Raw genomic sequence first — 72089 nt, 5'->3', positions numbered from 1 at the left:
TCTCCAAGTGGCTCGAACCCATGTTCTGCAAGCAACTGACGCATGAACTGCCTTCAGAGCATATCTGTACTCTAGTCCTCGTTGATGTAGCGCAGTGGCACCAAGCCACAAGCGCACACGTCAACCGTAGAAGTGTCACGACATTTAGGGTATCACACCCCGCACCAAATTACCCTCCTAACCTGGACAGAATAGTTACTGCAACAGTTACCAACCCTTTTGCTGGCACTTACTGCCTATTTTACTTGTTAACTAATACTCAAACCCTGAATACATACATATTAACTCAAAACTTAATGCATTTACATTACAGGGTTCCGCAGCATTGTTTATACATGGATATTACAAGTTAGTGAGCCCCATCAAGAATACTAGTCACTAGACAGACACATGTGTACTAACTAATACAGGTCTTCAATTACGCTTCCTTCAACCTGTTTCTTTGAGTGGTAGAGCAGCAGCAGAAAAGTCTTCTGGGAACTGACCACTACCTGAAAGTAAAACATTTGAAAACGTGAGCTAGAAGCCCAATGAGTGACTTAATAAAACGTAAATCTCATGCTTAAACTGAAAGCTTGAAAACATAATGCTGGAACTTAAAGTATACCAAGCAAACGTGTACTTAAAACCTTTAGTAAACATACATTAGTAAACATCAAGCGTTGATAAACATTCACAAGCATTAGAAATTTCAAACTATCCTTCTAGCCTAGAAGAATATATGACTGCCTTTATCCTTAGTTGAGAGTGAACTAATAGTTCTAACCCTCAACAACAACTTTAGTCGAGGAAAACTCTTTTGCTCAATCCCTCGACGTCGTATTTCCTACGTGCACGTGGTTATAATTGAGTACTGTCGTACCTTATGTACCTGACTAGGATACTTTCTCATTGTCCTTCAGTATCCTCAGATACTTCTGCTCAGATACCTTTTCAAACGTCCTTCAGTATCGAGCTGCTAAGATACCTTTTCATATGTCCTTCGATATCAATTTGGCTGGATACCTTCTCAAAAGTCCTTCGGTATCAAATTGGCCACGTACCTTCTCAAGTATCCTTCGGTACCAAATTGGTTAGATACCTTCTCAACGTCCTTCGGTATCAAATTGGCCGGATACCTTCTCAAAAGTCCTTCGGTATCAAATTGGCCAAGTACCTTCTCAAGTGTCCTTCGGTACCTTGTTTTAAGTAAAACTAGTCATAAACATTTAGTTGAAAGGATACCTTCTCATTGTCCTTCAATATCCGTCATGTAACTAGTTAGTACATTCAATTGAACACTAAATATTAGTGCTCAAATCATCATACTAGTTAATCCACCATACTGATTCATCATAAAAATGGAGTTACTTAAACATACTGGAAGTATTTGGATAAGATAACATATCTACATCAATCCCACAGAAAACATGCTCTACTTAGCCTGAGAAACAGTTTCATAAATATGTTGCTTGGCAATTCATTAAAACACTTAGCATGAGAATTGTTTTCAAAGAAACCATAATTTCTAAATCAATAAAGCAGTAAGCCATCGTGTAGTCACTCACAACTTGTTGGCCTCTTAACGCGTTACATGCTTCTTCTAGCTCTTCTTGGCCTGAAAGGACATATTTCCCGGTTAAACCACTGAGAATTCTTAGTAAAATATCTCAGTTAATTCATTTATTAAAGGAATTTTACACAGACGGCTCTATTGGTGAGATCCTTATGAACCACACCAGCAAGATCCCCTAGAGCCACACTAGTGAGATCACCACGAGCGAGACCAGCGAGATCACCACGATCGACACCAGCGAGATCACCACGAGCGACACCAGTGAGATCACGTTGAGCGATACCAGCGAGATCTCATTACCAACGACACTAGTGATACTCAGCCACCAACGACACTAGCGATACCTGCCCAATTTCTAGCGAGATTTTTCTCTAGAGCGAGATCTTTTTTACAAATTAGCGAGATCTCCTTCATTTGCGAGATCCTCTTCACAAAATCTCACTATAATCTCCACTGTGAGCTGTTTGCTTATTCTTCCTAAGCAGCTATTTGCTTATGCACAAGTTCTCTATTACAAATTTAAAAATCCATAACGCAAAATCCAGACCTCTTTTGAAGAAACTTCCTTCTACAAATATGTTTAGAATTGAGTTAAATTTCTTACCTTAAAATTCCAGCCACAAATTCCTTATAGTTTGGCTTTGAGATCCCAATCTTCACCTTGGGTCCTCATTAATCCAAGATTCTGTCTCTCCTATAATTTCATCACTTTCCATTCTTCTTCTCCTGCCATCTTTCTCCAACAAAATAACTTTGAAAGTTAGATTCTCTCAGCTTTCAAATGGTACTGATTTCACTAAATTTTCTCATGTAGATTGCCAAAACCAAAGTTTGGAAGTTCCTTTTTCCTTTTAATCTTCCTGCTGCCTCCCAAATTCAAGGATAATTCGCCACGTCAACTCATATCTAATGACTCAGCCCAAGCCAATAAGTGAGTTTCTTTATTTACTACATTTTTCTTTTCCTTTCTCCTCAACCTCTATAATTTGCATGGATTTTCACTTATATGATATTTATTATATCATTCCTTTGGCAAAACATACTTGTTTAGGAACTTAGATTTCGGGGTTTACTCTTAGCTTACACGAGTTTATTTCTTCATACTTCCACCCTCTATCCTTCCTAAGTCATGGCTTCATTCAACTCATTAAAAGACATCTCATTACTTACTCTTAGTTAAAATAATTAGGGTTCGAGCTTTACATAGGGAGAGCACGACAGCGTTCTGGTCTTTCCATCCAAAGCACAGTAGCACTATGGTAAGAGCGTAGCTGCACTGGGCGGAAAAATGTGCAGCATTGCTGCATGTAGTAATGAGCTCCACGACACTATACGTATTTTTCGTTGAGGACCGTGGCACTGTACAAGACCACTTCTACACTCTGATATCAGTAAAATGCTACTTCCATCTTCGTTTTTCATCCATTTTCCTTTGAACTTGCTCCAAATTAAACTTAGAACATAGCACAATCAACATGAAGTTGAATACAGACTTGATTGCAAGAATTAAACACCCAAAAAACAATGGACCCTTACAAATCGACTAAATATTCAGGTAATTCTATGCTAATTTCAAAACATCCAAGTGCAATCCATCGAAACTTATAATGAAGATAAAAAAATCACAAGAAAACTCTAAATTGATGTTAAAAAAGTAAAATTAGAGACATGGAACATTGCTGTGATACCAATAAAAGGTTTCTAAATACCCGAAGTGGAAGCAATAATTGCAATCGTATCTCTAATTTAGTTTTATAGATCAATAACATATTAGCTTTTCTTGATCTCACAAATTCTGGACCCACAAACTCAACGTACAGGAGAGACACCACCACGAAGTCTTCCTCGTTATTCTCAAAGAAGATAATCATGTAGAGTTATGGGTTTGCCTTCAATCTTGGTAAGGGAGGAGTGTGAGATAGATTGATAGATTTTTCATGGAGCCATGAAGTTGAGAGAACCCAATTTCTCTCTTTTCTATTTTCATGTGAGATGAGAGATTGAATGGCTTGAGGGAGTTACAACTCCCTCCCCATATTTTTAATTTCACAATTCAAATTCAAAATTTGAATTTTGATAAAAATAAAAATAAAAAAATATATATAAATATTAAACTATATGTTATATCACATATAACCACTACAAGAAAATTGACCTAATGTGACCATCTTTTATTGGAGGTTATAATAAACCTTCGAAAAAGATGTACATATCACGAAGATCCTTAAAACATCTTCGAGAAATATGTATTTTCATTGAAGGTTAATACAAATTGAAAAAATATATATTTATCGAAGGTGTTAGGAAAACCTTTGAAAAAGATATATATTTATCAAAGGATATCAAAATCCTTTGAAAAATATATTACCCTTTATCAAAGGTCTATAAAAAAACCTTCAAAAAATATGTATTTTTATCGAAGGTTAATAGAAACATTTGAAAAAAAAAATATATTTATTGAAGGTGTTAGGAAAACCTTTGAAAAAGATGTAAGGAAAACCTTTGAAAAAGATGTACATTTATCAAAGGTTATCAAAATCCTTTGAATAGTGTATTATCCTTTATTGAAGGTCTTTAAAAAAACCTTCAAAAAATATGTACTTTTATCGAAGGTTAATAGAAATTTTTGGAAAAAATATATATTTATCAAAGTGTTAAGAAAACCTTTGAAAAAGATATACATTTATCAAAGTATATCAAAATTCTTTGAAAATTACCATTTATCAAAGGTCTTTAAAAAACCTTTGAAAAATATATACATCTATCAAAGGTTATATTAGATACCTTTGAAAGAGATATATATTTATCAAAGGATATTAAAATCCTTTGCAAATGTATTATCCTTTATCGAATGTCTTTAAAAAAATCTTTAAAAAATATATATACTTTTATCGATGGTTATAGACACCTCTGAAAGAGATATACATTTATTAAAGGATTTTGAAAACCTTTTAAATATATATTATTCTTAATCGAAGGTTTTAAGAAAACCTTGGAAGAAATATCTATTTATTTTTAAAGAAAAATGTGCATATGTAATAATTTAGAAAAGAAAAAAAAAACATGTAGGGTTAATTTCTGTGGGTTCGCGAATACATTTCTTCTCTTCAATTTTCCGTCTCCTCCATCATCTCCTCCATCGTCTCCTCCGCTCTATTCATTTTGCCTTTTCCTTGAATCTCTGTGTTGTTCGTTCCGCTGCTAAGCTTCATTTCATTCGCTCTGTTCCAACTCCGCCGAGCTGTTCCATCACTTTCAAGCTCAAGCTCTGATCTCCGCTTTTAGGTTCGCAAGCAGCTCCGTCTACTCAGACTTTTGAAATGAAGTAGAAAACTTAACATATCTGTCTTCATCCTTTTCTATGAAATTTCAAATTTCTACAATTTTAGAATATATGTAAAATTTTGTGGTTTTATTAGATAAAGGATTTCCTGTGATGATGTTCTGGTTTTATTGATGATGTTTTGTTTTGTTTTTTTTTATTAGATAAAGGATTTACATAGTGGAAGAAGGAATGGTTGGAATTTCGATTTCAATTAAGGCTAGGGATTTCATATTATGCTATGTCTGGGCCTATGTTAGGCCTGGCTATCTCCATGCTTTTGGAGCCATTTCCCATAGACCTCCAGCTTACATGTTTCCTAGAGATAGTAACTTGTTTTACACATTGAGATTTTTTAATGTTAGGACTTATTTGGTACAAAAAACTAGGAGTTGGCTTGAAACTTATATATTTATCAATCTGAAGGTTGTATGGGATATGATTCTTGAGCTAGAAGATAATGGTGGACACTCTCATTTAATATCAACAATGTCAGCCCAATCAACCATCCTTAATTTTATTCATGTCACATAAAATTTGTCTAAATCGCATCTAGTTTATGAAAGGTTTATATTCTCAAATACAAATGCTTATCAGAATGTTCTTTTGTGATATTTTCTCTATGAACTGTAATGGAGATTTTTATTTCAGTAGACATATGCTTTTATGATTGTATGGATCATAATGTTGAATAAAGTAATAGGAAACTTATTAATATTTTTGTTTACAAGTATCAATCATACAAGCTCGATTTGCTTCATTTATCATCCATGTCCAAGTAATCCATAGTTTGTTTACATTTTAATAGTTTCTTATAGTAATTGTGTTAATTTTAGAATATATGTGAATCTAAATTATCTATCAATATCTAAATTTTCTATAAAGGTCTTGATTTATTTTTCTTTTATAGGGAGTTGGTAAATCTGCAGTTTTTAAGTAGCTTGATTGGACATTCTGTTTTGGTAAGTTGGATTTCACATGTTCTTGTTTACAAATATAGTTTTGGTTTGAAGAAAACATAAGCTATATTACCTCCAGTTGGGATTAATATATGGGGAGGAACAACTAATCGAGGTTGACTGAAATTAAAAGTTGGCTAGCCACCAAAGAATTGGACCAACGAATTGATCTTAGGCGACTTCTTGATCTCCTTGCGCTTGATCTTATTACTCAACTGATGGTTTTCAAGGTTTGATTGTCTTAACCAATCAGTAGAGCCATTTTAGATTTGTGATTGTTTTTTAAATTTTACCGTGGTTTTTAATAAACTATCAAGTTGCACGTGTTGATATTTTAGCGTGGTGATGCTGATGAAGTTTTGGTGTTTTTACATCTCTTACATTATCAAATATGTTTTTAATAAGCTCGTTGGGTGTATTAAATATACATGTGTGCATCTTCAAATTGTTCATTTTTTTACTCTGCTGCGACTAAATATGTAGGGAATTTTACAAAAAACAACATCCATAGGACTATTCTAGATGAGTTTGGAAACTTGAAGAGCCTTATCAATTTGAACCTGTATAATGACAACATCACTGTAAGAATTCCACTTTCTTTGGGGAAATTGAAATCTCATGTATTCTTGTGAGTTTCATTTACGTTATTCATCTTTGTTTAGTTTAGTTATGTTTGTTTAGAAGTTTTATTTTTTTGTAGCTTCAATTTATATTGAATAACATTTTTTATATAATAATGGTATGATCATCATCTTACAACAAATCATCGGTCCATGTTTTAAAGAATAATCTCTTTCCACTTCTGCTTGGTAGTTGATGTTAGGATTGTGAAATCAATGGCCATCATCTTTTTGTTTCTGGATGTAAGTAAAATCTGAATGAATGCTTTATCCTATGATCCTTTCTTTTCACAATCTTTTGTCTGAACTTTTATTCTGTTTTGCAGACGACTTAATGATAACCGTTAAATGGACCAATCTCGAGAGAACTTACTGGAATTACAAGTCTTAAACTTGTGTAAGTCTTTGTATAATTTCACCGTTGTGTATTAGTTCATTTAGGTGATATACATCCTTGGTTGAAGTTTTGTGCCATGTCATGTGATTTGTTTATGATGGATTGTGTCTCCTTTGTTTCAAGGATGTCTCAAACAATGACTTGTGTAGAACAATACCAATTAGAGGACCATTGAGCACATACCTTTAAACAAGTAGGTTTCTGAATTTTTTAAACTAAAAACACAATGAACAATCATGATGAGTACTTATATTATTTAAATTACTTTTAAATACAGTATTTACTTTTCTTTTATTGTCATTCTCTCCCTTTATTCTTTGAATTGTAAATTAGTTTAAAGTAATAATTGATGTTGTTAGATGTAATCATTAGTTTAAAGTAATATCTAGTCAAATGTGGATGCTTTTTTGAGGTAAAAATACTTCTTGAATCTCCATCTTCCCCATTTTTATTCTCTTACTATTTCATATTTTGAAGTGCATAAAAGTGTACAATGCAGAGTAACACTCTTTTGCCAACATCAACCCAAAGTGTAAAAAAAAGAGAATAGAATGAATGATTCTTTATTTGTATTATGATGATATTTAAACTACTTTTAAATACATTATTTACTTTTCTTTTATTGTCATTCTCTCGCTTTTATTCTTTGAATTGTAAATTAGCTTAAAGTACTAATTTGGTTTAAGTAATCTCACACTTTTTAGAAAGAAGTGTATAAAATGGATAGAAGTTGGATGCAATTAGAAATCGAGTATTGCAAGAATATAGAAACGGAGTTAGAAGTTTTTGGATTTTGCAATTATGCATGCAACGGCTAGTCAAATATCTTGTCCATGTAAAAGATGCAATAATGTAGTACTTAAGATTTGAAACGATGTTCAAGCAAATTTGTTAATGTTTGGAATAGTTCCAAGTTACACTAGATGCACAATCCATGGTGAAGAAAGTTTTACTTATGAAGTAGGAGAAAATGATAATGACACTGGTGATGAAGATATTTTTGAAATACTAGAGGATAATTTTGGTGTTTTTAACACAGATAACTGGATTAGTAAAGGAGAATCAAATAAGCATGGTTATGATGAAGAACCTAATGAGAATGCTTCTCAGTTTTATAGATTGTTGAATGATGCAAAAAAAGAGCTTTATCAAAATATTCCAAGTTGTCGTTCATTATGAAGTTGTTTCATCTAAAGTCTTTTGGAAGTTAGAGTAATAAATCATTTACTTTACTACTTGAGTTATTAAAAGATGTATTTCCAAAAGGTACTGATCTACCTAATAATTACTATGAGACAAGGAAAATCCTTCAAGCTTTGGGGCTTCATTACTCGAAGATACATGCATGCTCTAATAATTGCCAACTATATTGGAAGGAAAATGCAAAAGCTGATGAATGTTTAGTTTGTGGAGAATCTAGGTGGAAGCCAAATGAAATAAATAAAAAGAAGAAGATTCCACAAAAAGTTTTGCGATATTTTCCTCTAACTCCAAGATTAAAAAGATTATACATGTTAAGAAAGACTGCATCAAGTATGACTTGGCATTTGAATGGACGAGTAGATGATGAAGTTCTTACGCATCCTGTTGGCACTATTGCTTGGAAAACACTTGATGAATCATATAGTTTATTTGCTTCAGAGCCTTGAAAAGTTTGACTTGGATTGGCTAGTGATGGATTTAATCCATTTGGAAATATAAGTCTATCTTATAGTGTCTGGCCTGTCATTCTTATCCCATATAATTTGCCACAATAAATGTGTATGAAAGAGCCTTATTCCATGTTATCATTACTCATTCCTGGACCTAAAGGCCTTGGTAATGATACTGACATCTTTTTACAACTGTTAATTGATGAACTGAAGTTCTTATGGGATGTAGGGTGAAACTTATGATGCTTCACTAAAACAAAATTTTAACATGTGTGTTGCATTATTATGGACAGTTAATGATTTTCCAGCATATGAAAACTTATCTAGTTGGAATACAAAAGGTACTTTAGCTGTTCTTCATGTAATTTTGATACTCGATCACTTTATTTAAAAAATAGTGGAAAAATGTGCTACATGGGTCATCGTCATTTCTTACCCATAGAGCATGAATGGAGACTGCAACGAGAGTTGTTTGATGGGTTTATTGAAGAAAACGTACCTTCTAAGAATTTGTTTGTAAGTGATATACTTGAACAAGTGAACAAATTTGAAGAACATGTATTTGGCAATAGTGTGAAAAAGAGAAAACGTTCTAATGATTGGCTAAAGAAAAACATATTCTTTGAGCTACCTTATTGGAGCAATTTATTACTGCGATACAATTTAGATGTCATGCATATTGAAAAAAATGTTTGTGAAAATGTAATCAGTACATTGTTGAATATTAAAGGGAGGACTAAATATAATTTGAAGTCTCGTCTTGATCTTAAAGAAATGGATATAAGAAAGGAATTGCATCCAATACAAGAGAAAACAAATTATACTTACCAGCTTCATGTTGTACATTGTCATTAGATCAAAGAAATGCATTTGTGAGTATTTGAAGAAATTAAAAGTTTCAGATGAATTCTCTTCTACTGTTGGAAGTGTTGGGGTTGATGTCCTAAAGTCTCGTGTCCTGTAGTTTGTAAACAGTTTGTACGGACGCTTGTGTTGTTAATATATGATATTTACTTCATATCTTGAATTTTTGCTCATTTACTTGTTTTATTTGCTTTACCACAAACCAATAAACATAAAATCTCTGGTTACCTGTATGTGACTCAAGCATGTATATAGTGACATACAAGTGGATCAGGTCGTGAGTTATAACCATAGTATATGGATATAGGAGGGAAACCTTATTCTGGTAACGCTACGGATGCGGCCCGCTTTGTGGAATGGTCACAAGTGTTGTGACTTGTCACAGATGGTCTGATCCTGATCATTCGTGTTGGGGACATACGAGCGGAGGCGTCGTATACAAAGAGTTTGTATAAGACCTAACCACGAAGTGTTAACGTCTCGTTATATAACACCATTCATGACAGAGACTTCACTTCACTAGGATGACCATAGGTAACATGACCTCAATCCTGAGTGAGTTGGGAACTCCTGCCATTGAGCGCAGTCCTTTGATTTGTATGGGTACTAGTGGCCAGTTCGCCGATTCAAACCTACCATTTTGGGGATTCGTCTGGTTTAGGAGCTGGGAACTCAGCTAAAAAGATGGAATTCACTCATTTCTTGAGGCAGGGGTAAGTAAATAGATAGCTCCCTTAAGGGCTGATTCCAGGGCTTGAACGATGTGGCGCCACACACCTTCTCTTGGCCCGAGAGGTGCTCACACATAATAGGACTATGTTGTATAGTTCATTAGAGGAATCAATAGTACTTAAGGTGTGAGATGTAACTACAGGGGCATAATGCTAATTTGACCCAGTTGTACTTACGAGCATCTGTGAAGGGTCATCGTACTCATGATTGGTTATATTCGATGGACACAAAAATATATCTGTGGTAAGAAGAGTTCAACTGTTGGTCTTTAGTGGAATGCCTGACAGTTAATGGATGGTGAATCTCGTGGCTAAAGAGTTTAGTCAACTATTCACGTACCATTGGAGCTTCGAGCCACAGGTCCATTAGGTCCCCTAGGTAGCTTGGATAAAGTTGAGAACCAGTATTTGAGTTAATTTGAAATGTTCAAATTGACAAGAGAAAGTTCGATTATATATGATATAATTGGACTGGTTAATTATATATGATATAATTGGCTAAATGTATGAGATACATTATTTTGGAGGAAATAAGATATAAATATGATTTATATCAAGTAGAGGAGAAAATGCTATAGTAGATATGTGATATCAAACTATAGGATAAAAATATGATATGATTATATTTATTAATTAATTAGTTGGTTAATTATAAGATAATTATGCCAAGTTTCACATTCGGACGTGGTTTAGTGGGCACCGTTGATTATTGTAACCAATGAGTTAAAATGAAATTAGTTTTCATTTTTGCGTCATCCGTCATTCGCCCAAAAAGTTTTCGGAAGCACGCGTTGGTGAAAGAAAACGATCGCTCGAGAGACTATACGATAGCTCTTCTCCGCCTAAACGATTGTCCTTCGCGCACCTAAACGATTGCACACTCTCGCCTACACGATCAGATAGCTTCTCTAAACGATCGTATAGTGTGCTGATTTAACTAAACTATCATACACCTTTTCCTAAACGATCGTTCAGTAAATCCTACACGATTGTGTAGCTCCTCCTAAATGATAAGCACTTTTGCTATGCGATAGCATTGTTTTCCCTCCCACTTTCTTATCGCCTACACGATCCGTGTTTCCTCTGTCCTCTACCAAATTCATCAAAACCCACCCTTTGGGTTTTCACTCCGAGAATACCTGGGGCTCTTTAGTGGTGGTGCCGTCCCCGTTGCGGCATTCGTGTTCGTTAATTGTTCATGCTGCTATTATTGACGCTGCTGCTGGGCACTGTAGATCGCGTGGAGGGTTTCCGTTGCGTTGGGATTCCGAAGTGTGAAGAACATCTTCATCTAGTATGGAACTCTCTCCCTTGTTGTTTATCTTGTTCATAGCATGCCCTTCATTAAGATTTGTTTGCATAACTGTATGTGTTGAATGTATATATTTGTATTTCGGTCACTATGAGATCAGGGCGATCCGAACACGCTCATGGAACTCTTAGATATGAGATCCTTCAACTGGTATCAGAGCCAGGTTCTGATACTCCGATTTCATCCGTTGCAACGAAATGACATTTACATTCATGGTGGGTGCATTTCTACGCTGTTTAATTGTTAAATCTGCTATAGATGTGCGAGATTAATGGATGTTTTCGGGATGATTAGCCTCGGTTTGATTTAGATCCTTTTACATTTGCGATTGTTTGTAAAAGGCCCCTGCGTTTTTGGGCATTAATAATCATTATTTAGTCTGTATTCAAAGTTTGTTTGAAGTTTTGAGTCGTTTGTCGAAGTTCTGGGCAAGTGTTGCGGCGATTCGACGATCTAGGGTTGATCACATTGTGCAGAAGATGTTCTACTTGATCGCTGTTGATCGTATCGTAAAGATGAAGGAGTACGCGATCGCTGATGAACGCATCGGTTAAACAATAGGGAATGCGATCAAGAGTTGGTCGCATCGGGTTGACGATCGGGTACATGATTGCTGAGTATCGTTTAATACGCACGCGTCTAGATGATTGTTTAGGTCAGCAAGCTTCATCGCTTAGTAACTGACTAAACGATCGATTAGTATTGCAAGGTAAATCGTTTACTTGGATGCACACATCGTGTAGACGATGAGATACTTGCATATCGTTTAAAGCCCGTGCTCTAAACGATCATTTAGGTCAGCAAGCTTCATCGCTTAGTAACTAAATAAACGATAACTTAGCATAGCAAGGTAAATCGTTTACCTGTCGTCGCGCTACACGATCGCATGGACGGTTAGGCTTCACAGCCTCGTTGTCGTCTACGCGATCATTTACTTATTCTTCTATTGTCTAGTGCACGCTGAACGATCGTCTACCTGCAGAGTTTGCTACATGATAAGGACCTCCTGGCGGTTCAAGACCTAGTTTGCCTGTGAACCGGTTTGCTCGATGAAAAATGTAATAGATAGGATCTTTTCATTTCGGTTTTTGTAAAGGCTCACCCCGGTCCATTAATCCTTTGTTTATTACATGCGATGTATGTTTTTTATATGTCATATGGTATACACATATAGTAAATCCCACCTTAGGTTATGCAATGGTCATGCATCATCTCTTTATTGTAATTGTTATAATTTAGAGAAGCATGATTTAATTATGTAAGAGCATGCTCATGCATCATAATATAAGAGTTATATTTATGCATGCATAAAAAGTATAGACATGCATCATCTTTATATTATAATTGTTATAGTATAAGGGTGAATGATAGCATATTTGCTAGCTTGTTACCCGTTATATAAAAGTTATATATAGTAATGACCGGACATTGCATGAAGCATGACACATAGGTTAATTTATAAATGTTATAAATGCCTCGTTGTGCGCAATGGTTTTAGTTGTTTCTTTTTAAAAGTTAAAGAGAAATTAGAACTAAAAAAAATAAGAAAGACATGCATGCTCACTTAGCTTTCATTCATGATTTTAAAGTGTTTAAAACTTGGATCACATAGACCTAAGATCACGATTCTAATACAATTAGCAACCCAAAGACTTTAATCTTTTAATCAGCTTAATAGGATTAAATTGACTAATAAAAGGTTAAAGTGTAGCAAATCTATCTATAAGGGATCTTTTGTCTAAGGCGGGTTCGTCTAGGCTGGGGTATTTAAGTTGACGGAAACGTAACACCCCTATCTGGAAACTTACCTGGAAAGGTGAATTAGATAGATTTGATGCATGCATGCAAGTTAAGGACAATCCATTAAAGTGTTTAAATGTGACTATTTGAACTTGTTCATATTTCATAGAAAAACGTTGTTTATAAGCAGAGTTTGAAAAGATGACTTAGGCTAAAATCAGTAGCCAGATTGTCTAGGTTAATGAATCCCTAGTTAAAACATTCAGTGGGAGGTACTTGGGGCATAAGATGCTTCACTTAAACCTTTCACGTTTCTCTTAAATAGTCCACACCGTGAGATCTACCCTCGGCCTCACGGCACCTTTGGCGTGTCCCCCCAACGGATGATGTTTGGGTAGGTCAATATCAAGGTGGATGGAAAGAGTGCTCATAGTAAGTGGGAGTGAGAAATGCGACAACATATCCCTCGGTCTCCCTCATTAGGTTGAATAAAGTTACTGCGCATCGCCTCGAGGTACCCTGGGAGTGTCCCCCTATAGGATGACAGTTTTGCACGTTTCTTTATTTGATCTCCTGTAAGAGGATAAGGTAACTTAGTCTCTTGCCCTAATCTACTTCTTCCCTATGGTGGGCTCATTAGGGTGGGACTCTGGCACCGAAAGCGAGGGGTTACACTTACGCGAAATAGTTAAAGGTTAATGATTCTGGACCGAAAAATGGTGGTTATTAGGTTTAGTTCCAAGAGTTGGTTTTGCCTAATGGTTGAGAATGTCTCATCCCAGCGAAGGGGCAACTGATCACCCCACTAATGGCATTTGTCCTGCCTCACTGGGGCATCATTGCAAAATAGAAGTCTATAACTTAGGGTACTTGAAACTATTTTGTAAAATTGATTGGTTTCAAAGTGGTTTAGCAAATTCTTATAAAGTTTTATTCGTGTTTTCAACAACATTTTCAAATGACAATAGCCACATTATCTTTGTTAAATGCCGAAAAACTTACTGGCGATAATTTCATAACATGGAAACACATGATCACGACGATCCTAATCATCGAGGATCTCATGTTTGCTCTCATAGAGGCTTGCCCTCCTATTCCAACTCCGAATGCTGCTTGAAATGTTCGGGAGGTATACGAGCGATGGACAAGGGCGAATGAGAAGGCTCGAGCCTACATCTTGGCAAGTCTTTCTGACGTCTTGGCCAAGAAACATGAGCCTATGGTCTCAGCACATGAGATCATGGAGTCCCATTGGGGGATGTTTAGACAACTTTATGAACAACTTATGCATGAGGCTCTTAAATGCATATTCAACTCCAAAATGCAAGAAGGCACCTTTGTTCGTGAACATGTGCTAAACATGATGGTCTACTTTAATGTGGCGGAGTTGAATGGGTCTACCATCGATGAGGGCAACCAGGTTAGCATAATCCTACATTCTTTGTTGGAGAGCTTCCTGCACTTTTTTAGTAATGTGATTCTTAACAAAGTGAAGTATAACCTTACAACTTTCCTTAACGAGTTGCAGACATACCAATCTTTACTGAAAAGTAAGGAGAGGCAGAAGGGTGAGGCAAATGTTGCTTCATCTTCTAGGACGTTTCATAGAGGTTCGACCTCAGGAACGAAGTCTGCACCTTCTGCTTTCTTCTACTTCTAACTCTGCAAAGGGGAAGAAGAAGAAGGGTGGTAAGGGAAAAGGGAAGGCACCTGCTAACCTACCACCTATCGTCCCAAGGAGGCGTCCATGGGTTGCTAAGGGAAAGTGTTTCCATTGCAACCAAGATGGACACTGGAAGAGGAACTATCCTCGGTATCTGAAAGAGAAGAAAGCAGCCAAGGCTAAGGCCAAGGCGGATAAAGGTAAATGAGATTTACTTATGCTTGAAACTTGTTTAGTGGAGAATGATGATTCTACCTGGATAATTCATTCAAGCACCACTAACCATGTTTGTTCTTCTTTTCAGAGAATTAGATCTTGGCGACAGCTTGATGTTGGTGAGATGACGATGCGAGTAGGCACTGAGAACGTCATCTCAGCTATGGTAGTGGGAGGACTCCAGTTAGCTTTACAGAATAGGTTTCTTGTTTTAAATGATGTATATATTGTTCTTGAACTAAAGAGGAACCTCATTTCTGTAAAGTGTTTATTGCAATGCAAATATATTGTTACTTATGGTACCATACCTTTATTGTGAATGGTAAAGTAACTTTAGGTACCAGTATATTCATGAACTAATTGCTTATGGTATCATACCTTTATTGTTACTTAGCATGTCGCACTGCTTGTAAGAAGTATTGTGGAGAGCATGACCCTAAATGGTTGTTGTTATGGTGTTGAAGGGTTGTAACAGTATAAGAGTTTTATAGGCTCTAGGGTAGTGGTTGATAAGTATGGTTATGAAGTGATTCCATTAGATTTCCTGGAATTGATGTCACTCTAGAGCATGGATTCTTCGAATAAATGTTACAACCATATGAATTGATTGAAGGATGGATCATGTTCGAGAAATTTGGTAAGCAAGAAACAGTATTTATGAGAAGCAAAGGAATACTTCAAGAAGCTTAATAATAGCAGTGAAGGCTAGGAAGCTACTAAGTAAAAGGTGTGAAGCCTATTTGGCCATATGATAGTTTCATAGGATGAGAAGATTAAACCTAAGGATGTATCAATTATACAAGAGTTCCTGAATGTGTTCCCTGAAAAGTTTTCAGATTTACAATCTGACCAAGAAGTTGAGTTTACTATCAATTTAATTCCAGATACAACACCTACTTATCAGGTACTATTAAACGTGGTGCTAGAAGAACTTAGGGAGTTGAAAGTTCAGTTACAGGAATTAATAAATAAGAGTTACAACAGATCCAGTGTGTCACCTTGATGACATATTGGTGTATTCAAGCAATGGGAAAGATCACGGGAACCATTTGAGGATAGTTTGCAGACGCTGCGAGAAAAGCAGCTGTATGCCACTTTCAGCAAATGTGATTTCAGGTTAGACCAGATTGTATTTCTTGGTTATATGGTCTCAGCAGCGGGAGTGAGTGACTCTAAATACTTTAAATGTTTTAAGTAAATTGCTAAAGCTTATGAATGTTTAGTATTGTATGTCTATTGAAAGTTATTTATGACAACTATTCTCAATAGTCAGCAGACAATGTACCTCACATTAACATTGTATTTATACTATATTTTTACAGACCATGAGGATGCGTTGGTAAGGAATGTGTTTGGGCAATTAAGTTGTTAAGAGATAAGAATATGTAAACAAGTAAGTATAAATAGCTCAGTACGGAGATACACGAAGAAGGTACTGGAGCTTAAACTAGAATGTGAATAACTCAGTACTGAAGTACATGGAGAAGGTACTAAGGCTTTGCCTTAGAATTTGAATAGCTCGATACCGAAGGACATGAAGAAGGTATCTGAGCAATGGTATCTAAGGTATGATGGTATTTGAACTAGAACGATATAAATAAGGGAAAAGTTATGATTGATAGTGTCGAGAACTCACCATTCTAGTCATAAATTGATATTGAGGGTTTGAGTAAAGATTTTCTCTCGAATAAGAATGCAAGTTATGATTCTAAGAACAAAACCAAAAGAGTTCTTTCCTAGTTAAGTAGTAATGCAGCAAAGAATGTTAAGGAGTAAGTTGAACGACCACTCTAGATTAATAGACTAAGGCATAGTTTAGCAAAATAAGAAAAGTACTATGTGATGTTTGATTTGTCAACAAGTAAAACCTGAAGGGAAAAGGCCGACAGGGTACTCAATCCACTACTAGTACCTGAGTAGAAGTCGGTAGATAGGTAAACATAGAATTTTCACTGGAAATAGAATGTATAGCACGTTTGTTCAGAGATTGATGGCAAACGTGAAGTCTATCCGAGTGAATTCAGAGGAAGGGGTGTAATCTAGAGGAAGTCCTAGTCAGATTACTCCTAAGAGGGGGAAAAAATGAGCAACAGTGAGCTCAAAGTATACCAGGGGTACATTGAGTATAAAGGTAAGGAATAAAAGGGTCACCAGAAGACAAAAAGAAAAAGGTCCAAATTTACTGATGTTCCAGGTAATAGTTGGAAGTTTGAATTGTAACTGAGCTAGGGACTGGTACAGTTAAGGAAACCTTATGTATACGGTATGCTAAGCCATAGATTGGGAAATGTTATAGTACAAAGAATTTCTTTCCTCAAGTGTGGATAGAAAGGACATCTTAAAAAGAGTGCCCTCGGTTAGGTCGAGAAGTCTAGTTGACACAATATGATGTCACAACTAGCAAGTAATTCAAAGGTATAACAATTGGAAAAGAGTGTTCCACAGTATTATTTAATATGAACAAAGTTATTATCAGAGTAGCATAGCGAAAGCGTAGTAAAAAGGAAAAGAAGAAGGTTGTAAAGTTTACAACCAAAGGATGTTGTCAAAGCCTAAGTTATAAGTATATTCGAGCAAATTTTGAGGACGAAATTTCTTTTAAGGGGGAAGAATTTGTAAAGCTCGAACCCTAATTATTTTAAGTAAGAGAAAATAATGAGACGTCTCTTAATGAGTTGAATGAAGCCATGACTTAGGAAGTATAGAGGGTGGAAGCATGAAGAAATAAGCTCGTGTAAGCTAAGTGTAAACCCCGAAATCTAAGTTCTTAAACAAGTATGTTTCGCCAAAGGAATGATATATTAAATATCATATAAGTGAAAATCCATGCAAATTATAGAGGTTGAGGAGAAAGGAAAAGAAAAACATATTAAATAAAGAAACTCACTTATTGGCTTGGGCCGAGTCATTAGATATGAGTTGACGTGGTGAATTATCCTTGAATTTGGGAGGCGGTAGGAAGATTAAAAGGGAAAAGGAACTTCGAAAGTTTGGTTTTGGCAATCTACATGACCAAACTTAAAGAAATCGTAGCCATTTGGAAAGCTGAGAGAATCTAATTTTCAAACTTGTCATGCCGGAGAAAGATGGCAGGAGAAAAAGAATGGAAAGTGATGAAATTACAAGAGAGACAGAATCTTGGGTTAATCAAGGTTCGAGGAGAAGATTGGGAGCTTTAGGCCAAACTATAAGAAATTTGTGGCTGAAATTTTAAGATAAGAAAGAAAAACGCAATTCTAAACGTGTTTGTAGAAGGAAGTTTCTTCAAAAGAGGTCTGGATTTTGAGTTATGAATTTTTAAATTTGTAATAGAGAACCTGTGCATAAGCAGACAGCTGCTTGGGAAGAACAAGCAAACAGCTCACAGTGGAGATTATAGTGAGAATTTGTGAAGAGGATCTCGCTAATGAAGAAGATCTCGCTAATTTTATGAAGAGGATCTCACTAATGAAGGAGACCTCACTAAAAATTGTGAAGAAGATCTCGCTCTAGAGGGGAATTTCTCTAGCAATTGGGTAGGTATGCTGGTGTTGCTGGTGAGTGGGTATCGCTGGTGTCGCTGGTGGCTGAGTATCGCTAGTATCACTGGGGGGCTGTGTATCACTGGTGTCACTAGTAATGAGATGTCGCTCAAGGTGATCTCACTTGTGGTGATCTCACTGGTGTTGCTCTAGGGGATCTCGCTGGTGTGGCTCATGGGGATCTCACCAGTAGAGCCGTCTGTGTAAAATTCCTTTAATAAATGAATTAACTGAGGTATTTTACTAAGAATTCTCAGTGGTTTAACTGGGAAATATGTCTTTTCAGGCCAAGAAGAGCTAGAAGAAGCATGTAACGCGTTAAGAGGCCAACAAGTTGTGAGTGACTACACGATGGCTTACTGCTTTATTGATTTAGAAATTATGGTTTCTTTGAAAACAGTTCTCATGCTAAGTGTTTTAATGAATTGCCAAGCAACATATTTATGAAACTGTTTCTCAGGCTAAGTAGAGCATGTTTTCCGTGGGATTGATATAGATATGTTATCTTTTCTAAGTGCTTTTAGCATGTTTAAGTGACTTTATTTTTATGATAAACTAGTATGATGGATGAATTAGAATGATGATTTGAGCACTAATCTTTAGTGTTCAACTGAGTGTTGTGACTAGTTATGTGACGGATACTGAAGGACAATGGGAAGGTATCCTTTCAACTAAATGTTTATGACTAGTTTTACTTAAAACAAGGAACCAAAGGACACTTGAGAAGGTACATGGCCAATTTGATACCAAAGAACTTTTGAGAAGGTATCCGGCCAAATTGATACCGAAGGACATATGAGAATGTATCTAACCAATTTGGTACCGAAGGATACTTGAGAAGGTACCTGGCCAATTTGATACCGAAGGGCTTTTGAGAAGGTATCTAGCCAAATTGATTCCGAAGGACATATGAGTAGGTATCTTAGCAGCTCGTACTGAAGGACGTTTGAGAAGGTATCTGAGCAGAAGTATCTGAGGATACTGAAGGACAATGAGAAGGTATCCTAGTCAGGTACATAAGGTACGACGGTACTCAGTTATAACCACGTGCACGTAGGTAATACAACGTCGAGGGATTGAACAAAAGAGTTCTCCCCGATTAAGGTTGACGTTGAGGGTTAGAACTATTAGTTCACTCTCAACTAAGGATAAAGGCAGTCATATATTCTTCTAGGCTAGAAGGATAGTTTGAAATTTCTAATGCTTGTAAATGTTTATCAACGCTTGATGTTTACTAATGTATGAGTTTTCCAAGTATGTTTTTCATGTCTAATGCATGCTAATGATTTTACAAGCTAGTTTAATATATTTTAATCCAACTTATTTCACAAAATACGAAGCGTGCGTTAGGGTTAAAGCTAAGGTTGAATGAAGCTTGACGTACTATGTTTTAAATACCTAAAGTTGCCAAAGTACATGCGTTGGTATTTCTAAACATAATGAGTAGGGATACTGGTAGGGAAGGTATCTGAATAGATGTACCTAAGGTGTTGACGGTACGTAACAAACTCCGTATGGATGTAGGCAGGTCTGAATGAGAGGCCGAGGTATAGGTCTTTTGGCCAGTAATAGACGCTGGGAGCTAGAGCGGTGTATGCTCGTTCTCAACCAGGATGTAATGATGATTATTGATGTATAAAAGTTGTTATCAACATTTATGTCTTAGGGATGTTGCTTAAAATGCCATCGGTATATCTTAAGAGATCGACGTAGGGATCTCTTCTAGCCATAGTTTAATGTGAACAGGTTGAAGTAGAGATCTCATTTGGCCATGGCTTGACGTTATGTACTAGAGCAGTGAATGTTCATTCTCAACTAAGATTCAGGTTTTAGATACATTGGTTTAAAAGGTTTTAAGTACACGTTTTCTTGATATACTTTAAGTTCCAGCATTATATTTTCAAGCTTTCAGTCTTAGCATGAGATTTACGTTTTATTAAGTCACTCACTGGGCTTCTAGCTCACGTTTTCAAATGTTTTACTTTCAGGTAGTGGTCTGTTCCCGGAAGACTTTTCTGCTGCTACTCTGCCACTCAAAGAAACAAGTTGAAGGAAGCGTAACTGAAGTCCTGTATTAGTTAGTACACATGTGTCTTTCTAGTGACTAGTATTCTTGATGGGGCTCACTAGGTTGTAATATCCATGTATAAACAATGTTGTGGAACCCTGTAATGTAAATGTATTAAGTTCTGAGTTAATATGTATGTATTCAGGGTTTTAGTATTAGTTAACAAGTAAAATAGGCAGTAAGTACCAGCAAAAGGGTTAGTAACTGCTGCAATCATTATTCCATCCAGATTAGGAGGGTAATCTAGTGTGGGTTGTGACAACATTGGAGTTCCGAAGTGTGAAGAACGTCTTCAACTTATATGGAACTCTCTCCCTTGTTGTTTATCTTTTTTGTAGCATGCCGTTAATTAAGATTTGTTTGCATAACTGTATGTGTTGAATGTATATATTTGTATTTTGGTCACTATGAGGTCGGAGCGATTCGAACACACTCATGGAATTCTTAGATATGAGATCCTTTAGGAAGGTGTGTCGATCTAAAAGGGAGAAAATTATTTGGTCTTAAAAGGCATGACTATCGTATTATTATGAAATATTTGCTTCCATATGCACTTCAAGGGATGATGAGAAAGGAAGTTCGAGATGTAATGTTTAAATTGAGCAATTTTTTTAGGATCTTGTGCTCAAAAGTGGTTAAAGTGGACGATATAAATGTTCTTGAAGTTGAAATAGCAAAACTTCTTTGTAAAATGGAAATGATGTTTCCCCCGTTGTTCTTTGATATAATGGTGCATTTATTAATCCATTTGCCAAATGAGGTTAGAGTTGGTGGACCAGTTCAGTATAGGTGGATGTACCCATTTGAAAGATATTTAAGTAAGTTAAAAGCTTATGTACGCAATCGAGCTCATTCTGAAGGTTCTATTGCAGAAGGTTATATCAACAATGAATGTATAATGTTCTACACTAGATATTTTCACACCATAAAAAATAAGTTCAACCAAAAGAGAAGAAATGAAAATAATGATCATAATCCTTATGAAGAAATATCTATCTTTAAACCAGTTGGTCATCCTATGGGACCAGTCAAACAAATAAGAAGGCTAACAATACAAGAACGGAGACAAGTTCATCTCTATATTTTAAAGAACCGTGATGATGTCCTCCCATATATTAGGTATGTAAAAGTTTTCTTATTGATAATTTTTAAAATATTTTTAAAGGGAATCTAAAGTAACTTTTTAATTTTTTAGTGAGCACATACAAGGATTACAACATCTTGACCCTAGAAACGTAAAAAAAAGCATGATAAAGAGTTTGTAGAATGGTTTGAAGATCATGTAAGTGAGAAAAGACAACATTTATGATATTTATTCATCTATACAATTTCTATTCATTTTAAAATTTGATACTATTTTCTATGTAGGTTACTAAATTATATATCAATGGAAGCAACAAAGTTGAGAAACAATTATTAGATTTATCTCAAGGTCCATCACAAGAAGTAACATGCTACAAATGGTATATTGTTAATGGATTTAGATTTTGTATCAAGGATGGTGATAATTTAAGAAAAACACAAAATAGTGGGATAGTAATGTGAGGAACTGATGATCAAGAGTACTTTGGTGTATTGCATGATATTATTGAATTGCAATATATGGGTGGAAACAAGGTCGTTTTGTTTAAATGCAAATGGTGGAATATCAACGGTCTTGGTAAAGGAATTAGAGTTGATGACCATGGACTAACTAGTGTGAATATAATGTACACATTGGCTACAAATGAGCCATTTGTATTAGCATGCCAATCTGAATAAGTTTTTTACCTTGAAGATAGAAGAAACTCGGTTTGGTATTTTGTGTTGAAAGTTGATCTGAGAGATTATTACAATATCCCTTTGATCATAGATGAAGATTGTCAAGAAGAAGATGAAGAAGAAGACGTAAATAGAGCAATTTAGTTCTTAATTTTTTGTCTATTGTTTATGTTAGGTAATCTCTTTTTAACTTTATAATATATGATCTCTTATTTCTTAAAACTAATACTCAATTTTTATTATGTTATTTATCTAACTTGTTTTTTTCCAACAAGTTCATTATTTGTGTAAAGGATAAAAAAAAGTAAGAAGCAGATTCAACAACAATAATAGTATAGATAGTCACGAGAATACTACGATTGCATCTACATCTAACCAAAGTGTTGAACAATCTTCAACAAATATAAAGTTGGTTTAGAAGCTTCATCATCGTTTACGGGAGAAATTAGATCAACTACTAGTCATGAAAAATTTCTTAATAGAGGTAACATGTTTTTTATAATATATATTATTTATTTTTTATTTGTTAGTAACTTACTTTCTTTTCTTTCTTTTTACTTTAGAATCTTCTTTTAGAGTAAGAAAAGTACATGATCCCACACATAATCTCAAACTAGTAAACTACCTCATGGGATTAGATTTGAAGTTTTATGGAGGAAGAAACGACCTGTTGGAAATAATGCTGATATCTTTAAAAGCCAATGCACTATCTTAGCTAGACAAGTCAACTTACTCTTTTACAAGTAAAAAGTTGGAGAGCTATTGATACAACAACAAAAAGAAAACTATTTGAGCTTACATTGGTATGTGAAAAATATAATAGTTTTTTTTCTTAAATTTACTTCCTACATAATTAGATTACAACTACCAGATTTTTTTTTTTTTTTTTCGCAGGAACGATTTAAAGTTGAAGGTCATGAGGCTTCAGTATTGCTTCAAATTCACTGATCTTATAATAATTAGAGAGACAGTTTAAAGAAAAAATAGTTGTACAAATATGATACAGTTGCAGAAGCTTTAGCAAATATTCCACTAGGAATTTCAAGAGAAGATGCAAAATATCTTTCAAAGTTGTGGAAGTCAACTGAATATCAGGTTGTATTCTAATATCTTTTTCTTGTACATAAAAAAAGTTGTACTTATTGTTTTGTTTTTTATTGATGTTCATACTCTACTTTTGAAATACAGGAGATGTGTGAAAGAAACCAAAAGAATCGTTCTAAATTGAATGTATATCACGCACGTGGTTCACAAAGTGTACAATAACGAGTTGAAAAAGAGGTAATTAGATGAAAAATTATATAAACTTCTTTTAATTATCTAATATATAATCTTTTCACTTAAATAGGTTCGAGTCACTAACGAAGAACTAAGTCGAATTAGAATTTGGGAGCTAACTCACTTGAACAATAATGGATTGGCTGTGAATGAAACTACACAGGAGAAAATGGTAAATACAAAATAATGGATAGATATGATGTTATTGGTTAGAGTTTGATTAAAGGTCATTAATTTATCATCTCTGTTGCTTTGTTCTAGAAATGATTGATTTAAAGAATTACCTAGCTTATCCCCTCAGAATTCTTAGACTATTTTCTGATGAGCTATAGAACATATCTTGTTCAAGCAAAGTCTTATCGATAGAAAACTCATATCATTGTCCTAAGATATTTAACATTGTGAAGTATGAATATTTCAAACTAGTAGCTTCCAAGTTTTCAACTTGTAGACTAAACAAAAATTATGGTTAGTTAAGACTATAGTGTCATTTTAGAGTTCAAGATTAGGAATTGGTTCAAATTGATGTAGTCCAAGGTCTTTCTATATTATAGAGATTTAAAACATTTCCAAGATCTTATTTGTTTTACTTCTTTCCCTTTTCTTTCACTACTTCTTAGAAAAATTGCTCGTTACTTTATTTTATTTTATTCAATTTTTTCTTATACTCTTCCACAAAATATAACATTCCATAGATTTCCGACGTAATTTGGATCAATAAAAGGAAATAAATGAATATGGAACTCTTAGAATTTGGTGAATCTGAAATGGGTTTCAATCAATTTGAAATAAAGATCCAGCCTTTAAGACAAAAAATAAGCTTATTTCAACATAACCAAAGAGTGTGTTATTAAAAGAAGTCTCATCAGGATTGACTTCTAAACATGTCCCTAGAGCTTCTAGTATAGAATGGTGGCCACATCCTTTACCCAACAAAGACATGTGTTTGTTTGTTGTGAACATTTGAATTTATATGTGTTAGTTTTGAATTATAATATGTGAATTTGCATTTGTAGTCGGAACTTAAATCATATGCTTCTCAAGTGATTGATGGTACAATCGACATGAACGAGGATGAGCTTTTCGTACGAGTATTTGGACCGAAGAAACACGAGCGTGTTCGTGGTTATGGAGTAGGTGTTACTCCTTCTGAGTTGATTGGATCATCGTCTACTATACGCGATCTTGAGCATCGTCTTAATGAGTCCGAACAACGGCTTCAAGAATCTGAACGACAAAGAAAAGAATCTGAACCACAAAGAGAGGTTGAGGTAGAAGCACTTTGGCGTCAAATAAGCAAATTAGAAAATCGTTTTGAGGATAGATTTCAAAAAAAAATGGCAGAGATGCGTAAAAAATTTGTTTCTAGTTGATCAATTGTAGTTTGATGTTATTTAATTTCGATACCCTTTTAGTGTACTTTTATGACATATAAGTTTACTTCCATCCATGCTATTGTCTATTTTTTCTATTATATTCTTATACTTTGTAATTCATGGTACTACATGCAGATGAATTAGTAAAAACAACTTTTTGAGATTTGTCAATAAATGTGCTAAAAGGTTTTGTAAGAGAATTTTCGAAGGATATACAATTGTTGATAAATAAGTTTTTATGAAGGATTTAAAAATTTTGAAAATAATATGATAAGCCTTTAAAAATAATGAAAACCTTTCGAAAAAGACTACTTGATAATAGATAATTATCCAATAATTTGACAATAATCGGAGATATATAACCTTTGAAAAATAATAATTTTCTAAGGTTAATCAACCTTTGAAAAATAATACTTTTCGAAGGCTAGTAAACCTTTGAAAAAGTTTTTTCGACGGGATCTATTTCAACACTTTTCAAAGGTTAAGATAACCTTTGAAAAAAGATGTATCGAAGATCTATTAGATATTTTTTCAAATATTTTGACTTTCGAAAAAGGTCAATTTTCTTATAGTGAACATATAACTTATAACTTATAGTTTATATTCATCACATATAATATAACCTATAGTTTTTATATAAATCATATTTATATAATTTAATATTTGAATCACATTCAAAGAAACACTATTATCATCAAACTATATAGATTTAATATGAATCATATTCATATTAGTTAAAACATATAGTTTCTTTATGAATCATATCAACATACATTATATTTATAATGTATCTATATACATTATTTAATTGTATCTTATACAATTAATTTCCTTTAATTAATTTGAACAACTCAAATTAAAAAAAAATATTAATTTGATTCTCATTAGTTCTTATTGAGCTAACGATGGGGCGCTATTGACCTATAGATTAAAGCTCTAATAGTACAAGAATAATTGAATAGACTACTTAATCAGATTTATCGGCATTCATTAATTGTCGATCGCTCCACTAAAGATCGGCAGTTGCACTTTTCGCACTATGGATATATTTCTGTGTCCATTGGATGTAACCAATCAACAGGGCGTTGACCCTTCACAACTTGCTCATAAGTACAGTTGGGTCAAAATTATCGTTTTACCTTTGTACTTACATCTAACTCCTTAAGTACCATGGATCCCTCGAATGAAAAATTAGTTATAGTCCAACTATGACTGAACCCTTCTCGAACCAAGAGAGTGTGAGGTGCCTCATTATTCAATTCCCAGAATCAGCCCTTAAGGGGGCAATTTATCTACTTACCCTTAGAATAGGGAAATAGTGGTTTTCTTCTTGTGTAGTTGTGTTCCCATTTCCCCAATCAAACGTATCCCTAAAATGGTAGACATATTAAGTCGATGAATCTAGCCGCTATCACTTATGCAAATCAAAGGACCACCCTCATAAGTAGGAATTCACAACTCACTTAGGATAAAGGCTATGTCACCTATGGTCATCCTGTAAAACTCTTATAGTAACGGTGTTATAAAGAGAGACTCAAATATTCGTGGTCTGGACTTATATAAACTCTTTGTATAAGATACTCTCGCTCACATGTCTCTGTATGAATGATCAGGATCGGATCATTTGTAACATTTTACAACGAATGTAACATTTACAAAGCAAGCCACATCAATAGTGTTAACAGGACAAGACACCTAACCTTATTCATGTACTACGAACCATTTAAGTTATAACTTAAACATGATCCACCTGTATGACTCTGCTTACATGTTTAAGTTTCATCAGATAACCTTGGATCTTTATTGAATGCATTATTGCATAAGTTACATAAAACTAATCAACCATTGATTCATCTAACATTTATCTTCAAAGATTTAAGGCATACATCCCAGTAGGATTGCTATCTAGTGAATAATTAAACACACCCTACCATAGGTGAGATGTACCCACAAACCTATGGTGAATCCCGAAAGAAACACAAATCTCTAGTGAATCCCAAAGCAAATCAGAAACCTCTGGTGAATCTTGAAGGAAAGATAAAGAACTGATGAATTCCGAAGGAATCATGAACTTCTATTGAGTACATGATTACAGTTAGAAGGCAATTATCACTATCATATCTAACTTACAACACACTTATGTGCTTGCTGTTAAAAGAATTTCCCTTTTCTCTCTCTTTTTTTAACACACTTATGTGTGTATATATAAACTGCAATCCTTTCACATGCATGTTTGTGTGTGTGTCTGTATGTATATGTATATAAATATTTATTTATTTATTTGCTTTTCTTTTCAACCTTCACAAATCAATCAAATTAAAATTAATTCCTTCCAAAATTTTATATCTCCAAATTAAATTTAAACTCCCCAAATCTCCCAATTAATTTAAATTCAAGTTTCCAAATTTTTCTATCACTTAATTGAAATTGAATAATCTTAATCCAATAATTCAATTTTAACCAAAAGTATTCAACATTTTATCAAAATAATTGAAGATAATCAACTTAAAATTGCCTGAAAATTTAGGATGTCACGTTCTTCCCTTTGGGACTTTCCTCCTCAAAAGTTCTAATCCTGAAAAGCTCGAGGTACTTTGTTCTTATCTCATCATCTCGTTCCCATGTTGCTTCTTCAAACTATTTATTCTGGCAAAAAATTTCACTGGTGCTATCTCCCGATTGCAAAAGCTTTCACTTTCCTTGCTAAAACAACTTAGGTTATTCCCGCACAACTCAGGTTCTCCTTCAACTACTAGGGTATATAGACACTTAAAATGGATCTACCATGTGCTTTCTCAACACATAAATATGAAAATCATCGTGAGTTATAGAAAGAGATCGTGGCAAGGCTAGACAATTAGCGATAGAGTCAAATCACTCTAGAATCTCAAATGGCCAATAAAATATGGACTCAGCTGCCGCTTCTTTCATCCTCATAACAACTTTCAGAGATGCTACTTTTAACAATTTTTTTCCTACTGTAAACTCTAAATCTCCAAGCCTATCTTCGACGTAACTTTTGTGTCTACTCTGCGTTGTTGTTATCATCGCACCAATTTTCTGAATAACCACATGAGTAGTCTACACTAATTTGAGTCTAAAATTCCCATTCTCCAACTCTTTCCATAAAGAGCTTCAAACGACACCATGTCAATAGTAGCTTGATAACTAATAACGTTTACAAACTCCATAAACTATAAGTGAGAGTCCTAACTTCCTACCAAAAATTAACATGCAAGCATGTAGCATTGAAGAGATCGAATCCCGAGCAAAAGAGTGAGAACGCCTTGCATTTCAATTTTTTGGTTTAAATGAAACAAAATCAACACAAAAACAGAACCAAACAGGGGATTCCCAATCTCTTAACGATTTCTTCGCTGTCTTCTCCCAAACAATTCTCCAACGAACAATGCATCACTGTAAGTGAAACCTTGTTATTCTCTTAGGAACCCAAGGGTAGAAAAGTGGTCTTACCTTGGATGAGGAAGATGAAAAGAGAATATGAAGAAGAGAAATTTTGAGAGGTGATTAAGTTGGAGACTAGGGTTAAAGGGATGAAAACCCTAAGGCAAAGCAGATGCCGAAACACAGAACCCAAATGTATATGAAAATTGGCATTGAAAATAGAACAATTTTTTAATTTGAATAAAACACAAAAAAAAGGTAAATCATGCAATTCCCAACAAAAAAAAAAAAAACTAATTATACATAGGAAGAAACCCTACCTTGCAAACCTTTTGACAATTTTGTAGAACTTCTCTTTTGAATTGGGATTGGGCACCACCACTTGGAAACCTCCCTATTCTTATAAAGAATTGAGGCTATGGAGAATTGTGGGATTCTCTCTTTTGAGATTTGGGAATAACATAGAACAATTTTTCTTTCTTTTCTACGAAAGAAGGAAAAAAAAAACACTGAGAGCTTGAGAGCCACTTCCTCCCTCTACAAAAACAAAACCCTTTTATTACATAGTTAGGGATGGTGAGAGAGCGAAAGAAAAACGTGGGATTGATCCCACGTTAATCCCACATTTCTCATAACTTCCCTAAAATCGAGAGTTAATTTCTTTAATTAATATTAAATAAAATCTAATTAAATTAAATTAAATTTATTACTTAGATCTTATTTAATTAAATGATCACTTAAATCATATTTAAATGATGTCCTCTCACATAACCTATAGTTTTAATGTGCATCATATACATTAATTTTAACCTATAGTTTTGATTTAATGAATTTAATTAGATTTAAAATTAATTAACTAATTCTTCAATTAATTAATCACCCAATTAAATATCACATTTAATTTAATTTTCTATTCGAATCATATTAAAAAACATTTCTCTCATTTAATCTATAGTTTTAATGCATATCCAATGCATATTATTTTTAACTTATAGTTTTCAATATGAATCTTACTCATATTAAATTAATATTTAAACTTCTTTCAAATATTTCGTTTTCTCATTTATTAATTTTGAATCATATCCAAAAGTAATAATAAAGTCTAAATACCCAATTCTAAATTTGAACATTCGAAATTCAATTTAATGAAAAATTACTTCAATATCCTTTACAAGCTATGAAGAAGACCTAATGGACGTGCAGTTCAGAAGCTCCAACGACGTGAGGTTCATTGGCTAAACTCATTAACCAAATTAATAAATATTCGTTAATTGTGGGCACACTCCATTAAAGACCCACAACTGCAGTCTTCTCACTATAGATTTGTTTCTTTGCCCATGGATATAAACCAATAACAGCAAGTTAGTCCTTATTGAGTGTTCGTAACACCAGATGGGTCAAATTATTGTTTTACCCCTAGGTTACCTTTCCATTCTTAAATACCAGTGCTTTTATATTGAATAACCTTTTTATGGCCCAACCATTAAGTAGAAACCTCTCTCGGGTTGGTGAGAGAGCAGGGCTCTTTGTTCAAGTCTTGGAGACACAACTTAAGGAAACATTGATCTACTTACCCTGATGTCGGGAAGGAGTGAAATCCATCTTTTATGATTATGTTCCTAGCTACCCACTCGGTCTTATCCCTAAAATGGTAGGCATATTGAGTCGGAAAACTGGCCACTCTCACCCATACACATCAAAGGATAATCCTTTGTCAATAGGATTTCATAATATACTCAGGAGTAAGATTAAGTTGCCTAGGTCATCCTATTGAAATAGAAACCTAACTAGTTAACGGAGTTACATCTAGTGGTTACTAATTCGCGGTCCGGTCTTGTGCAAACTCATTGTCCAGAATACCCTCACTTAAGTGCCAAAGATAAGTATTATTATTACTTGGAGAAATTCTTTACCTTTTAGTTTGAGTATTAGCAGTCTTAAACATCTCATGATTTAAAAGTGCTTTTGTCTTGGTTGGTCTTAACACGTACAATTTTGTTTTCTAATTTAGCCAAACAAATATTTACCCCATTTTTTGAAATTAACGCTTCATTACTTGTAAAAAAATACTGAATACATATGTTCGATTAAGCATGACATAGATACTAAGTTCTTTTTCATTTTAGGGACAATATACAGACTTTATGAGAAAAGAAATCTATTTCCAATGAAACATCTTCACAACTCTCATTGCACGAGTTAAAATGGCATCTCCAGTTCCAACCTTGAGCGTCGTTTAACCCTCAACAAGTTGCTGGAAGAAACTAGTTCCTTGTAAAGAAGAACAAATATGATCAATGGCTCCTCAATCAAGTATACAGACATTGTGGTATTTTTCCACTAAACATGTTTCTAAAACAAGTAAATCAAATTTACCTTCCTTTTCCTTTTTCTTCTCAACAAGGTACTTTGGGCAATTTCACTTCCAATGGCCTTCCACATTCTAGTGGAAGCACTTGCCCTTGTCGGCTGCCTTGGCCTTTCCCGTACACTTCCTAACAGAGGGAGCCTTCCACTTTCCTCCTTTCTTCTTCTAGACCTTCTTAAGACCATAAGATGAAGGTACAAACATAGCTCCTGAGGATGGACCCTTATAGAACTTTCTGGAATGATCAACATCTGCCTCTCCTTCTACCGGTCCTTTACCTTTCATAAGAGATTGGTAGGTCTGCAACTCATTCAGGAGAGTCGTTATGGTGTACTGGATTTTATTCATAACCGCATCGCTGCGGAATTGAAGAATGCTATTCGAAAGAGATTTCAGAATAAAAGATATCTGACTCTGCTCATCAATGGCCGCCCCATTCATTTCAGCTATGTTGAATTGGAGCGTCAGGTCGAGAACATGTTCTCTAACTGATTGGCCTTCCTTCATACGTGCATTATAAACATATTGGAGGACCTCGTGCCAAATCTGAATGGATGGTTGGCCAAACATACCCTAGAAAGACTCCATGATCTCATGAGTAGTGAGGATGGCCTCATGCTTCTTGTTGAGTACATCAAATAGACTCGCCAAGATATAGACTCGGGCCTTTTGATTGGCCATTGTCCAATGGTCATATGCATCCCTAACATTTAGAGTGCATTTCAAGTGGGGACTTGAGGAACTCCTCAGTTAAGATAAAACGCAAATCATCGATAACAAGAACCATATTCAAGTTCGATTTCCATGTCAGGTAATTTTCATTAATTTCTTGTTTTTAAGTAAAGTGATAATTGAGAAAGACATGCTGAAAAAAAGAAAAAAAAAACATTTTAATTAACTTTGTCCTAACCCATCACATAAAACATCCAATCAATTTAGCAAAAACAGACAATCATAGAACCCTAAATAAACTATTGATTTGATTTTGCAACGATATTTCAAAGGTTTAGAACAACAGCCAGTGATTAGCTATCCCTCCACTGAATTGAGACTATCTCAACTAATTACTAATTCTAGAATAACTTTTATCCCTATAGCTCTTTGCTACCATTAATTTGGTCAAGGATTCATTAACTCATTTAATTCATCCTATAAGTGCGACCCTTTCATTTTCGAATTTAAGAGGTTCGTTACAACAAGCTACTGTTAGGAAAAACAACTGTTGAAAATTAACCTAAGAAATCCTATCCATTTATGGAGTTTGCGTTGTTCCAGAATCTATGATCAGACCCTTCGAAGGGATGGTCACTCCAGGACGACACGCAAGCGGAGCATAAGAATCTCACACTGCAATCTAATTAAGGAGACCATAGGATATGTCGACACGTGTCCTTCTCCCACTCACTATGAACATTTCCCCTATTCACCTTGGTATTGACCCATATAAATACTTTTCGAATGGAGGCTCCACCTAGGGCAGCAAGAAGGCAAGCATGGATCCTACAGTGTGTACTCTTAGAGACGTGAGAGCTTAAAAATGATATACCATATATACCATTTTTCTCCCACTAAAATGTTCTAATTATTTTAGGATTTTGTTATACTTAGCTAAATTCTGAATAATGAATCTATCTAAGTCTATGCCTATCATAACTCTTATAATAATGTCTTTATACTACAGTTCTAGGTGTATTAAACAATTTAATTTACCTAGTGACATTCCACGCTAATAGACCTCAGTTAATTCAACTCAGATTTCGATCCAGTTCCCAATTAGGCGATGTTATGTAAACTGTCAACTTAAATATCTCCAGTCTAGATAGTTGTATCGATTGAGTTCCCTTATAACCTTAATCCTATTTTTTCTTCTTAGTCAATTTTAAAACAATTTTAAAAGAAACTATAATCATTCTAATCTAATTAGAAATTTGATCTTAGGTCTAACTAATTTTAAAAAATTTCCCATTTGAATCATATTAAAAAACATTTCTCTCATTTAACCTATAGTTTTAATGCGCATCCAATGCACATTATTTTTAACCTACCGTTTTCAATATGAATAATTTTCATATTAAATTAATATTTGAACTCCTTTCAAATATTTCATTCTTTCGTTTATTAATTTTGAATCATACGTAAAATTAATAATAAAGTCTAAAATTAAACTTTATATTAAAATGTATTAACATACATTAAAAAATTTTCAATCCTGAATTTGAACATTTCAAACTCAATTTAATGACAAATTACCTCAATATCCTTTACAAGCTAGGATTGAGACCTAATGGATCTGCAGATCAAAAGCTTCAACGATGTGAGATTAATTTGCTAAACTAATTAACCAAATTAATCGATATTCGTTAACTATGGGTACACTCCAGTAAAGACCCACAGTTGCACTCTTCTCACTACAGCAAGTTAGCCCTTCATAAATGTTTGTAACACCAACTATGTCAAATTACCGTTTTACCCCTGGGTTACCTCTACATCCTTAAGTACCAGTGCTCCTCTAATGAACAACCTATTGATGATCTAATCATTAAACAGAAACCCCTCTCGAGCCAATGAAAGGGTAAGGCCCTTTGTTTAAGTCCTGGAGCACCATTTAAGAGAACACTCATCTACTTACCCTGAAGTCGAGAAGGAGTGAACTCCATCTTTTATGATTATGTTCCCAACTACCCACTCGATCTTATCCCCAAAATGATAGGCACATTGAGTCGACAAACTGGCCACTCTCACCCATACAAATCAAAGGACAATCTCTAGTGAACATGAGTTCATAATATACTCCGGAGTAAGACTAAGTTACCTAGGTCATTCTACTGAAATAGAAACCTAACTAGTCAATGGAGTTACATCTAGTGGTTACTATTTCATGGTTAGATCTTGTGCAAACTCATTGCTTAGGATACCCCCACTCGCATGTATCTTACACGAACGTGTTAGATCACGACATTTGTATCAAATACAAAGCAGGTCGTATCCATAGTGTTACAAGGATAAGATACCCAACCTTACCCCTACACTATAGACCCTTTAGGTTGTATCTTAATATTGATCTCTATATGTCTCTACATACAGTTCAAGACTCATACGACAACCTAGGATGTTAGTTTATTGGATTTTAATGTTAACAAGACAAAATTAAATATAACATCAATAACAGTTAATGATAAAAAACTTAATAACTATTTATTAATGACGGTCAATTAATTACATTCACTATTTACGAGTTTTAAGGCATAAAACCCAATAAGGGTTTCATTTAACCAAATAAATTCCCTCCCCTAAATTGGCCATAAAGAGATATTTATATATAGAAGGGTTTACCCCTTCTCCAAGTCTTTCCCAATTTACTTTCATACCAATTAATTGAATAAAGAATATTCAATTAGTTAACATACTAATTAAATAACTATATATATTAAGTTCAATTTAATATATATAGTTAATTAATAAATAAATAAATATCACATGTTTATTTACCCTCACCTCTCAAAATTAATTATTTAATTCTTCATGAATCAATTCATAAGAATTTAATATTTGAATCTGATTCATATATTCCTTTCTTAATTATAGATCACATTTATAATTAACCATGTCATATTAATCTCATTAATATACTATTTCCACTATTGATTTGAACAATTCAAATCATTCCTCTTTTTCTTTGGTGAGCTAACAAGAGATCTTATGGACTTACAGATTAGAAGCTCCAATGATATGAGATCAATTAATTAAACTATTTAATTAAAATAATCAATATTCATTAACTACTGTGTTGGGAATGTCCTAAAACTCGCAATCCGTAAATATTGTTAACATATTCTATTTATCAATAAAAGTATTATTGAGTATTTTTATTCAATAAATTGTCAATCATATTGCATTTTGTTATACAAGTCCAATAAACAAATCCATGGCTATAATATGAATACTTTAACTTTATGTAGTGACATAAAAGATGATCAAGTTTTAGTATATAACCTAAATAGTCTATAAATATATGAATGAGATTGGGTACCTCATCAATAAAGAGGATCGATTTTGTATACTGATATAAATGATGTGATCCCAAAATTATTCATGTCTTGACATGTGAGTGAGGCATCCTGTGCAATGAATTCACATAAAATCGAACTTTAGAATAGTCACTTTTCTTTATAATGGCCATTTACTATTAAGACTGACTATTTCAAAATTCAATTACCTAAGGTAACTCGATCTTAATCCTGAGCTAACTACGAACTCCTGTTTATTCGAGATTATTCTTTGATCTGCATAGGTGAGAATAGTCTAATAGCACTGCTCAATATGCTTCCCATTTTGGAAATGAGACTGAGTAGATAGTTAGGGACATAGTTCTATAAGATGGAATTCACTCTTACCCGACTTAGGATTAGCAGATAGATTATTCTCTTAAGCGCTGATTCCTAGTCTTGAACAATGGGGCCTTACCCTCTCATGATTGAGAGGGTCATGGTTTATCAGTTTGACGATAAACCAATTGTTCAATGGAGGATCAGTGGAAGCTTAAGGAGCAAGATGTATTTACAGGAGTAAAATAGTAATTTTGACCTAGCTGTAAATACGAATACCTGTGAATGATAGACTTTTTTATTATGGTTAAAATGGACAGAAATATATCTACAGTGAGGATAGTGCAACTGTTGAGCTATAGTGGTATGTCTCGATAGTTAACGAATATTGATTATTTCGGTCTAAAGAGTTAAGCCAATTAATCTCAAATCGTTGGAGCTCATGATTTGTAGGTCCATAAGGTCCTTCTACTAGTTCGTAAAATATATCTTGGATTAGTGAATTGAGTGGATTTGAAATATCGAGATTTTAAATTAGGGTTTTGAATTTGAAGTGTTCAAATTCAATTAAGATTTTCATTAATTGTATTTAATAAAATTAAAATGTTTATTTTTTAAATTAAACGAAAATGGATAATTCAAAATATTTAAATAATGATTTAAATATTTGAAGGTGAAATATAATATTTAATATTTGATATTAAAATAAATTAGTTTAATTAATTGTCCAATTTTATTCAATTTTTTAAATTGTTCAAAATTGGCATTTAATTAAATTTTCGATTTTTGAAATTCAAAATTATTAAACTTAAAACTTAAAATTTATTTTTGGAAAATTAGTTTTTTAATTAAAATTAATTAATGAAATAATTTTATTAAATTGGATTAAAATAATAGAAAGTGAGAAAATCCAAAAATGGATTTTCTTACTAAAAATACACCTCATGCCACTTCAATTTCAGAAGTGGCATCAACTGTATTAATAAGTAATGCATGGTCTTTAAGTATAATTAAAGTTTTGACTTCAATTATGATGAGAGGCATGCTGATTAATTGCTGAAACTCTGCTAAAAAGTTCATCTCTCCAAACCCTCTCCCCTCTCTATCAAATTCACTTTAATTAGGAGATTCCATTTCTCAATCTGAGTTAGAGAATAGTATAGAAGATCTTTGTGGTGGTCTATAGCTTATTTGAAGTTCCAATTCATGGAGAGAAGCTGAAAATTGAAGAGTTTTCATCAAAGGTAATGTGTTTCATAAAACTCTTTTCAGAAAACTATTTCTATGGATGTTTTAAACTCAAATTAAGTGTAATTAGAGTACTTATTGATTCTAATTTTTTCCGCTGCATGTTAGTTTACTCTATCATACCGGACACTCCACTAAATACCGATAGCTGCATTCTTTGTACTATAGATTTATTTATGTGTCCACAGATATAACCAATCCATAGTGAGCCAACCCTTCACAAATCATAGATGTACTTTACCATCCTCTCCATGAACCTAGCACGAAGAGCAGTACCCTAACTCACCCTCAGGGACTCTGTGGGTACCCTAAAGGCTTCAGTAAACATCTTCAAAGCTTGCTCCCCATAAGACTCCTCTGCTACTTGCACTTCATACTGATCCTCGAGAGGAGCACGTGGAAGCTCCTCAGCTGCAAGAATATCTTCATCCTACCCATCATCCTCGTCTTGCTCCTCTACTCTACGACCATAGAAGGTGACTACTGATGACCTGCATATGGGTGCTCGATGTCCCATCCTCTCCTCATCGTTAGGGATTTCAACCCTAGACCTTCGACACAGCTCTATGATCAAGCTTGGATGCCTAAGGCTTCCCATGGTGGAACAATTCCCAGAACGGCGGATCAAGGCTCTAATGACCCGTCTAGCATTGATGGACATCCCCTAAATTAGGCAATATAAGAGTTTTGCCCGTCTTTGGTGATGTCGGTGAGGCACAACACTGGCATCAGGCTAGAACATACAAATGCATGCCAAATCTAACTAGAGATGTACATATCCGTCCCCCTAAACCTAATTGCAACACCTCTCGATATAGCTCACTCTACCCTAAGCCCACATAACCCCTCTATAACCTTCTGCTCTGGGAACTGCTGGGAGCAGAATCTACGTGTAGTCGTCATAAGTCTGTCAACTCATAGACTTTATTGATGCGGATGGACGAAAAGGGGACTCTAATGCCTCTAACTAACAAAAAAATCCCTATCCTTGTCGATATTGAAATAAAACTCCCTAACAATAGGAACAATCGCCTCCCCAAGATGTCTATCCAAGGATTTGCACCCTCGCTACTGTATCTCAATAGTGATATGATGATAGAAATCGACCTCTAAAGTTAAAGTTCCCTAGGGGACTAGTTTCCTAGAGGAAACTAGATAATGGTATTTATCCATGGCCTTTTGAAAATATCGGTTCACGCTCATGTCCCCCTGTCTAGCGTTTGTTGTCTCCTATGACCCATGATGGATACTTATATGAAAAGCTCACAAAAATTGGGTTTCACTAGGTAAAAACAAACAAATCCTCCAAAATCTACCCAATCCACACAAAATATACAACAATTTAGATCAATTTCACTTGATCACAGAAAAATCCCAATATTTTATTCCAATTTCAACGAAAATATCATCAACCAAATCTTCAACACATTTCAAATTAAGCACCAAATCTACACAACTAAGAGATTTTCAACCCATTCAGTAAATCTACATAAGAAATACACAATGGAATGCTCAAAATTTACCTCAAGTTGAAGGAAACCCAAAGATGGCACATAAAAGCCCTGGAATTCGATTTGGGAATGAAACCCATGAATTTAAAGTTGAACAACGAAGAAAGCATGAAGAATCGATGAAATAAAAGGATAATGAACAAGAATTTTGGGTGAAGAATCATGAAGGGAAGGAAGAGATTCAGGAGAGATTCGGTTGGGAACAAATGAAGAAGTGAATAGAAATAACCCTCGACACTGCACAGAACTACTTAAAACACAGTTTTGCCTCGTAATGTCGCGATACTGCGTGTACTCAGATTTTTTTTCTTTTTTTTTAATTTATAAAAACAAAACTTGACTTAAAACAATTAAAAACTAAACTAAAATTAATTTCATTTAAAAAAAAACTAACCTAGAAATTAAAACTAGAAAATTAAAATTAAAAGAAAATTAAAACTAGAAAAAAACTAACTCGGTTGTGCAAAGGCGCGCACAAACTTTTTATTTTTTCCGTCAAGTTCTGGAGCGTTGCAATGCTTAGGAGGGCGGTTCGAAGCTACTGCCTTCCAGCGTCAAGAAAATGTTGGACTTGGTTATGTTGGGAGTGTTGCTCTAAGCGCGTGGAATTGCTTCAACTGAGGAGTAAAAAGGTAATTTCCATTGTGTTTTCTTCTTAGTTGACTTTTTATGCTTGAATTGACTCCATTAGTTCCAAACTTCTTGAAATAACTTCAAGAGCGTCGAGATTGAATTTTACCTACAAAACGAAGATTTTCAACAAACAAATAGGATAGAATTGAGGATTTTAACTTAGAAAAGATATTATTTTATAAGACCTATCAAAATACCTCCAACTTAACTCTTGATCATTCCAAGCAAGCTAAAAACTAGAATTATGCACTCAATCAAACAAAATATGAATATTTAATTGTGCATTCATTCATTCATTCAAAGAGATCATTCAATGTGTCCATATGCTCGATTGACCTACACAAAAAATTGATTATCATCTCTTTTCTCAAGAGTCAAGTAGAAACACAAACAAACATCTAGAAAGACTAAAATTTTACTAACAAAGAGTTGAAACTTATTTTTTAACAGAGAAGGTCTTTTTCTTGCAAAGTCATAAAAGAAAGGACTATAAAGTTTTAGTTTATTTAAAGGTCAAAATTAGTAGAAAGGTGACATCTAACATTCTTTTCCTCTTTGCCCTACACTGGCCCGGTCATCGGTCTAAGATATACCAAAATTTCGTTGGAGAGAGGCAATTCTAAGGCAAGGGTGCCTTTTTAAACTCACACATACAAAACTTAATTGGCATTTCTTTTACCTAGAGGGATAGATTTCACACTCACATCGGTAGGAACCTATCACTCTTTTCTCGTGGGCCTTAACAAGACACAATGGAGGTAGCTCTTTTCACCTCTATCCATGCACACACAAATATGTTAGTGAAATTTATGTTAATTTTGTTTTTGCAAGCTTGCTTAATTAAAATCTTTTTTTATGCTAGCAACTTTTTCTTCCTTTTTCTAGAAGGCCTTATTTTATCCTCTTTGTCTAGACTTTCTTCTCTAACAAGATAGTTGTTCTTAGGCTAAAATTTGTCCAATCTGGGTGACAAAGAAAATCGAGTACATACGACATTTCTAAAAGTTTTAAGATTTTAAATAAATCTAAAATCGAAGCATTCGATTTTTTTTATGAAATTAAAAGGAAAAGATTTTTTTTTTTTGAAAAATGATTTTAAAATTTTATGTTAAAGTTTTAAAGTGTCTAAAATTTTGTTTGTATCTTTACTAAAAAGAGTGTGTCACCAAAGTTTCATTGATAAGAATCAAGAGGTTGTGTAAATCATATGAGAATATAAAAAAAAAATGAATGATGATCTTTAAATGAATGTTGTGTTTTTTATATATTCAATCAATCATGTATATAGGGTAATGAGCTAAGAGTCATTGAATATGATAGAATGTAGAAGCATGCAACTAAAGCAATCAGAGTCCATAAGCACTCTAATTACACTTATTTGAATTTTAAAAGCATGCAAAACAGATTTTCAAGAAAAAAATGTTTCCAAAAACTCATACATTTGAAGAATCCTCCAAATCCAAGTTGCTCTCCACGAATTTGAGTTTCAAATCCACAATGATCACCAATAGATCTTCTCTACTATTCTTAGCCTTGGATTTGAGTGGTGGAATTTATATTTGAAGTCAATTGAGAAGGGAGATGGAGATGGTTTGAGAGGGAAATCAAATTTCTGCTGAATTTTTGTAAAATTCCAGCAAAAATCCCCTTTTCATCTCAGAACTTGATGGTTTTATGCATCACATACATGTAACCACTTAGCTATTTCAGTCATAGGCTCTTCAAATGGCACTAACAAGAAGAGTTATGTGTTGATTTAGAGATTAACTTATCTAATCACACAACATTGTGGATTTTAAAATCATTTTAACTTTCAATTTTAATTTTGATTTAATTCAAAATTAATCAATTTCTAAAATTAAATTGAAAATTGAAAAATTAGTTTGATTTTAATTTATTAAATAATTTTAATTAAACAATAATTTAATATCAAAATATTAAATTAATCAAATACCTAATTTTAAACATAAATCCTATTCATTTAATTAATATTTAAATATTTTAAACTCTCCAATTTCGCTTAGTTTCGATAAATTAAATATTTAATTATATCAAATATAATTAATCAAACCATAAATTTGAATTTGAACAATTCAAAACCCTAATTAACAATGTGAACACTTCAAATTGAAAAACCTAAATTCAATTTGAACATTTCAAATTTAGTTTTGATTTTGCACATTTCAAAATCACTCAATTTACTAATCCAAGGTGTTCATGTTTTACGAGCTAGTTGAGGGATCTTATGGACCTACAAATCATGAGCTCCTACGATTTGAGATTAATTGGCTAAACTCTTTAAACTAAATTAATCAACATACGTTAGATATCGAGTCACACCACTATAGCTCGATTGTTGTGCTCTTCTCACTGTACATATATTTTTGTCCACTTGATTTAATCAGAATTAGTAAGTCAACCCTTCACAGGTTGTTCGTAATAACGGTTGGGTAAAATCCTGTTTTCCCCTTGAAATTACATCTTGTTCCTTAAGTTCCACTGATCCTCTAATGAAAAATTTAATTAATATTTAAATATTTTAATCTCTCCAATTTCGTTTAATTTCGATAAATTAAATATTTAATTATATCAAATATAATTAATCAAACCCTAAATTTGAATTTGAACAATTCAAAACCCTAATTAACAATGTGAACACTTCAAATTGAAAACCCTAAATTCAATTTAAACATTTCAAATTTAGTTTTGATATTGCACATTTCAAAATCACTCAATTCACTAGTCCAAGGTATTCATGTTTTACGAGCTAGTAGAGGGACCTTATGGACCTACAGATCATGAGCTCCAACGATTTGAGATTAATTGGCTAAACTCTTTAAACTGAATTAATCAACATTCGTTAGATATCGAGTCACACCACTATAGCTCGATTGTTGTACTCTCCTCACTATACATATATTTTTGTCCACTTGATTTAACCAGAATTAGTAAGTTAACCCTTCACAGGTTGTTCGTAATAACGGTTGGATAAAATCTTGTTTTACCCTTGAAATTACATCTTATTCCTTAAGTTCCACTGATCCTCTAATGAACAATTGGTTTGTGATCCAATTGCTACACTGAATCTCTCTCAGGTCAATGAGAGGGTGGAGCCCCTTGTTTAAGACCTAGAATCAGTACTTAAGAGAAAAACCTTTATCCTATCCTTAAATTGGGTCGGTGTGAATTTCGTCTTGCATCCTATATCCCCCAGCTATCTACCTGGTCTTACCCAAAAATAGGAGGCTTATTGAGCCAGCGCTGTTGAGCCAACCCTCACCGATGCAAATCTAAGGATAATCCAAAATAAACAGAAGTTCATAGTTATCTGAGGATTAAGGTCGAGTTACCTAGGTCATCTATTCGAAATGGTTAGTCTTAAATAGTAAACATCGTTATAAAGTAAGAGTAAATTATTTCTGAATGTAATCTAAACATAGATATCCTATGATCTGCGGAAGTGGAACGTTCCAAATCCCATTGAGAATGAACACAAATAATTACAGTCTAAACGGAAACAAATAGATTATGCATAATTATAAATTACAGCATGCTACAAGAAGATATAAGGGATAAAGTATGCGAATCTTTGAAGAACTCTTCTTCACGTATCCCTCGATCAATTTCCAATGCGTCGAAAGAAGCATTCAAATGCAATAAACAGAACACGATCTCAACGAACATCTGAATGCACCTCGATCCCAATCGAGTTAAACTCGATTCTCAAACAGAATTAGAAAACCACCACAATGGTTACCTTGGTATTCTCGGTGTGAGAATTCAGGAGTTGTGGGCTCTGTATGATCTTGGATTGAGGAAGACAGGAGGTAGACAATCGAGTAGACGATCTAGTAAATAGGAGATGAGGCCATATATTGTATAGATGAAATACTCGATCGTTTAGTAAACGGAAGCCTATCGTATAGACTTTGCTACTCGATCGTATAGCAACGATTAAGCGAGTAACTATCGTATTGTAAACTCGTAGCTCAGTCGTATAAGTTCTCTATGCTATCGCTTAGTAAAAACCCTTTTTACTTGGTAGATTTTTTCGTGAGATTAATCCAAGTAAATCAACCACAAAATTTTGGAAAACCATTTTTCTTTTTTTCTCACAGTTGCCATAACTTCCAATTATCTCACACACAATTCAGTTATTAGAGAAAAAGAATAATTAATTATCATATAATTAATATGTTATAAATAAATATAATAACCAACTTAACATATTATATTTTTAATATTTCATTATATGAAACATATAAACCATAGTTCTTTTTCTATTTTATGGTATTTAATATAAATCATATTTATATTAATTACTCCAATTTATGTATCTAATACATCATTTCAATTATATCACATATAATTGAATTTTCTCGTGTTAAATTGAACATTTCAAATTAACCCAAAATCTGATTCTCAACTTGAACCCATTGAGCTACTAAAGGGACCTCATGGACCTGTAGCTTGAAGCTCCAACGATATGTGAATAACTGATTAAACTCTTTAATAACGATATCCACCATCCGTTAACTGTTGGTCACTTCACTAAAGACCGAAAGCTACACTCTTCGCATTACAAATATATTTTTGCGTCCATTGGGTATAACCAGTCAACAATGCTATGACCCTTCACAAATCGTTCGTAAGTACAGTTGGGCCAATTTACCGTTTTTCCCTGTAATTACATCTAACTTCTTAAGTACCACTTATTTCTCTAATGAACAATAAGTTATAGTCCTACTATGACTGAGTCCTCTCGGGTCAAGAGAGAGTGTGTCCGCTATGTTCAATACCCAGAATCAGCCCTTAAGGGAGCAATTTATCTACTTACCCCTGCTTCGGGGAAGGAGTGAATTCCGTCTTGTATAGCTGAGTTCCCAACTTACCAATCAGATGAATCCTCAATTAGCTTCCTACTCTCACCCATACTAATTAAAGGACTGTCCTCATAGGTAGAAGTTCCCAAAACACTCAGAATGAAGGTCATGTCACCTATGGTCATCCTAGTAAGATGTAAGTCTCAATTATCAATGGTGTTATATAAAGAGACTAATCATCTCGTGGTCTGGTCTTATACATACTCTTTGTATAGGATACCCTCGCTCGCATGTCTCCATATAAATGGTCAGGATCAGACCATTTATATCACTTTACAACACTTGTAATCATCTATAAAGTGGGTCGTATCCGTAGTGTCAATAGGATAAGGTATCCCCCCTTTATCCATCTGCTACAGACTATTTAGGTTATTATTTAAGGCATGATCCACTTATATGTCTCACATACATGCTTAAGTTACATGAAATAACCACAGATCTTAGTTTATTGGATTTGAGTAAATGCTTATAAAATAATATTTATTTTATTAATAACAATATGTATATAAATGTTTACAAACTACGAGACCACCGGGAGAATTAGGACATCAATCCCAACAACTTCTTGTTCCAATCTTATGCAAACTCATTGCATAGGACGCTCTCATTTCTCATGTCTCCATATGAACAATTTAGGATCACATCGTTTGTATTATCTACAAAGGGAGTTGCATCCGATAGTGTTATCAGAATAAGATACCCAATCTTATTCATGTACTATAGATCGTTTTGGCTATTTACTCTAACTTGATCCATTTTTATGTCTCCACATAAAGTTCAAGTATTTCAGCCATGGACCTTAACTTATTAGATTTAATCCTTATAAGTGCAATTTACATATTCAACAACTTCATAGAATAAATGTCAAATAACATCTTTATTGATAGTAGAAAATGTTTAACATTAGAAACAGCAAGATTTAAAACATACAACCCAACAAACTCCCACTTGGGCTAAAACTCCAGAGGATAAATATATAAAAGTATATACAATCTTGAGTAATGAGAGAATAAATACAATAAACTAGGGCATCAGATACCCATTATTTCTCCCACTTTCCCTAGTTATAATTGTCTCATAGTCCTAGTCCCACTAGGTGACCCTTGAATACTTTAATCGAGAGGGCCTTCGTAAATGGATCAACCAAGTTGTCTTGTGAGACTATCTGTGTGATGATCACATCTCCTCTATGTACAATCTCCCTAATGAGATGGTACTTGCATTCAATGTGTTTTCCATGCTTATGACTTCTAGGTTCCTTTGAGTTAACAACCGCTCCACTGATATCACAATATAGAGTGATCGACAAGTGCATATTTCGAACAACTTCCAAATCGGCAAGAAACTTTCTTAGCCATACTGCTTCTTTAGCTGCTTCACATACAACAACATATTCAGCTTCCATGGTGGAGTCAGCAATACAACGTTGTTTAATACTCCTTCATATTATTGCTCCTTCGTCTAGAGTAAATATTAACCTCAAAGTAAATTTTCTTGAATCGATATCAGTCTGGAAGTCAGAGTCAGTGTCCAGTAAGGACCAGACCCTTAGCTCTATACATGAGCATATAGTCCCTTATTCTTTGAATATACTTGAGGATGTTTTTAACGACAGTCCAATGATCATATCCAAGATTAGACTAAAACTGGCTGATGATTCCAGCTGCATAGCATATGTCACGACGAGTACATAACATTGCATACATTAAACTCCCTACTGCTGATGCATATAGAATGCGTTACATAACCTTAACCTCTTGAGGTATCTTAAGGCACTGTTCTTTAGACAAACAAATTCCATGCTTGAAAGGTAAGATAACCTTCTTTGAATTTTTGCATTTTATATCTAGACAACATTTTGTCTATATAAGATGCTTGAGATAATGCTAAAGTTCTGTTCTTGCCGTTCCAAACTATTTGGATCCCAAGAACATACTGTGTTTCTCCCAAATCCTTCATTTTCAATTGCATAGCAAGCCATCTTTTAACGTTAGTAAGAAATTCTTCCTTATTTCCTATGAGTAGAATATCATCAACATATAGAACAAGAAAAGCTATAGTTTTGTTGACAATTTTCTTGTAAACACAAGGTTCGTCAATAGTTTGTTCAAAGCCATAATATTTGATCACAGTGTCAAATCTCATATTCCAGGATCGAGATACTTGTTTCAACACATAAATTGATCTGTTAAGCTTGCAAACTTTTTGCTCTTGACTCTATTCTGTAAACCCTTCTTGTTGAGACATATAGATACTCTCTTCAAGATAGTCATTTAGAAAGGTTTTCTTGACATCCATTTGCCAGATTTCATAATCATAAAATGCAACTATGGACAAGGGCATTGCAATAGACTTTATCATGGCAATCGGAGAAAAGGTTTCTTCATAATCTACCCCATCTTTTTGGGTAAACCCTTTTGCCATAAGCCCAGCCTTGTAGGTCTGTACCTTACTAGTTTGGTCTCGTTTTCTCTTATAGATCAATTTGAAACTAATGGGTTTACCCTTTCTGGTTGATCTACAAGATCCCAGACTGAATTTAAGTACATTAACTCCATTTCAAGGTCCATGGTTTTAATCCATTGGCCTTTATCCACATCTTCCATTACTTGTTTGAAAGTCAATTGATCCTCCAAGCCATCATCTGGTAGGACAACTTGAGTTTCAGTTAGACCCATGTAATGGTCAGGCTATTGCACAACCCTCCTACTACATCGAGGCATCCTCAACTCTTGAGATGGATGTGAAGTACCAGTTTCATTAACAACTCTTGTTGATGGACCTTTTCGTTCAACAATCCTTGTTGATTTATCTGTAGTTTCTCTGGTCATTTCATTTATTAATAGCCTATTGCGAGGTTGATGATTTTTAATATGGTCTTTCTCAAGGAAAGTTACTTTTGTTGATACAAATACTTTATCTTCCTAGGGATCATAAAAGAAACCACATTTTGTCTCTTTGGGATAGAGGCATACTTTTGAGTGACATTCTAGTTTCTTGGGATTTTGCACCAACATATGTGTTGGGCATCCCCAGATTGAAATGACGTAAACAACTTTTACGTCCTCTCCACAACTTGTAAGGTGTTTCTGAAACAATTTTCATGTGACCCATGTTCAATATATATATATATCGCAGTCTCTACTGCGTGACCCTAAAAAGAATTTGCAACTGAGCATAACTCATCATAAAATGAACTATGTCCAACAAGGTCTTATTTCTCCTTTTTGCTACACCATTCTGTTGAGGTGTACCTAGGGCTGTGAGTTGGGATTGAATTCCATGTTCCATCAAATAGTCATAGATTTTAAGTCCATGTACTCACCACCTCGATCTAATCGAAGTGTTTTTAGTCTTTTACCTGATTGGTTCTCAACCTCTACCTTATATTCCTTGAACTTTTCAAGTGTTTCAAACGTATGATGCATTAGGTAAATATAATTGTACCTTGAATAATCATCGATGAAACTGATGAAATATTCATACCCTCCTCTTACTTTAACATTCATTGGACCACGAAAGTCTAAATGTACCAGCTTTAAGGGTTCTTTGGCTCTAAGTCCTTTTCTAGAAAAATATCTTTTAGTCATTTTACCCTTAAGACATGATTCACTTGGAGGTAAAGAACTGTCCTCTAACTGATTCAGATGACCGTTCTTAACTAATCTCTCAATCCTGCTGAGATTTATGTGACCATGTCTCAAGTGTCAAAGATAAGAATTTGGATAAATCTTTTGTTTCTTATTTTGAGTTTTAGTTGTTTTAAACATCTCTACGGTCAAAACGACTTTTACCTCAGTCAGTTTTATTATGTATAAGTTATTTTCTAGTTTTGCAAAACAAATCTTTGTATCATTCGAAGTAATGAACATTTCATTATTTTCCAAAGTAAATTTATAATTTTATTCTAGCAAACATGAGATAAATATTAAATTCCTTTTCATAGAAGGAATATAATAAACATTTTCATGTAAAATGTATCTATCTCCTACAAATAACTTCATATCTCCCACTGCTTTACTTGAAACAACCTCCCTGGTCCCTACCTTAAAGATTGCTTTGCCTTTTGTAAGTTGTCTCTAGGAACCAATTTCTTGAGCAAAAGTACAGATATGATTAGCGGCACCTGAATCTATTATCCAGGTCTTTTTATCATTTTCCATTAAGCATGTCTCGATGACTAGTAAATCATATTTACTTTGTCGACTTACTTTCGTATTATCATTTGTATAGTTCAAAACTTTTTGACTTATAGATGAGTTGGGAGATAGAGGACATTCCTCTATTAGAACATATTTCAAATCATCTTCTGTTAGTATAATTGAATTGCATGTTAAAGGTTTAAAATCGTTAACTTGTTTGGAAGTGTGTAATTTTAAAGAATTCGACATGCTAAAATGTTTAAACAAATTCTAATTGGTAAATTGCAATTAAAACCAATCTAATTTTTAGCAAAGTAATAATGTACCCATTTTCATTATATATTTGCAACGATACTATAGTGAGTAAGAATAAGTGCTACTGAGGGCCATTCAAATAGTTCTTCACTAAAGCAAGATATTCTTGACTAAATACTATCTCCAGAATAACTCTTATTCCTATAGGTATAGTTACAATTTATTGTCAGAACTTACTAACACTTGGTAAATGTAAAGCTCGAACCCTAATTATTTTAAGTAAGAGTAAGTAATGAGATATCTCTTAATGAGTTGAGTGAAGCCATGACTTAGGAAGGATAGAGGGTGGAAATGAAGAAATAAGCTCGTGTAAGCTAAGTGTAAATCCCAAAATCTAAGTTCCTAAACAAGTATGTTTCGCCAAAGGAATGATATATTAATTATCATATAAGTGAAAATCCATGAAAATTATAGAGATTGAGGAGAAAGGAAAAGAAAAACGTATTAAATAAAGAAACTCACTTATTGGCTTGGGCTGAGTCATTAGATATGAGTTGACGTGGCGAATTATCCTTGAATTTGGGAGGCGGCAGGAAGATTAAAAGGGAAAAGGAACTTCGAAAGTTTGGTTTTGGCAATCTACATGAGAAAATTTAGTGAAATCAATGCCATTTGAAAGCTGAGAGAATCTAACTTTCAAAGTTGTCTTGCTAGAGAAAGATGGCAGGAGAAGAAGAATGAAAAGTGATGAAATTACAGGAGAGATAGAATCTTGGGTTAATCAGGGCCCGAGGTAAAGATTGGGAGCTCTAGGCCAAACTGTAAAGAATCTAACTTTCAAAGTTGTCTTGCTAGAGAAAGATGGCAGGAGAAGAAGAATGAAAAGTGATGAAATTACAGGAGAGATAGAATCTTGGGTTAATCAGGGCCCGAGGTAAAGATTGGGAGCTCTAGGCCAAACTGTTAAGAATTTGTGGCTGTAATTTTAAGGTAAGGAAGTTAACTCAATTCTAAACGTGTTTGTAGAAGGAAGTTTCTTCAAAAGAGGTCTGGATTTTGAGTTATGAATTTTTAAATTTGTAATAGAGAACCTGTGCATAAGCAGACAGCTGCTTGGGAAGAACAAGCAAACAGCTCACAATGGAGATTATAGTGAGAATTTATGAAGAGGATCTCGCTAATGAAGAAGATCTCGCTAATTTTTGAAGAGGATTTCACTAATGAAGGAGATCTTCATAAAAATTGTGAAGAGGATCTCGCTTTAGAGGGGAATCTCGCTAGAAATTGGGCAGGTATCGTTGGGGTCGCTGGTGAGTGGGTATCGCTGGTGTCGCTGGTGGCTGAGTATCACTAGTATCACTTGGGGGATAGTAATGAGATCTCGCTGGTCTTGCTCAAGGTGATCTCGCTGGTGTCGCTCATGGTGATCTCGCTGGTGTCGCTTGTGGTGATCTTGCTGGTGTTGCTCTAGGGGATCTCGCTGGTGTGGCTCATGGGGATCTCACCAGTAGAGCCGTCTGTGTAAAATTCCTTTAATAAATGAATTAATTAAGGTATTTTACTAGGAATTCTCAGTGGTTTAACCGGGAAATATGTTCTTTCAGGCCAAAAAGAGCTAGGAGAAGCATGTAACCCGTTAAGAGGCCAACAAGTTGTGAGTGACTTTGTGATAAATTAATGTTTTTAATGATTTAGAAATTATGATTTCTTTAAATTTATTCTCATGCTAAGTGTATAGATGAAGTGCCAAGCAACGTAACTATGGAATTGTCCCTCATGCTATGTAAAGCATGTTTTCCATGGAATTGATATGATTTAAATATGTTATCTTTTCCAAATGCTTTCAACATGTTTAAGTAACTTTATTTTTATGATAAACTAGTATGATGGATGAATTAGAATGATGATTTGAGCACTAATCTTTAGTGTTCAACTGAATGTTGTGACTAGTTACGTGATGGATACTGAAGGACAATGAGAAGGTATCCTTTCAATTAAATGTTTATGACTAGTTTTACTTAAAATGAGGTACCGAAGGACACTTGAAAAGGTACCTGGCCAATTTGATACCGAAGGACTTTTGAGAAGGTATCTGGCCAAATTGATACTGAAGGACATATGAGAAGGTATCTAACCAATTTAGTACCGAAGGACACTTGAGAAGGTACCTGGCTAATTTGATACCGAATGACTTTTGAGAAGATATCTGACCAAATTGATACCGAAGGACATATGAGAAAGCATCTAACCAATTTGTACCGAAGGACACTTGAGAAGGTACCTGGCCAATTTGGTACCGAAGGACTTTTGAGAAGGTATCCGGCCAAATTGATACCAAAGGACATATGAGAAGGTATCTTAGCAGCTCGATACTGAAGGACGTTTGAGAAGTTATCTGAGCAGAAGTACCTGAGGATACTGAAGGACAATGAGAAGGTATCCTAGTCAGGTACATAAGGTACGACAGTACTCAGTTATAACCACGTGCACATAGGTAGTACGATGTCGAGGGATTGAGCAAAAGAGTTCTCCCCGACTAAGGTTGACGTTGAGGGTTAGAACTATTAGTTCACTCTCAACTAAGGATAAAGGCAGTCATATATTCATCTAGGCTAGAAGGATAGCTTGAAATTCTAATGCTTGTGAATGTTTATCAACGCTTGATCTTTACTAATGTATGAGTTTTCCAAGTATGTTTTCCATGTCTAACGCATGATTAGTGGTTTTATAAGCTGGTTCAATATGTTTTAGGCCAACTTCTTTCACAAAGTATGAAGCATGCATTAGGGTTAAAGCTAAGGTTGAATGAAGCTTGACGTACTATGTTTTAAATACCTAAAGGTGCCAAAGTACATCCATTGGTATTTCTAAACATAATGAGTAGGGATACTGGTAGGGAAGGTATCTGAATAGATGTACCTAAGGTGTTTACGGTACATAACAAACTCCGTGTGTATGTAGGCAAGTCTGAATGAGAGGTCGAGGTATAGGTCTTTTGGCCGGTAATAGACGGTGGGAGCTAGAGTGGTGTATGCTCGTTCTCAACCAGGATGTAATGATGATTATTCATGTATAAAAGTTGTTATCAACGTTTATGTATTAAGGATGTTGCTTGAGATGCCATCGGTATATTTAAAGAGATCGACGTAGGGATCTCTTCTAGCCATAGTTTAATGTGAACAGGTTGAAGTAGAGGTCTCATCTGGCCATGGCTTGACGTTGGGAATTAGAGCAGTGAATGTTCATTCTCAACTAAGATTTAGGTTTCAGATACATTGGTTTAAAAGGTTTTAAGTACACATTTGCTTGGTATACTTTAAGTTCCAGCATTATGTTTTCAAGCTTTCAGTTTAAGCATGAGATTTACGTTTTATTAAGTCACTCATTGGGCTTCTAGCTCACATTTTCAAATGTTTTACTTTCAGGTAGTGGTCAGTTCCCAGAAGACTTTTCTGTTGCTGCTCTGCCACTCAAAGAAACAGGTTGAGGGAAGCATAATTGAAGACCTGTATTAGCTAGTACACATGTGCCTGTCTAGTGACTAGGATTCTTGATGGGGCTCACTAGGTTGTAATATCCATGTATAATCAATGCTGCGGAACCCTGTAATGTAAATGTATTAAGTTCTGAGTTAATATGTATGTATTCAGGGTTTGAGTATTGTTAACAAGTAAAATAGACAGTAAGTAACTGCTGCAGTCACTATTCCGTCCACGTTAGGAGGGTAATCTGGTGCGGGGTGTGACAGTAAATCTGTAAGTGCAACCCTCCATTTTTAAGACTTTAGAGGTCGACCCCAATGATGCTACGTAAAGGGAGAGTCAAGGTTGGTGTTGAAATGCCTTGAATCTGTTTGTTGGCGCTTCGAACAACCTAGTACGGGGGTCTCGTTGACCAGGCTATTGTATATTGTGATAGTTTGAGTGCAATATGCCTAGCCAAGGATCAAGTTCATCATGAGAGAACTAAGCACATAGATGTAAGATATCACTTCTTAAGAGGTGAGCAGAGAGTTAAAGTGATGAAAATTAGTACTGTTGATAACCCTGCTGATATGTTCACCAAACCGGTTCCACAAGGCAAGTTCCAACATTGTTTGGACTTGCTGAATGTTTTGAATTGTTAGTGGTCCCCTTTGTAGGACACTTTGAGGCATGAGGAAGAAGTCTGGGTATGTCTAGCGATATTGATTTATGTTGCATTTGGTATATCTGTTATCTGGGAGAGAATTTAAGTCAAGGTGGAGATTTGTTGAAATGCCTTGAATCTGTTTGGTGGCACTTCGAACTCTCTAACCTTGAGGCGCCACTTTTGATGTAATTTGGAAAACATTCTCTCAAATAATATTGTTCTCCCTCTGCTCGTGGACGTAGCTAACACAATGTTAGTGAACTACGTATATCTGTGTGTCGATCTTCCCTACTCTACATTCCTTTTTTTGTGTTCTTTAATTGTCGATTTCGCAACAGTTGGGAATGGACCTAAGAAATCCTAGCCATTTCTAGAGTTTGAGTTGTTCTGAATCCCATGTTACAACCCTCCGAGGGGATAGCCATTGTTAAATGACTAGCAAGGTTGCCTAAAGTCAACAAGTAGCCGTAACATGGGAATCTCATGGTCTAAATCAATGGAAGAGATCGTAGGATGCGTTGACACATAACCTTCACACACTTATTATGAACTACTTCCCCAATTCACCTTAATATTGGCACATACAAACACTTTCTGAATGTAGGTCACTCCCAATGTGACAAGAAGCCAAGCATGAATCTCACGGTATGAACTTATAGGGACGTGAGAGCTAAAGTATATCTTTATATATTTAATTTTACGATGAACTACTTCCTCTATTCACCTTAATGTTGACCCATGCAAACACTTTTCGAATGGAGACTCCCAAGGTAACATGAAGCAAAGCATGAATCTCACGGTGTGAACTCTTAGGAACACAAGAGTTAAAAATAACATATCATATATGTTATTAATCTCCCACTAAAGCGTTCTGACATATCGTATGTGTTTATTAATCTCCCATTAATGTGTTTTACTTATTGATTGGGTATACTTTTACTTAGGTTTATTCCGGCTATTTAAACAACCTAAGTCTATGTGGTTTATCCAATTATAATGTTTATAATTGGATTTAACCTACAATGTCTAGGCAATAAACCAGCTTTATTACCTCACACCGCTCTGTTGAGGATGATGCCCTAAACTCCCATGTCCTATAGTTTGTAAACATAGTTTTGAACAAACGCTTGTGATGTATAATATATGATATTTTCTTCACTTTTGTCTATGAACATTGGATGTTTTATTTTTTTTTTTTACCACAAACCAATAAACTAAGACCCCTTGTTGTCATTTGTAACTTAAGCATGTATGTGGAGACATACAGGTGGATCCTGTCTTAAGTGATAATCAAAATGGTCTATAGTATATAGATATAGGAGAGAAACCTTATCCTGATAATGCTACGGATGTGGCCCACTTTGTAGAATAATTACAAGTGTTGTGACTTGCTACAGATGGTCTGATCCTAATAATTCATGTGGAGACGAGCGGAGGCATCCTATACAAAGAGTTTGTATAAGACCGGACCACGAAGTGTTATAGTCTTGTTATATAACGCCATTCATGACAGAGACTTCACTTCACTAGGATGACCATAGGTAACATGACCTCAATCCTGAGTGAGTTGGGAACCCATGCCTTTGAGGGCGGTCCATTGATTTGCATGGGTGCGAGTGGCCAGATCGCCAACTCAAACCTACCACTTTGGGGACTCGTCTGATTTGGGAGCTGGGAATCAGCTACACAAGATGAAATTCACTCCTTCATTAAAGCAAGAGTAAGTAGATAGATTGCTCCCTTAAGGGCTGATTTCGAGGCTTGAACGATGTGACGCCAACACCTTCTCATGGATCGAGAGGTGTTCACACATAGTAGAACTATGTTGTATTGTTCATTAAAGGGATCAATGGTACATAAGGAGTTAGATGTAACTACAGGGGCAAAACGGTAAATTGGTCCAACTGTACTTACGAGCATCTGTGAAGGGTTATCGTATTGTTGATGATTATATCCGATGGACACGAAAATATATATGCGGTGAGAAGAGTGCAGCTGTCGGTCTTTAGTGGAATGCCTGACAGTTAACGGATGGTGGATCTCGTGGCTAAAGAATTTAGTCAGCTATTGATGCGTTGTGAATTATGATGTGATTATGGTGTGATTTTGCGGTGGTATGTGTTATGCGATGCAAGTTTTCCTAATAAGACCCAAGTATAAGGCTCACTAGGTTTCCTGCTAAGTCTAGGGTCGAACACAGAGACTACTGAGTAATATGCGATAGTTACTTTGATTCTCTTTCGGTGGTGAAAACAAATAAGTTGGGTGGTGTTTTGATTAAGAAAATTTCCTATGCGACGGAGTTCGAACGAAGAGTTGATGAAATCGAGAAGTACAATGAGTATGCGATGAACGAGTTGAGAAGGAGTTTAGCTAACATTTCCTAAGATTACGTACAAGTTATGCGATCGTGCTACACACAAACAACAACATGTCATCTCTCAATGCAAATGCCATAATTCTTATTTCTAGGACGCATGCGATGTATACGAAAAAGTTGATAGGACTTATGTCTAAGCCTCTATTCTTGCCTATGCGATGATGAATGTTACACACATAAAACAAGGTGATCGCATACAATCATATCCTATTTCTAGGGTGCATGTGATGCGTAAATAGCGATAAAACTTATGTCTAAGTTTCTATTTCTTGCTTATGCGGTTCTAATCTGACTCTTTCAAGCCTAGATTTTCATTTGACTCTTTCAAGTCTAGATTCTATCTTTAGACTACTCTCTCAAGTATCTCTAAAGGGTGAATGACGCATACATAAGACAAGATGATCACATCAAATGTAAATCTTAGGTCATGCTAGTTAAGTATTTTTCAACCCATTCGGAAATTTAGCCACTCATGCGAAGTGTGGAGAGATTGAACATAGATTGAAATGAAATTTCCATTTTCTATAAATAAAGTGTTGAATACAAAATAGCAAATGGGATTTAGAGATAAGAAGCCCGGTAAGCAATGTCTTGCTTCCTGTGGCCTTTTAAACTGTCTTTTTCACTCAAACTCTGTCCAGATGAATATTCTTTCTCTCGCAAGTGTTGGTCCTCTCTCCCTTTGTAGCGCTTTCTGATAGTCTCTTGATTTGTCTGGGAATGATCTCTCGGCTTCTTCATCTTCTAGCTCATCTTCATCCTCTAAATCTTAGTATGAGTATGTGAACAGACTAACGACTCTGTAACTTGTATATGATCTAACTTGTTATATTTGATTCAATGGTGGCCTTCGGTATTTATAGAGTTCAAGGTGAAACAGCCTTTCTCTCTAATGATTGCAATGACAGACAATCATTAAATCTTCTGCTCTGATGCGCTGATTAATGGTCACTGAAAGTTGAGTGTACTTGCTACAATGTGGCTTTAACGGCTTGTCAACTAAATTCGGATTCGACTGTCATAAGCTTTCCATTGCATCATGATTTATTATGTTGTCACCTTGATGCGTAGTCTTTATGCGGCCACTTTTTTGAGCAACTTCTCACGATCGCATACGATCTCATGACTTTGCGATCGCAAATTTTCAAGCCCGCAGACGCCTAATTCCTTGGATCGCAATTTTACTTGCACCAACATATTTTTCCTGCACAAAATAAGTAAATTAACTGCTTTTATGCGATGAGCGCATGCGATCACAATTTCCTAAGTTTAGCGCTTTTGGACATGATGTTGCTTATTTTTACCGTTGCATTCTCTCATTGTTTTTCTTATTTAAGCTATAATAACGTGTATTTCTACTCGTTATCACACCCAAAAATTTAAACAATGCTTGTCCTCAAGCATAAACTAAAGATTTTCTTTGAAGTGTCAACCGTCTTTACCCTACCTAGATTTCTCAAGGTGCCTTATTCAAATTTCATGAACCAACGCCTTCTTAATTTCTATCCTAGTCTTCTCCCTAAAATATTTCTAATCTTTAGGATCGCAAGTTTAACCTTAAAAAAAAACTTTACTCATTTCCAGGACATCGCATGATTTATTTCAAAACTTTCTCCAACCGGGGTGTTTCCAAATGATTTTTACCCTTGTGCGATTTAGATATTCTTTTTGTGATCTTGTGCTGATCAAAGTGCCTAGCCTTTGTTTTGGCTCCCCCCGCTCCCCCCTGAGTGTCATGCGAGCATCCAACTACGAGCAACGCACCATTTCTCAGTCTAAACTCATGCCCATTTCTTTTTTTGGCAGTGAAGTTGCAATCACTTGATTTACGATTCCTACCTTCGTTTTGGCTTGCCCCCACGAGTGTCATGCGGACATCCAACTACGAGTAGGATCCGATCTCAACGTTATGAATTTATTTTATTTTATTTTATTTTGAAAAAAAACTCTAAAAATAGCAAGGTTGAAAATAAATATTAGCACCCCCAAATTAATACACGGCAATATCCTCATTGCTGATAGACGAAATAACTCATGCGATGCTCTTAGGAAATTTTTTAAAAATCGTTTTGAAGAAAAGCTGGTGGACCGCCAATTTGTAGAAATGCTTCATGAATTGACTATCTTGAAATTAAGTTGACTCTAGTACATGCAGTAAGAAATAAAATCATGAATTTCACTATTGAAATCATAATTGGTACGGGGAAGAATGCGGTGACTAAATAAAGTAATCAAAATTTAATGGTTGCATCAAACTAAAGAGGATGCGATAATAAAATTAGCAATATTAAAATGAGATGCGATAGTGCAAAATTTGGAATAAAAGAGTCAAGGAAGAATACAACTCCCAAATTTGCTCTGTTGCCCGCATCATCTGTGATCGCATCTTTCTTGCGGTGGGTTGATTCCTCGATTGCGATGGGCTGATCGAACTGGTCGTGTGTTTTTAGGTTATCGCGTAGCTCCAACGCAATCGTTCACTGCGATCATTGCTAAATATTAAGAGGGTAAAAAGTATGAAAGACAGAGTTGGAAATTCTAAAGAGTAGTGGTTACACAAAAAGTAGGGTAAGTTCATGAAATAAAAATATCAAAAGGATACTAAATGAGTTTATGTCGCATATCGATGCAGGGACTACTTGTTTCTTCTTCAATCTCGATTTTTCAGCTCCATGGAGGTTTTCTCTCCTTTTCTTGATCCTTCTGGGATCTTGATCACCTCAAGCCTAAGCTTCTTCCCATTGATGCTCATCATGATCTCTCCTTTGTGCACATCAATTTGAGCACGACCAGTGATAGAAATGGTCATCCCAATATGATAGGCGCATCTTTGTCCGCCTCATGATCTAGATTGATGAAGTCTGCCGGTAGAATGAATTTATCAATTGTGACCAAGACATTCTTCAACTCTCCCTCAGGGTGTACTAGGGACCTGTCCGCAAGCTGGAGAGTCTCCGCCGTGGGCGTAAGCTATCCCACATTCAATTGTTTGAAGATTGAAAGTGGCATTAAATTTATAGCACCCCAAGATCGCATAGTGCTTGACCGATGTAGACCCCTTCAATTGAGCAGGGTATCGTAAAGCTTCCTGGGTCGCACATCTTTGGTGGGATTATAGTGTTTGATCTTTGCGTTAATGCCACCGTAACGATCTTTCCTTCATCATTCTGCTTCTTTTTCAGTCTTTGCGAGAATGGTGGTAGTTGTACCTTCTTTGTTTTGTGTTTTAGAGGCTTAGAGGTGGGCGCAACTTCTGGTTTCATCGTCTCGGGATCTTCTGATTCATCTTGTGTCAATGGGTTCTTGACGGGAAATTAGATGTCAATTACTCGAGAACTAAAGTTCCGTGGACGCAGTTGTTCATAATGTATGCATTGATTATCATGTGTTGATGGTCGTGTGTTGGAATGACTATGTGTTAACCAATGTATGCAATGACCATGCATTCCTGTCACAAGTTTTCTTGCGCTCAAGCCAAACATAACGTGAACGCAAGTTTCTCGGGTGATCCGAGGTCGAACTCAGGGACTTATAGCTAGATGAATGCGGTAATGTGCATGCGGTGGATTGAATAAAAGAATGGCGGAGGGGTTTCTATGCTAACACTACTCCTACTTCTAACTAACAAACAATGCAAATCGAATATGAATGAGAGGTAGAGACATGAAAACTATTGACATGGAGTAAATGGATGGAAAAATAGATAAAATATGGAGATGTCTTCATCGTAACCCTTAAGAGTGACCGCAAGGGCAACATCAGCCAACGCAAGCTATACGATCATTCTACACACATTAAAAGCCTAAATCTAGGACGTATGCGGTGTGTATGCATAAGGGTCGAGATGACTGCATACAACCACCATATCCTACTTCCTGGACGCAGCCATTGTCCACTTCGTAGGGTGCATATGCTGTGTAATAATAAATGGAGCTTATTCCTAAGTCTCCATTCTTGCTTATGCAAATCTAATCTAGCCCTCTTGAGTATCAATTCTAACCTAGCTCTCTCGAGTCTTAGATTCTTTCTTTAGACTCTCTTTCGAGTAACTCTAAAAGTGTGATGGATGCTTACATAAGACAAGGTAACCACAAAAACTTGGCTGACGCAAGATTATTCCTATCTCTAATGAACAATAGCTTACATTGCTTAATGTGACCAACCACTTACCCTCTGGGGCAGTTAGTTGTTGTTGACTTTACTCATAGACAAGCGTTGCGTCCGCTTAGAGACAGACGTTGCTACAGCTTCACACCAAGAAAATAATATTTTCTCACACACTCACGCAACGCACACCTATTGGTGGTTTTCTACATGCTTCAAATCTCTAATCCACATGACTAAGTATGCAATACTCTAGCAATCTCACTAAGTGATGCAATGAAAGTTAATGATGCTAAGTAAAGAAAGATGGAGATGGAATCGAAGGAAACACAGAAATTTATTGAACACATAATGTATTAATTTCTTAATCACAAAATGTAATACAATACAATAAGAGAAAAGAAAAGAAAAAGAAATGACCTACTGGAAGCAATGACTTGCTTCTAGTGGATGTGTGTCAAGGCTGCCGGTGGTGCCATGGAAGGGCGATGGAGCTGACTCTCTCAAGATCTAGCTCCGATCGAAGGCTCCGATCGTCACTCAAAATGGATGAGAGAGATGAAGAACTCTCAAGCTTTCCTCTCATGCATTAGTCTGGATCGCATGGATAACCCTGGATGATTTGAAATTCTGCTCATCAGCCTCTTTATATAGAGCTTGGATGGCCGACAACATTAATGGACTGCTCTGATTCTGACATTCGCGACACGTTAGTCCTTTCCTAAATCTCTGCTGCTAACGGCATGGTAAGTGAAATGTCAACATCATCTTTTGATTTCCTCGAGATATGTGCTGATGCGTTCATTCCACCAACCTTGCATCGATCCCTCTATTATGCGTTATCGTTTAGCCACAATCATGTAGTGACTGCATTCACTTAATACTGCAACTTCTACACGATGACCGCAATCGCTTGATGATTGGAACTCCTATGCGATGGACGCATATGGCTGATTACCGCAACACCCATACGTTGATCGAATACGTTTGCCTTTGCGATGGAGACTTTCTCCACATACGGTCGTCTATACGGTAGTCCGACTTCCGCGTTTGCGTTCACTTCCCGCGTTAGCTACAAAAATAGACAATTGAACGCATAGTAATACATAATAATGGGTTAACCGAGATTCTCAATACTGAACAACGAAAACTCATTTTCTTATGAATTCCTAACATAATTGCCGCATATTCTTCTTAACAGCCCTCATGATTCTAAATAAAAGGCCTAAGATGACATGCATTTCTGCAAGGAGACTGCTAGACATTTTCCTTTCCTTGTATTCCCCGAGTTGCGACAGAGCTTAATTGAGCTCGGCCGCATCCTTTGCGGTCTATTTTTCAACTCTCCCCCAATCCGTCCTATTTGGATTTCTAGATTGCGGATGGAAGTCGCCTAGTTCTGGAGGACCGTCTCATTCCTTTCAATGTATTGTTTTAACAGGTTCTCAAGAGAGGATGATGGCGGTGCTTTTGAACTGCTGGCTTGATGTTGCTGTTGACCGTTAGTTTGTTGGAAAAATCCCGGCGATCCTTCTTTTTGCACCATAAGTTGATAACTTTGTTGTTGGGTATTTTTCCAAGTGAAATTGGGGTGGTTTCTCCACCTAGGGTTGTATGTATTAGAGAAAGGGTTGTTCTTTACAAAGTAAATGGACTGTGGGTTTCTTGGACATTCTTCAATCAGATGCGATTCTCCACAAGTAGCACAACTGATGCTCGTCTGTTCAATTGCGTTCACCTACCCTCTTTGTGTTCCAGGGTTGTTGATTGCTATGCCCTGTAACAGATTAATCATCGCAATCATTTGATTCTGTAAAGATGCGATGGCCCCATTGTTTGCGTTACCTTCTCGAAGTTTTATTTGTTGATCACTCTCTTGCCAATCTTCACGATTCTTTGATATGCAATCAAGGATATTCTTCGCCTCATCATAAGTTTTATCAAGTAGACCACCAGTTGCTGCCGCATTGGTAGCTGTCTGCGATGTAGGATTCAATCCGTGATAAGATATCTCCATCTAGAGACAGTCTGGTAATCCGTTGTGCAGACAATCTCACACTAATCTTTTAAACCTCGCCCATGCGTCACTGATTAATTCGTCTATTTTCTGTTCAAAATTCGTGATTAACTTCCTCCTTCTTGCATTCTCAGTAGGAGGGAAATATTTCTTCATGAACTTCTCGACAACTTGTTCCAACGAAGTTATCTCCCCTGGTTCGAGGGAATATGCCCATTTCTTTGGTTGATCGCATAACGAAAATGGTAAAAGTGTGAGTCGAACTTCTCTAGCAGAGATGTTTGGGAACACAAAAGTGTTACAGATCTCAATGAAACTCTGAATATGGGCGTGCGGATCCTCGCCACGCCTTCCACCAAACTATCCGGCTGTCTGGATCATCTGTAACATAACCGGCTTCATTTTAAACCTTGATTCGTCCAAAGCTGGCCTTATGATTCCTGGGGAGAAATCATGCAGGTTAGGTGACGCATAGTCCTAGATTGGTCTATTGCGGTCATTCGCCAGGAGAATGGGGTTTACCATGATGTTGTTCGCGTTTGCGGCTCTTTCTTTCAGTTATTCCGCCATTCTGGAATTTCATTCTTCTTGTTGTTGGCGGTTGTTTCTCTATCTTCTTTGGAACGTTCTTTCGATCTATGGGTCATAGTTGGGCTCAAGAGCGTGTCCTTCACTCATATGATGCCCGTTTCTTCCCTTACCAAAGGAATAGCAGTGCACAGAGGTCAAAAGCTGCAAAGAAAATAAAAAAGGTTTACTGTTAGCGCAATATATACTGCCGTAGACCCCGACAACGACGCCAAAAACTTGATGTATTATGAATTGTGATGCAATTATGGTGTGAGTTTGTGGTGGTACGTGTTATGCGATGCAAGTTTTCCTAATAAGACCCAAGTATAAGCCTCACTAGGTTTTCTGCTAAGTCCAAGGTCGAATACAGAGACTACTAAGTAATATGCGACAGTTACTTTGATTCTCTTGCGGTGGTGAAAACAAATAAGTTGGGTGGTGTTTTGATTAAGAAAATTTCCTATGTGACGGAGTTCAAACGAAGATTTAATGAAATCGAGAAGTACAATGAGTATGCGATGAACGAGTTGAAAAGGGGTTTAACTAACATTTCCAAAGATTACGTACAAGTTATGCGATCATGCAACACACAAACAACAACATGTCATCTCTCAATGATAATGCCATAATTCCTATTTCTAGGACGCATGCGATGTATACGAAAAAATCGATAGGACTTATGTCTAAGACTCTATTCTTGCCTATGCGATGATGAATGTTGTACACATAAAACAAGGTGACCGCATACAATCATATCCTGTTTCTAGGGTGCATGCGATGCATAAATAGTGATAGAACTTATGCATATGTTTCTATTTCTTACTTAGGAAGTTCTAATCTGACTCTTTCAAGTCTAAATTCTCTCTTTAGACTACTCTCTTAAGTATCTCTAATGGGTGAATGATGCATACATAAGACAAGATGATCACATAAAATGTAAATCTTAGGTAATGCTAACTAAGTACTTCTAAACCCATTCAGAAATTTAGCTACTCATGGGAAGTGTAGAGAGATTGAACATAGATTGAAATGAGATTTCCATTTTCTATAAATAAAGTGTTGGATACAAAATAGCAAATGGGATTTAGAGATAAGAAGCCCGGTAAGCAATGTCTTGCTTCCCGTGGCCTTTTACACTGTATTTTTCACTCCAACTCTATCCATATGAATATTCTTGCTCTCGCAAGTGTTGGCCCTCTCTCCATTTGTAGCGCTTTCCGGCAATCTCTCGATCTGTCTGGGAATGATCTCTCGGCTTCTTCGTCTCCTAGCTCGTCTCCATCCTCTAAATCTTAGTATGAGTATGTGAACAGACTAACAACTCTCTAACTTGTTGTATCTGATTCAATGGTGGCCTTTGATATTTATAGAGCTTAAGGTGAAACAGCCTTTCTCTCTAACGATTGCAATGACAGGCGATCATTAAATCTCCTGCTCTGATGCGCCGATTAATGGTCACTGAAAGTTGAGTGTACTTGCTACAGTGTGGCTTTAATGGCTTGTCAACTAAATTTGGATTCGACCGTCATCAGCTTTTTATCCCATCATGATTTATTATGCTGTCACCTTAATGCACAGTCTTTATGCGGCCACTTTTTTTAGCAACTTCTCATGATCGCATACGATCGTATGACTTTGCAATCACAATTTTTCAAGCGCGCAAATGCCTAATTCCTTGGATCGCAATTTTACTTGTGCCAACGCATTTTTTCTGCATAAAATAAGTAAATTAACTACTTTTATGCGATGGGCGCATGCGATCGCAATTTCCTCAGTTTAGCGCTTTTGGACATGATATTGCTTATTTTTACCGCCACATTCTCTCATTGTTTTACTTATTTGAGCTATAATAACGTGTATTTCTACCCGTTATCAACTATTCACATACCGTTGGAGCTTCAAGTCATAGGTTCATAAGGTCCCCTTGGTAGCTCAATGGATTTAAGTTGAGAATCAGTTTTTGGGTCAGTTTGAAGTGTTTAAATTGACAAGAGGGAGTTCGGTTATATATGATATGATTGAGCTAGTTGATTATATATGATGTGGTTGACTTTATGTATAAGATACATTATTTGAAGAAAAATGATATAAATATGATTTATATCTAGTAGAGGAGAAAAGACTATGGTTCATATGTTGCATTTGATGTGATATTGAACCATAGGTTAATGAAAATAATATGATTATATTTATTATTTATTTTTGGACAATTATAGGATAATTGTGCCGGCATTTTCTCTGTAACCGTGTGACAGTGGGAGGTTACATTCAGTTTTTGTAACTGAAGAATAAAATGAAAATCGTTTTCATTTTCCAATGTGATCAGACATTCGCTCACATTTGGTGTATATTGCATATCGCATAGCAAACCGAGAGCCTACACGATAGCTCAACTTTTTTAAACGATCATATACACTCGCGCAACTTACTAAACGATCGCATAGGATTTGTTAAACGTTCGTTTAGCTTTTTCCTCAATGATTGTTCACCCGAGTGTTTTCTAAACGATCTTCTATGCGATCGCGACCTATTTACTAAACGATCGTGTACCTATTCCTAAACGATCAAGCATCATCTATACGATAGACACCTGCCTTCTCCCACTTGCTTGGTTGTGGTATACGATCTTCTCTTTCTCTTTTCCTTTACCAAATCCAACAGAGCCCACACCTCCTGGATTCTCACACCGAGAATATCAAGGGTTCTAAGTGGTGGTGTTCTCCCTGCTCCTGTGTTCATGAAAAGGTCGTTGTGGGTAGACGATTGGGTGGACCATTGTTTAGACGTGCTTAGGGAGAGCAAGAGAAGCAGTCCTTGGCGAGAACAAGTTTTCTGTGAAGAATGGTTCTTCAACTAGTATGTATTTCGTTCTCTTTGTTATTTAGTTTTCAAAGCATGCCGGTAATTTATTGTATATTGCATAACTAGTGTGTTAGATTGTGAATGCGTTAATTATGTCACAATAAGTTTGGAACGATCTCGCTTCCGCTCAGAGGTACTCTTTGATAAGAGTTCTTTCACGCTCACGCAGGCTCATAAAACCGATTAACAACGCTCAACATCTTGGCCACAATCCCCCAGGTAGGAGGTGTTCCGTAAACCATCAACTTAAAAACCCACAGCCTTAAATAGGATTATATACCGGTTGAGTTTGTAATTGTGTTTTACAAGATAATGACCTATTTTAACTATTTAAAATAAGTGTTTAACCTGCATGAGCATGCAGTTTATTTTTGTTATGGATTTTAATGTCCAATCCAATATTATAACAACTTATAATATAATAGACATGCTTTGCATTCATGATATTCAATAAAGGCATTCAGAATTTAATATGACACTTATATCAAATTTTTAGAAACCCAAAAACATGCATACTATATATTATAACTTTTTATAACATATATCCAATACATGTAGCATGCTTCCTATGGTAGAATTTTGAATCTACATGGCATACAATATGCATATACATGTTTCAATTTAAATATAACATACATCATATGCATAAATATTTAAACAACACTAATTTATTACAAACTAGGTTAAAAAAATGCTCCAATTTTCATTTGGACTGCTCAAACTGACCCGAACCACCCGAACCAAACCTCTAAGGCTCCATTTAAAGCTGAACCAGACCAGAGAAGACTCGAACTGGTCAAACTGGATTTCCTTTGCATGAATCGACTCAAGAACGCGCGTGTTGCTGGGCTTGCATGAACAAAATTGTGTTGCTACATCCCAGCAAAGCTGATGATGAACAGCATTACAATGCTCTCCTATGCTACGAGGAAGTGACCTCTTCTTCAGACTTCTGCTATGGACCATGCTTGCTTCATCCTCTAATTACTTGTTAATTTCAACTCTAATTACTCCAATAAAATTACCAACACTAAAGCATACATAAAAGCTCATTATCAAGAGCCGATTGCAAATTAAACAACTGAATCAAAGAGAAATCTAATGCCAAATTTGATTCAAACACCATATCAGTCCCCAAACATGCATTCATAGAAGTTCACCCACCAAACTCAAATTAACATTAATTGAGTGCTTAAATCATGCTCTGATACCAATTAATAGAATGTAAAAGCATGTAACGGAAGCAATCATAATCATTAAGCACTTTAATTATACTTAATTTGAGTTTTAAAAGCATGTAAAACAGATTTTCAAGAAAAAAGGATTTCCAAAAACTCATACCTTTGAAGAATCCTCCAAATCCAAGCTGCTATACACGAATTTGAGCTTTAAGTCCAAAGTGAACCACCAATAGATCTTCTCTACTATTCTTAGCCTTGGATTTGAGTAGTGGAACTCAGATTTGAAGTCAATTGAGAAGGGAGATGGAGAGGGTTTGAGAGAGAATTCAAATTTCTACATAATTTTTGTAAGATTCCAGCAAAAATTCCCTTCTCATCTCAGAAATTGATGGTTTTATGCATCACATACATGCAACCACTCAGCTATTTCAATCATAGCCACTTCAAATGGCACTAACAAGAAGAGCTAAGTGTTGATTTAGAGATTAATCTACCTAATCACACAAAATTGTGGATTTTTCTACTAAATCATTTTCACTTTCAATTTTAATTTTGATTTAATTCTAAATTATATCAAATTTAAAATCATTTCTAAAATTGAATTGAAAATTGAAATTTTAATTTGATTTTAATTAATTAACCTATTTTAATTAATGTTGGGAATGTCCTAAAACTCGCAATTCGGATATGTTAACATGTTCTATTTCTCAATAAAAGGTGTTATTGAGTATTTCATTCAATGACTTGTTATTGTTATTGTACTTTGTTATAAAAATCTAATAAAATGAATCCATTGCTATAAAATAAATATTTTAACTTTATGTGGAGACATAAAAGTTGATCAAGTTTTAGTATATAACCAAAATGGTCTATAAGTATATGGATAAGGTTGGGTACCCATCCTTGTGACATTATTGGATGTTGTCCTTTTTGCATACTAATACAAATGATTTGATCCCAAAAACATTCATGTAGAGACATTGGAGGCACATGTGCAATGAGTTTGCATAAGATTACACCTCAAAATAGTCACTTGTCTTTATAACGATCGTTTATTGTTAAAACTGACTATTTTCTTATTCAATAACGTAAGGTAACTCAATCTTAATCCTGAGCTAACCATGAACTTCTGTTTGTTCGGAATTATTCTTTTATCTACATAGGTGAGAGTAATCTAATAACACTGCTCAATAAGCCTCCCATTTTGGGGATAGGATCGGATAGATAGCTCGAGACATGGTCCTGCAAGATGGAATTCACTCCTACCCGATTTAGGGTTAGCAGATAGATTGTCCTCTTAACTACTGATTCTTGGTCTTGAGCAATGGGTCCCCACCCTCTTATGATCGAGAGGGACATAGTTTATTAGTCGAACTATAAACCAATTGTTCAAAAGAGATTCAGTGGAAGCTTAAGGAGCAAAATGTATTTATAAGGGTAAAACGATAATTTTTACCAATCTATAAATACGAACAACCTGTGAAGGGTCGACTTACTAATTATGATATAGTAGATAGAATATATCTATAGTGAGTAGAGTGCAACTATCAAACTATAGTGGTGTGTCTCAGTAATTAATTGGTTAAACTCTTTAGATAGAATTAATCAATATTCATTAACTATCGAGTCACACCACTATAGCTCGATAGTTACACTCTCCTCATTGTAGATATATTTATGTCCACTTGATTTAACCATAATAACGGATGGGTCAAATTTTGTTTTACCCGCGAAATTACATCTTGCTTCTTAAGTTCCCCTGATCCTCTAATGAACAATTAATTTGTGATACAATCACTAACTCGAATCCCTCTCAGGCCAATGATCCTCTAATGAACAATTAAGGTTTTCTTAACTGTACCAGTCCCTAGCTCAGTTACAATTCAAACTTCCAGCTATTACCTGGAACATCAGTAAATCTGGACCTTTTTCTTTTTGTCTTCTGTTGACCCTTTTGTTTCTTACCTTTATACTCAATGTACCCCTGGTACACTTTGAGCTCACTGTTGCTCATTTTTTTTTCCTCCTCTTAGGAGTAATCTGACTAGGACTTCCTCTAGATTACACCCCTTCCTCTGAGTTCACTAGAATAGACTTCACCTTTGCCACCAACCTCTGAACAAACGTGTTATACATTCTATTTCCAGTGAAAAGTCTATGTTTACCTGTCTACTGACTTCCACTCAGGTACTAGTTGTGGATTGAGTACCCTGTTGGCCTTTGTCTTTCAGGTTTTACTTGTTGACAAATCAAACATCACATAGTACTTTTCTTATTTTGCTAAACTATGCCTTAGTCTATTAGTCTAAAGTGGTCGTTCAGCTCACTCCTTAACATTTTTTGTTGCGTTACTGCTTAACAGGGAAGGAACTCTTCTGGTTCTCTTCTTAGAATCATAACTTGCATTCTTAGTTGAGAGAGAATCTTTACTTAACCCCTCAATATCAATTTATGACTAGAATTGTGTGTTCTCGACATTATCAATCACAACTTTTCCCTTATTTATATCGTTCTAGTTCAAATACCATCATGCCTTAGATACCATTACTCAGATACCTTCTCCGTGTCCTTCGGTATCAAGCTATTCAAATTCTAAGGCAAAGCCTCAGTACCTTTTCCATGTACTTCAGTACTGAGTTATTCACATTCTAGTCTAAGCTCCAGTACCTTCTTTGTGTATCTCTGTATTGAGCTATTTATACTTACTTGTTTACATATTCTTATCTCTTAACAACTTAATTGCCCAAACACATTCCTTACCAATGCATCCTTATGGTCATTGTAAAAACATAGTATAAATACAATGTTAATGTGAGGTGCGTTGTTTGGTGACTATTTGAGAATAGTTGTCATAAATAACATTCAGTAGACATACATTGCTAGACATTCATAAGCTTTAGCAATTTACTTAAAACATTTAAAGCATTTAGAGTCACTCACTCCCGCTGCTGGGACTATATAACCAAGAAATACAATCTAGTCTAACCTGAAATCACATTTGCTGAACATGGCATACATCTGCTTTTCTCGCAGCGTCTGCAAAACTATCCTCAAATGGTTCCTGTGATCTTTCCACTGCTTGAATACACCAATATGTCATCAAGGTGACACACTAGATCTGTTGTAATTCTTATTTATTAATTCCTGTAACTGAACTTTCAACTCCCTAAGTTCTTCTAGCACCACGCTTAATGGTACCTAATAAGTAGGTGTTGTATCTGGAATTAAATTGATAGTAAACTCAACTTCCTGGTGAGATTGTAAATCTGATAACTTTTCAGGGAAAACATCTAGGAACTCTTGTACAATTGGTACATCCTCAGGTTTCATCTTCTCATCCTATGAAACCGTCATATGGCTAAATAGGCGTCACACCTTTTACTTAGTAGCTTCCTAGCCTTCACTACTATTATTAAGCTTCCTAAAGTATTCCTTTGCTTCTCATAAATACTGTCTCTTGCTTACCAAATTTCTTGAACATAATCCCTCCTTCAATCAATTCATACGGTTGTAACATTTATTCGGAGAATCCATGCTCTAGAGTGACATCAATTCCAAAAAATCTAATGGAATCACTTCATAACCATACTTATCAACCACTACCCTAGAGACTATAAAACTCTTATACTATTACAACCCTTCAACACCATAACAACAACCATTTAGGGTCATGCTCTCCACAATCTTTCTTACAAGCAGTGCGACATCCTAAGTAACAATAAAGGTATGGTACCATAAGCAACTAGTTCATGAATATACTGGTACCTAAAGTTACTTTACTATTCACAACATTAAGTGACTCCTCTACCTCCAGGTAGGACACGTCGTAAAACCCGCCCTGACGCTGAGGACGTTCTGCTTCCTTTTTCATTTTTCTTCTTTATATCTGCAACGTCATGCCGTATTCATCTGAACTCTTCGACCTAGCTGGGCATTCCTTCTTGAAACATTCGGCCTGTTCGTACTGGAAACATACGTTTTTCCCTTTATAACATGTCCTTTGAAGATGCTTACCACAATTCGTTTATAAAGGTTTTCTTACCCGTACCAGCTACTAGCTCGGTAGGATGCCAAAACCTTGATCTATCATCCTTACTAACCACAAGTCTTGGCTTCTTCCTTTCTACCCTATGCTGACTTGTATCTCTCTGTCCTTTATCAATACCTATTAGGTCATTCTCAATACCGTACTTCCTTTTCGAATTCGCCAGAATGGATTCAACACTATATGCCAACCTCTTGATGATCCTGTTAAATATTCTGTCCTTTAACTGAGGATCTGTTACTGTCTGCGGAATCCTCGACTCCCCGTTAGAAGTCGTTTCCTGATTTACTGGGTCTTTACCTTTCTATTCACTAACATTTGGATTCCCTCGAATCTCGGAACTTCTAAAGGTAGAGTCAGGGTTCCCGTTGTCTATCTACTTGCTCTACTTGCCACTTTTCTTGACATCTTCCTCTTACTTAGTTAGTACACATGCTAAAGACTCAAGACTCAGACTTGTATATATAAACCTTTCCCCTCTCTTCCCAAAGTCTTTTGCTCTGATACCAACTTGCCACACCCCGCACCAAATTACCCTCCTAACCTGGAAGGAATAGTGACTACAGCAGTTACCTACCCTTTTATTGGCACTTACTGCCTATTTTACTTGTTAACTAATACTCAAACCCTGAATACATGCATATTAACTCAGAACTTAATACATTTACATTACAGGGTTCCGCAACATTGATTATACATGGATATTACAACATAGTGAGCCCCATCAAGAATATTAGTCACTAGACAAACACATGTGTACTAGCTAATACAGGTCTTCAATTACGCTTCCTTCAACCTGTTTCTTTGAGTGGCAGTGCAGCAGCAGAAAGGTCTTCAAATGGCACTGATTCCTTATAGTGTGGTCTAGAGCTCCCAATCTTCACCTCGGGCCCTGATTAACCCAAGATTCTGTCTCTCCTGTAATTTCATCACTTTCCATTCTTCTTCTCTTGCCATCTTTCTCCGGCAAGACAACTTTGAAAGTTAGATTCTCTCAGCTTTCAAATGGCACCGATTTCACTAAATTTTCTCATGTAGATTGCCAAAACCAAACTTTCGAAGTTTCTTTTCCCTTTTAATCTTTATGCCGCCTCCCAAATTCAAGGATAATTTGCCACGTCAACTCATATCTAATGACTCAGCCCAAGCCAATAAGTGAGTTTCTTTATTTAATACGTTTTTCTTTTCCTTTCTCCTCAATCTCTACAATTTGCATGGATTTTCACTTATATGATATTTAATATATCATTCCTTTGGCAAAACATACTTGTTTAGGAACTTAGATTTTGGGGTTTACACTTAGCTTACACGAGCTTATTTCTTCATGCTTCCACCCTCTATCCTTCCTAAGTCATGGCTTCATTAAACTCATTAAGAGACATCTCATTACTTACTCTTACTTAAAATAATTAGGTTTCAAGCTTTACAATAACAGCTATGGGTCTTAGTTTTTTGGATTTAATCTTTATAAGTGCAATTTACATATTCAACAAAATCTTTATTGAAGAAATGTAAAATAACATCTTTATTGATAATAGAAAATGTTCAACATTACAAACTGTGGGGTTTAGGACATACAACCCAACAGAAGAATCTTCTCAAAGCATCAAGAAATCAAAAATTATGTTTTCAGAGAATCACAGTCATATTATATCATAATGAATTAGAGCCTTAGAAATATATCAAGATATATCATATCAGAATCACAAAAATCCAAATAACCTGAGTTGAGGTGCTCAAGGGTTCTAGATACGCATATATAATCATTATATCATAGAGATATCATAGTTAAAAAAAGGCAAAAATAAATTCAGTAGGTTTTTTTTTTTTTTTTACAAACCTAAGAATATCCAAAGATACCAAAATGATGCAATGTTTTCCCCACCCCCCAAATGATATCAATAACAAAAAAAATGGATGAAGAGAGAAATTTTCCTGGTTTTGGGGATTGTTTATTCCTTGTTTGAGAGAATTCATTGTTTTTGTTTTGTTTTTCTTTGATATTTCCTTTTTCTTGAGATTTTCCTACAAGAAAAAGAAGTCCATTATTCTTTTTATTCAAAATGAAAAAATAAGAAAGAAGAAAGGAAAAAATGAAAAAATGAAAAGAAGAAATTGCTCAACATTAGTGAAGAGGGGTGTCGTGTATATGAGGGATTCGTTAAACACAAGTCCAAGTACGCTTCGTTTACTTGCCCTTCATTATAAATTTTGAGTTTGTGCCTGTTCACCTTGAAGATCTTTCCTATTTTAGGGCTTTTAGTTCCGGCTGCACCATAAGAGAAAACATTAATGATTTCAAAGGGACCTAACAATTTGGACTTTAGTTTTCCAGGCATCAATTATAACCTAGAGTTGTGAAGCAATACCTTTTGTTCTATTTTGAAGTTCTTTCTTATTAAACCTTTATCATGAACAATTTAGGTTTTCTCTTTGAAAATCTTTGAGTTTCCAAATGCATTTTGTCTTAGTTCCTCTAATTGTTGTAATTCTAAAAGTCTTTCCTCTCCACCTTGAGCTAGGTTCAAATTACATCTTTCTACCACCCAATATGCCTTATGTTCAACCTCTACGGGAAGATGGCAAGCTTTGCTGTATACTATTTTGTACGGGGTTGTTCCTATTGGTGTTTCAAAGGTAGTCCTATAGGCCCAAAGTGCATAATTAAAAGTGAGCTCCAATCTTTTCTTTTTAGGTTCACTGTCTTTTCAAGGATGCTTTTTATTTATCTATTAGAAATTTTGGCTTAGCCATTTGTTTGAGGGTGATATGGGGTTGCTACTCAGTGGTGCACTCCATATTTTCTCAATAATGATTCTATAGTCCTATTGCAAAGTGTGTGCGTTGGTCGCTTATAATGGCCCTATGAATTTCAAATGTATAAAAGATGTTATTTTTGAGAAATTTAGAAACTATAAAAGAATCACTAGTTCTAGTGGGGATTGCTTCAACCTACTTTGAAATATAATCTACTCCAAGTAAATGTACAGATAT

General features: G+C 35.3%; 2 long non-coding RNA genes across 6 annotated transcripts; one reads left to right on the top strand and one right to left on the bottom strand.

Annotated features, from left to right (window-relative positions):
- Positions 1–4580: 4580 nt before the first annotated feature.
- LOC120082773 (uncharacterized) lies at positions 4581–7147 on the top strand. Of its 5 annotated transcripts, none has more exons than XR_016531164.1 (4): positions 4581–4840; positions 5788–6066; positions 6320–6699; positions 6783–7147. It is a non-coding gene; the product is annotated as an uncharacterized LOC120082773 (long non-coding RNA). The 5 variants fall into 5 exon arrangements; XR_016531162.1 differs by having other exon boundaries at positions 4583–4840; positions 5788–6417; positions 6650–6699; XR_016531161.1 differs by having other exon boundaries at positions 4582–4840; positions 5788–6699.
- A 17314-nt stretch (positions 7148–24461) lies between these two features.
- LOC150034555 (uncharacterized) lies at positions 24462–38088 on the bottom strand. The gene is made up of 2 exons (XR_016531613.1): positions 37905–38088; positions 24462–24886 (listed from the first exon to the last, which is right to left on the bottom strand). It is a non-coding gene; the product is annotated as an uncharacterized LOC150034555 (long non-coding RNA).
- Between the last annotated feature and the right edge of the window lie 34001 nt (positions 38089–72089).

Source organism: Benincasa hispida, chromosome 8 (assembly GCF_027475165.1).
Source record: "Benincasa hispida cultivar pf3 chromosome 8, pf3_genome.v1.1, whole genome shotgun sequence".
Classification (NCBI taxonomy): domain Eukaryota; kingdom Viridiplantae; phylum Streptophyta; class Magnoliopsida; order Cucurbitales; family Cucurbitaceae; genus Benincasa; species Benincasa hispida.
Note: the sequence above shows the minus strand (reverse complement) of the source record. Positions and strands in the feature narration are given on the sequence as shown.